Genomic DNA, 68,068 nt, shown 5'->3' on the forward strand with positions numbered 1-68,068 from the left:
TTGTTATTAAAGAAGCTCTGTTTACGTTAATTCGCTTTTGGGTCCTCATTCACGCACCGTAACACAGGCGCCTCTTCAATATTATGCATTCTCAGAGGTTACCCAACGTGGACCTTGCCGTCATATCTCTTGACGCCGAAAAGGCCTTTGACCAAGTTGAGTGGCCCTATCTACTCAAGGTCCTACAGCAATGTAATATTGGAGACAGGTTCCTAAATTGGATCCAGCTTTTACAGTGCCTTGCGAAAGTATTCGGCCCCTTTGAACTTTGCGACCTTTTGCCACATTTCAGGCTTCAAACATAAAGATATAAAACTGTATTTTTTGTGAAGAATCAACAACAAGTCGGACACAATCATGAAGTGGAACGACATTTATTGGATATTTCAAACTTTTTTAACAAATCAAAAACTGAAAAATTGGGCGTGCAAAATTATTCAGCCCCTTTACTTTCAGTGCAGCAAACTCTCTCCAGAAGTTCAGTGAGGATCTCTGAATGATCCAATGTTGACCTAAATGACTAATGATGATAAATACAATCCACCTGTGTGTAATCAAGTCTCCGTATAAATGCACCTGCACTGTGATAGTCTCAGAGGTCCGTTAAAAGCGCAGAGAGCATCATGAAGAACAAGGAACACACCAGGCAGGTCCGAGATACTGCTGTGAAGAAGTTTAAAGCCGGATTTGGATACAAAAATATTTCCCAAGCTTTAAACATCCCAAGGAGCACTGTGCAAGCGATAATATTGAAATGGAAGGAGTATCAGACCACTGCAAATCTACCAAGACCTGGCCGTCCCTCTAAACTTTCAGCTCATACAAGGAGAAGACTGATCAGAGATGCAGCCAAGAGGCCCATGATCACTCTGGATGAACTGCAGAGATCTACAGCTGAGGTGGGAGACTCTGTCCATAGGACAACAATCAGTCGTATATTGCACAAATCTGGCCTTTATGGAAGAGTGGCAAGAAGAAAGCCATTTCTTAAAGATATCCATAAAAAGTGTTGTTTAAAGTTTGCCACAAGCCACCTGGGAGACACACCAAACATGTGGAAGAAGGTGCTCTGGTCAGATGAAACCAAAATTGAACTTTTTGGCAACAATGCAAAACGTTATGTTTGGCGTAAAAGCAACACAGCTGAACACACCATCCCCACTGTCAAACATGGTGGTGGCAGCATCATGGTTTGGGCCTGCTTTTCTTCAGCAGGGACAGGGAAGATGGTTAAAATTGATGGGAAGATGGATGGAGCCAAATACAGGACCATTCTGGAAGAAAACCTGATGGAGTCTGCAAAAGACCTGAGACTGGGATGGAGATTTGTCTTCCAACAAGACAATGATCCAAAACATAAAGCAAAATCTACAATGGAATGGTTCAAAAATAAACATATCCAGGTGTTAGAATGGCCAAGTCAAAGTCCAGACCTGAATCCAATCGAGAATCTGTGGAAAGAACTGAAAACTGCTGTTCACAAATGCTCTCCATCCAACCTCACTGAGCTCGAGCTGTTTTGCAAGGAGGAATGGGAAAAAATTTCAGTCTCTCGATGTGCAAAACTGATAGAGACATACCCCAAGCGACTTACAGCTGTAATCGCAGCAAAAGGTGGCGCTACAAAGTATTAACTTAAGGGGGCTGAATAATTTTGCACGCCCAATTTTTCAGTTTTTGATTTGTTAAAAAAGTTTGAAATATCCAATAAATGTCGTTCCACTTCATGATTGTGTCTCACTTGTTGTTGATTCTTCACAAAAAAATACAGTTTTATATCTTTATGTTTGAAGCCTGAAATGTGGCAAAAGGTCGCAATGTTCAAGGGGGCCGAATACTTTCGCAAGGCACTGTATATTGGAACCCCTGTGCCAGAATACTCACTAACCAATCATTGTCGCCCCGATTTAACCTCAACAGGGGGACAAGGCAGGGTTGTGCGCTGTCGCCTATGCTCTTCGCCCTAATTATCGAACCGCTCGCTCAGACGATTAGATCTCATGCAGCAATACACGGCTATAATACTAAAGATACTCTAAATAAGATCTCCCTATACGCAGATGACATCCTCCTCTATGTAACAGAACCCCAGGCTAGTATCCCAGCTATTCTTGATGTGATCAATTTGTTTGGTACCTTCTCGGGATACAGAATAAATTGGAACAAGAGTGAATTAATGCCCATACGGTCGCAAAATGCCTCCTGGCTAGAACATCTCCCATTTAAGTTATCTTCAGAAAAATTTACCTACCTAGGAATTGTAGTTACCAAACAATACTCCTTACTTTTTAAAGAGAATTTCCCCTCTCTGATACAAAAACTCAAAGCAAACATACTATTTTGGAGAACTCTCCCAATTTCTCTCCTCGGAAGAATTAATGCCATTAAAATGGTCTTCCTCCCACAACTGCTCTACCTATATCAGAACATCCCAGTATTCATACCTAAATCCTTTCATAAACAACTGGACTCAATTATCAATCCTTTCATCTGGGATTATAAAACACACAGGATAGGTAAAAAACACCTCTGTAAATCCAAGATGGAAGGAGGATTGTCTCTCCCAAATTGTATATTTTATTACTGGGCCGCTAACCTCCGCATTGTTACGTTTCTGCTGGATGACGTACTTCCGGCATCCAGCTGGCTTAGTATGGAGCGTGAGGAGTGTCACCCCTTCTCTACTGGCGCTGTGATTTTGTCACCTGTCAATCTGGAGATGTCACTTTATTGTAACAATCCTATTATACATAGCACAGTCCGAATCTGGAAGCAAATTAAAGTCCACTTTGAGCTTAGACCAATGTCATTCATGCTCCCTGTCGCCAGGAATCCCTCCTTTGCCCCTTCTAACCTTGATAACACATTTGAGCGATGGGGAGAGTTGGGGATAAGTACCATAGGGGATTTATACATAGAAGGGACCTTTGCTTCCTTTGAGTTGCTGATGGAAACTTATAACCTTCCCAGAAGTAATTTTTTCAGATACCTACAAATTAGAGACTACGTTAGGAAACACCTCCCAACATTTGGGAATGCCAAACCTTCCATGTTTGACGGATGCATAAAAATATGCCCCACCTCCGATAAACTGATATCGCGTCTATATGATGCTTTTCAATCTGTTAGCACACCTTCCACTGATGCCATCAAGGCAAAATGGGAGGAAGAACTAGGGACTGACATCTCGGTGGCAGACTGGGAAGAGAGCTTGGAGTATATCCACACATGCTCCATTAATTCCAGACATCGTCTCATACAATTCAAGGTTTTACACAGATTACACTATTCCAAAACTAAACTGCATAGGATATTTCCTGACACATCCCCTACATGTGATAAATGTCAGGCTACGCAGGGTACACTACTCCACTGCTTTGCCCTATGCTCTAGCTTGCATGGTTATTGGAGTGGAATTTTTGGGATCCTCTCTGAAGTTTTGGAGACTTCAATAGATCCAGACCCGCTTCTGATAATCCTGGGAGTATCTGAGTCCCTAAACGGATTAACCAACCCCCAAAAACAACTAATCTCGTACGGTCTCATCTCGGCAAAAAAACTAATCTTGTTGTTTTGGAAGAGGAGGGAAGCGCCCTCTACCAAATTATGGCTCAGTGAATTGGCAAACACTGTACACTTAGAAAGAATTAGATATATTCTGAACAATAAATTATCAACATTTGATCAAATCTGGCAGCCTTTCCTCTCCTACTTGGACGAGTCGGCGCTGTGAATTTGTACTTATTAACGCACTCTCAATTGTAATATTTTAATCTACCTTTGGGCAGCATGTGCTGGCCCTGCCACCCGAGCAGTTGGGGGGGGGGGGGGTTTGGGGGAATAAGGGGGGACATCTTCCCTCTTTCTTTCTACGTGTCCTTGTTTTGTATGTCGTGTTTTGTATTATTTGTTCTGCACCCAGAACTCTGGGTCTTGTTGTTCCTGTATGCTCTTTTATGTTTAGATAAGAATTGTATACCTGTCTTGTATACACCATTCTTGTGTGTGTTTAATAAAAAATATTTGAAACAAAAACCAGCAAATCAAATTGTTTGGGGAGAGACAACTGAGCACTGAAGGTGATCCTTGGTAAAGATTGCCACTCCCCCACCTTTGGAAGATCTGTCTTGCCGAAAAAGGTTATAGCCAGAAAGGTTAACGTCAGTATTCAAAACACTCTTTCTTAACCACATCTCAGTAATGACCAACACATCTGGATTGGAGCTGTGAACCCACACTTTCAATTTACCATTTTAGGTAATAAGCTTCTAGTGTTAACGTGCAGAAAACCCAACCTTTACGAGAGCAGAAATCAGTGAAGCAGATATCAGAGCACAGGTCAGAATTGGGATTAGGAACAGTAGATGGGCCAGGGTGTCCATGCACATTTCCAGATGTCATCAACAGTAATTCAATCAAGGCACGGCAGAGGACAGGGAGAGCTCTGCATTGTTGATTTATGATATTTGAATGTGCATTAGATGGCAACAGGATCATATTATACAGCAATTTCATCAGGTAACATGAAAACAAAGCTGGCGGTTGGTGGTTAGAATAGGATGAGGGGGCCAAAAGTCTGTGTAACCAATAGGAATCAACATGCCACACAAAGTTGGGCCCCTTTGCAAAGTATGCTTGCCTTCTAAGTCTTCTGCATTTGAAACATGTAATTAACTTAATAGAATTACATTTAGGCTGCAATATGTGACTAGTTTTATTTTTGAAAATGTGTTTTTTGAGCAGAAATGCCTTCTGGAACATGTGAACTTTCAGCCTAGTTGGTTTAGCCATGGAAAAAGCCAGCAACCTTCCCGGTATCCATGATTGGCTGAGATAATGAGTGGGCAGGACATGCCGAGAGATTCGGATTGGTCTGCAATGTAGCACACTTCTGTCTATAATATTAGCTGGTCTGTATGTGTAGGTAATCCTTTCTAACACTGCTTTTTTGAAAGATATCAAGTAGTAGAACTGCATAAGTGTTGCTCTCCACTTTCCGGAGGACCGAGTTCTGAAATCAGTGGAATTATATTATGATAGCTAAGGAGATTGTAACGCTCAATGAGTGAATGGGTGTGGAGTCAGGCGCAGAGAGCAAAGGATGTGGGAAAAAACACGCTTTAATGTCCAAAAAATCATAGGAACAAAATAGTATACCCAAACACAGGCGTAACTATAAAACAAAATAGTACCCTTACGTGAAATACTAGGACAGCGAGAAAACCCAACAAAACACTAACCCCTCTCACAAATACAGAAGAACAAGCCCGCACAAACAGAAGCGGGCTAAACAAACTTAAATAACCCCACCCTAACAACCAAACAATGAACAGGTGAAACCAATTAGACAAAACCAAACGAACACGGAACAAAGGATCGGTGGCAGCTAGTAGACCGGCGAGGACGACCGCCGAGCGCCACCCGAACAAGAAGGGGAGCCACCTTCGGTAATATTCGTGACAGACATTGCAATTTGCAGACAGAGTCGAAAAGAGAACACACAGAATGTTCACATCTTCAAACTAAGGGCATCTGTGACAGAGAGGGAGAAGCGTCCAATAATGTATACGGGTAAGAAAGTCTAGCTAGCTACATTTTCAGATATTATACATTTCTAATTTTGTCAGAAAATCGTTTTCATTTCAAGTTAAAGTGTACTGTTAGCTAGCTAGGTAACATTAGCTGGCTGGCTAGCTAGTAACGTTACGTGTATGGTCTGTGCTGTGTAGTAATGTTATTCATATTTCAGAGATAGTTATAGCCTAATGTCAGGGTTGGGGAGTAACAGATTACAGTTACTGTTTTTTGTAATCCCTTACATGTAATAGATTACATATAATCCATATGTTAACTGGTAACTTTAATCCGTAACGTTACCAGCTAAAATATTGTAATCAGATTACAGATACTTTTGAAAAACTAGATGATTACTTCGAGGATTACTTTTAAATTCTTAAAGGATGTTTTGGGGCGGCAGGTAGCCTAGTGGTTAGAGCGTTTGGCCAGTAACCGAAAGGTTGCTTGATCGGGGATCCTTGAGCTGACAAGGTAAAAATCTGTCGTTCTGCCCCTGAACGAGACTGTTAACCCACTGTTCCTAGGCTGTCATTGTAAATAAGAATTTGTTCTTAACTGACTTGCCTAGTTAAATAAAGGTTAAAAAAGAGAAAAGGATTAAGATATTTGCAAAGAGAAACACACCTCTGTTGATTCAATGAGAGAGATGATTATCCAAACACGATCCGAGTGGCGCAGCGGTCTAAGGCACTACATCTCAGTGCTAGAGGTGTCATTACAGACCCTGGTTTGATTCCGGGCTGTATGTGAGACTATAGATGTGGACTTTGGAGATCAGGTTGTTTTAATTAAGCAGAATTCACTCTCTGCATCCTGCATCTGGATCCAAAAGAAAATAAAACATTTGTAGAGCCACATACGTTCTGAGAATCGTCGCCTCTTTCTCTCATCGCGCATCAAAATGATTTTAGAATACAAAAATTAGTACAGCCTCTCCTTATTATGCATCAACACATAACATATATTTTACATAGATAAAACCGCATACCTGCATCCAAAAGGAAATAAAACATTTGTAGAGCACATTTGTTCAGCGAATCGACGCCACTTTCTACAACAGATGCACAACACAAGGGACTGGGATCATTCGAGGAGCTCGCCATCGTTCACACATACAATAGCCTGCTAATACCTGAGCTAGCTATTAACCATATGTTGAATGCAGAATGTTAATATCATCCTAAAAAGTAGTTACAGGTGCATCTTAACAAAACCATCAACTTATGAGTAACATCTAAATATACAACATTATTCATGAACAAAACACTGTGTGTATGACTTTGTGCTTAAAATAATCACGTTTTTCTGAAGACGACAGAAAAAACGTGTCTACCTCTGATAGCGCATCAAAATGATTTGAGCACGAGCACGCAGGGCAAAATGTAAGTACACACTCCCCTACTCCCAGGATGCAGGCATGCATAATAACAAATCAACATGCCATATTAATATATGAACCTGGTGAAATTCACACAGTACTTTAACAACTGTTACATTAGCAGCGTATGCAGGTCCTGCATGAGGGCAGAGACCCAAAGCACCCGCTGACCTAACTGCCCTAAAGAGGGTGCTGCTGCTCTGTCTGATGATATTCTCCTCAACAGAACCACATTCTGGTAGCCTACACAGTCAAACAAGTACTATGTTGTACAATGTTTTAGAAATTCATGAGTTTATTTTCTCTAGAATCCCTGGACATGAATCTAGTGAGGCCTAACCAGAAGTAAGAACCTGGAAGGTGAGGAATTCTAAGGCTCTTGTATGAGAAGTTAGCAAAGCAACATTTACTGTGTGAAATGCAATGTTATCACCATCATTCTATTTCAATTATCATCACACACCCATTTTGACTGCCAGAACGAATGAAAGCAATTCATGAAAGGACTAGATGGATAATAATGTACATGCAAGTCTGTATGAAGGCTGTATAGAAAGACCAGGGCATGGTGAATATTCCCTGTTGTCTCATAGTGAGATAACAGTACAGACTTGATGAAGGCTCTACTGGCTGTTGGATGCAGTTGGATGCTGAAGCTGGATACTGAATGTACTCTTGAACTCTCTCTCAAATAGATCCTTCAATCTTTCACCCATCCCACAGAACTCTGCATTGTCCTTCATTAAAAAAAGACAGACACATTTGTATAAAAAACATAATAAACTAGTAATGCATAAAACACAACTCATTTAGCCTAATTCCTATTTGTTATGGATTAAACAAAGACACATTGTTAAAGTGTTATTCATGCATTAGCACAATTCCAAGATTTGTTAAAAAAAATGTTACCTTAATTCTTCACATTGGATACTGCCGTAGTGCAGTCTTACCCTGTTAAATGTGGCACAGTTGGTGAAGATAAGCAACACATCAGACACAAATTGTTGCACCGACTGGTAGAGATTCTGCTGCAGCTTCTCCACAACCCTGTCCAGCCATATAGGGGTCTTTATCACACTGGTGTAGTTTCTCACCTGGCAATGAAACATACAGACGGAGATATGTGAACTTTGACACACACACACACACACACACACACACACACACACACACACACACACACACACACACACAGAGAGAGAGAGAACCAAGCAAACTGACATTGATGCAAGGATCTGCCACAGCGATGTGTTCCTCGTCCGCATTGTACAGACACAGCAGGAGGTACTGGCATTCCTGTCAGAGTAAACACACCTTTATGTGAAGGGTCAAATATAGTTTACATTTAATTCTGAATAATTATTTAATGTCAAATATATGGTGATGCTTATAATGGACAGGCAATTGGAGGTAGTTGGACCAATGATAGAAGTCATTCATTCAGGCTCCTCACCAGTTGGTGGTCTGAGATTCGGCAGGTTAAGGCTTCCTGGTAGGTCATTTGTTTGGGGTAGCGCCACGACTGACTGGCCCTCAGTACACAGAATGTACACATCCACGGACAATCATCCCTGTGATTACACACACACACATTTCAATAGTGCACAAAAAGCTGACAGCTACGTTTACCTACACAGAACAAACATACCTCTCTTATATCAATCTCTTTGTCTCACTCTGTCTCTCATCAACCCTCAACTCTTCTCACCCCAGGATAGCATCATCCACATTCGGAAGATGACATCTCTGATGGAAGGAGCGAGGACACTCATCACAGCATATCAAGTTGCCCTGGCTTCTACAGATGAAGCAGTCGTCATCGTTATCCTGATCATGCTGCCAAGACAGAGAAGAGAAGAAGGTGAGAAGGAAATGGTTAACAATCAAGCACCAACTGCCTGTTTGTGTGTTAACGAATATCGTACAGATTGGTTTCCCACACCCTCGGGTGTAAAACAAGGACATGCCTTATCACCAACTCTGTTTGCTATGTTTATGAATGATTTGGCAAAATAAACGAAACAGTTAAATACTGGAGTAGGATATGATGATGAAATGGTGATGTATTTTTATGGCAGAAACTGAACAAAACCTGCAGAAAATGTTTTACGTCCAGTCAATTGGTTTTCAATTTTGTGGTGGTGAAGACATTCTTGAGTTTACTAGCAACTATAAATATTTGGCATTAATATTTGGCCTTAACTGGGGACATGGGCTGGGATCCCTGTGGCGTGAGATGGAAGGCGTGCATAGTGAGACTTTGGAATAGACTGTTGGATGTGCCTTTTGCCAGAAAAGTTTTCAATGGGATCTCTTCATAGGAGGAGCCTGGGCAACCAAAATGTCGGTCGGCCCTTTTCCAGCAGTCTGACTTTTAACATTTGTACGAAGACCAAATTAACGGAGATATAGATACTATTTAAAAACAACTGATGACGCAATATGAAAATAAATTGGTGGGGGAGATGATTCATAAACATAAATTGAGAACCTTTTGTTTGATTAAGGGTGAATTTGTGTGTGAGAGATACAGTATATTATGTACAACCTACCTAAAAGCAAGAGATCGGCATGTGTAAGACCAGGGATATTTCCCCTGCGTATTGAAACAGGTCGGGATAATGGATGAGGAAAAACGATGTAACTATTGTGACCTCGAAGAAATAGAGAATAACATTCATTTTATCATCCATTGCACTTTCTACCGCGATATATATACACTTGTCCTTATTTCAGGAACCCACCAGATTTACCCTGGCAATATGTGGCTGAGTGATGAGGAGAAACTGAAATGTTTTTTTGTACATTGTGTATTTCTGTTCTCTGAATTTTTTTGATAAAGCCTGGAATAAAAGAAAAAGGGCAACCTATAATTACATTCTAAAAGTATTTAGCTCTTATATAGCAAAGTGCACATATGTGTATAGATTGTCTGTAGGGCTGTCTCACAGTCTTCTCTCTGATCTCTCTGATCTCACACTTGAATATTCTCTTTGTGCAAGATCAGGTTGAAACACCTTCTGTTTAATTTTTCTGTGTTTATGTATAATTTTTTACAGATCTAGGGTTATTATTATTATTATTGCTTGAAAAACCTTATCTACTATTATGTACTGATTTATTTTTCATTATTTATACAGTGCACACTGCGCAGAACACCAGAAGAACTATCACTGAATTATCACTGTGAATCATTGTAATGCTTGTTTATGTGTCAATTAATCCTCTAAGGGATGGGTTGCCAACTGATGATTTGACACGAAAATGTAATTCATTCATTCATTCCCTATACAGTGATGTTAAGTAACATCTTGGAATTTCATTATTACAACTGAAGCATTCGTTTAACCAATGTGATTTGCTGATTGGTAAGTGGGTGCCACCATGTTCCTGAGGATCGAGGCGGAAGCTTACCCTGTCTTTGGCTGTGGAGCTGCACAGCTTGCACTTACACAGGAGAGAGTGGATGACCAAGATCTTACTCTGGAAATGAGAAACAAACAAAGACAGTAGTAGTACTAGTAAAACGTCTTTGAAGACAGCAAATGTTTTCACCACAGGTCCTTAAAGACCTTGCAGACTATCTTAAACCATTCCTTGTACAGTAGGTTGGTAAGTGCCAAACACACATGTTTTCTCTCTCATCTTTCTTTCTCTCTCTCTGTGTTCTCTTTCCGTCTGTACCTCGATGAGGAGGCTGAGTGGTTTCCCGTCCCACTGGATGTCTTTCTTCCAGGAGGGATCTTCCAGATTTGACCCCCCCGTCAGAAACTCCACCGGGGTCATCCAGCGCAGCTCCGTACGGATGCTCTTTCCACACGACCCTGGGGCAACAGAGAAGATAGGGACAGGACAAACTCAAATGAAACCCTACTATAACCTTAATATACATTACATTTGGCGCATTACAGCTGACCAGAGTGACATGGGGCTATGGTAAAATAACATGTAGTGTATTGTCAACAATAGCTAACGTTTTGTCATTTACTTTACTTTATTACGTTTATGTTTGCAGGGACATTTTCAGTAAAAGTGCCGGTTTTAGCTAGTAGGCAAACTTTCTACCGCTGTCCCTGGGCAGTACAGACAATGAGCACATACAGAGCAGAGAGCAACACATGACAACTAACTCTTAGTATGCAGACAGAAAGAGCAATAACACAATAAGCAACCAAACAAAATACAGAAAATTAACAAAGAAAATCTACACACCTCACAAACTACAGACAGGTTGAGTGTTGCACAGTTACGTGTGTCTGAAGGCAGTGAGTTCCAGACATGGGAAGCTCTCACAGTGAAAGCCGTCTGACTGAAGGTGCTTTTCCTTAAGGGAACTATATAGTCACCTCTCATGGCAGACCTTGTGGATCTGCTGAAATGGGTTTTCTGCTTGATAAAAGCACTAAGTGGGGTCAGTATTTGAGGTGCAGCCAGAGAAAGAGGGTTGCCAACATGTAAAAGTGTCTCCAGTAAAATTTGTACCTGATGCAAACCGATCCTTATGTAGCACTCCATTGATGGCTCCACAGGTGACTTTGAAGACAGACTTTTTCACACCACAATGGCTGCCTCCTGTACTGCTCTCTCCAGCAGTGTTTGCCTGATCTCTTCTCTCTCCTTCCTCGCTTTCCTGCTCAGCTTCTTCTTCCTCCTCTTCCTCCTCATCATTGTCATCCTCCTCAGATTCTGAAGTGAAGATAAACAAAGAGGTTTAGGGAAAGATGGTTTATTATATAAGTGTGAAAGGTCAGGCCTGCGTCACAAAACCTTATAACAAACAAAAACACAAAGTTAGAGAGACAACACCATCCCCTTTACCAGATAGTCATGTCTAAAGGATTCAGAAAGATTCCATTGAGCTGTGATTGGTGTATATACCTGTGACTGAGCCTGCTGATTGGTTGAAGGGAAACAGTGCTCTCTTGGCCTAGATATGAGAAAAGGGACAGACCAGTTTTACATATATCAGTCACATAATACACTCTTCTTTATCCAATATGGTAAGAACATGGACAAACAAAATGATCATTGGTCAAAGTATGATCACACACAAGAAATATAAATTCATGCCCGCATAAACATCACAATATCAACGGATAAGGCTAAGCTGTTGTCAAGTTCAGATGTTGCAATAAAACTGATTCATGACTAACAATCATAAACAACAGGTATTCAGATGCTATGACGATGCAGCACTTTCTATGCATTTTCAATGGTTCCACATGTTTCTATGCCCAGTATGGTAAGAGGTTGTACTTACAGAAGCTGAATTACCATGATGTATTACCGTTCTATTCATTTGTAGGGACCTCCGAACAGTGGATGAGGAACCAGGGTGGTGATCCTGGATTGCATTCAGTTGTTAAAGGCAAGGATATATTTTTTAATTCAGTTATTACAAATAATTTTTTTACATAGAATGATGCTGTACTGTTATATAGATATACAGTATGATGTGGATGTACTAAGCATTTGAGAGCATTTGTACAACTAAATAGTCAAATGAAGTGTGGCTGTTAATCCAGAGGATGTGGTATATTGAAAGATTGGTCTCCTACCTGTGCACTCTTTCTTCTTTTAAAGTCTGGTGAAGTTAAATGGCCTCCCTGAGGTGGGTGGGATGGTGAAATGAAGGGGGAGAGAAGGGGGAACAGACATGCCATTCAGTCACTCAACACTTAAAATAAATGTCAGTGAAATACCTGTACAGTTAGTTTCTTTACAGAAAAACAAAAAGGATATAATGTAGCTATAGTTCGTTGCTCTGTCTGGCCCAATTTTCTGCTATATGTAATGATAAACCGATATGCTGTGGTAAAAGTAGGGGATACCGGGGTTGGTTGCCTCACGGGTTGGTTGTCACAGTGCTAATTACTACCAACAGAAATGGACCTGTGTGAATTCTTTGAAATAACTCATCCACCTGGTCAGTTCATGTCAGCATGACAAAACATTGAGTACGGCGTGCGTACTGGCGGCAGAGAAGTGAAGCGCAGGAGAGCAAAAACTGTGTTTACAACGGCGCAGTTTAATAATAAAAACCACCGGAAACAGAACAATACATCAATGGGTACAAAACCCGTCGCACACCAGAATATAGTGCACAAGCAATACAATAAACTACAATAAATTACAATAAACAATTCCGGACAAGGACATGGGGGGAACAGAGGGTTAAATACACAACATGTAATGATGGAATTGAAACCAGGTGTGTGGGAAGACAAGTCAAAACAAATGGAAAATGAAAAGTGGATCGATGATGGCTAGAAAACCGGCAACGCAGCCCGCCGAAAGCCACCTGAACAAGGAGAGGAACTAACTTCGGTGGAAGTCGTGACACATTGAGGTGAGAGGAATGTATTTTTTATAAGTACAAGTCAAACAATAAATGTGTGATATTTTCTATTTTCTTTGTAAATGTTTGAATTATGCGAGTATCCATGAACACGTACGTTTGTTGAAAAGAGGAAAGGGAGAACTCTATTTCAAACCTATTTCTGAGTCCCTAGGTCAAGCCACGAGTTAACTAGCATCTTAATTTATTGAGTCATATCCCAGTCTACTTATTTTTATAAAAAAATATATTTTAACATTATTTAACTAGACAAGTCAGTTAAAAACACCAAACGACTTAAACAAATATTATATGAGCAAAAAATATTCCACTTTATTTGGAATGGCAAGCCAGGCTAAATTAAACAGGCATATTTATATAATGAATATGAATTTGGAGGGTGGACATGATTAAAGCCTTGAACCTCTCACTAAAGGCTTCAGTCATATAAACATTGTACTGAAATCCGAACTGGTTTTTCAGCAGATTAGTAAGAATGGCTCACCCCACTTAAAAAAAGGCCTTTTTCCCTTTATTCAGATTACCACTTCTCACTTTCGGTTATTTGAAAATAAAATGATCTCCAGAATTTCGCTATTTTTAAAACAGGCTATAGAAAGCTGGTTGCAATTTCAGTTTTATGCATCAGAAAAGACAGAACAAATATTCCAACAAATTTTATGGTTAAACTCAAATATACTAATTGATTATAAAAAAGGTATAATCTTTGTTGAAACCTCTTACAGCTACCCCCCTACTTTTTTCAATTTCCGCCTGTAACTGCCTGTAGCTCAGGCTCAGAACCAAGGATATGCATATTCTTGATTTGATTTGAAAGAAAACACTCTAAAGTTTGTGTAAATGTGAATTGAATGTAGGAGAATATAACACAATAGATCTGGTTTAGATAATACAATGAAAAAACCATAGGTTTTTTATTTTTATTGTTGTATCATCATCTTTAAAATGAACAAGATAAAACAAACATTCAGATAGGATGATGGGGACAATTTCAGTGAAAAACATAAGAGGGCAACAGTACTTGTGCAAAAGTTTCAGAATGATAACTTCCAAAATGAGTCTGCTACATGACATTTATCATGAAGTCACCCAGGTGTCCCACACAAGTAGCCCAAATGTACCCAAGTGGCCAAATTGGTGAAGTTATACATTTTGAATGGAATAACTATATACAAAATACCAAAATGGTATTCTAACACACCCCCACCCCAAAAAAAATGGAGAAAAAACATGAAAAATATATATATACATTTACAAAATAACACTTTCAATATTTGGAAGACCCTCAGTCCTCTACACAATATTGTGCTGCTGATGCCAGGTGCCATAGCAGTCTCTTTCTGCTGTAAAGCAGAGGGTCACGAAGCATGTGGTGCAGGTGATGGGGGACTTCATTTTGCAAAGAACACAGCGACGCCTCCATGCTGTGCCCTTTTGGCCCTGAGTCACATCCATGCCTGCAGAAATAAATTTGGGCAGATGAACACCACTTGTGGCAGGAGCTGGATGAACCAGCTTCAGTGGGGGATGGACAACTTGGCACTGGGGGCTCCCATTCGGAGTCAGTGTCACTGTGAAAGAAAATGTTTAGTTAGAATAGTTTCACATATGAGCCCTGTATCAACAGGTATAATAAACAGATATATATAGAGTACAGGGAACATAAGGTTGAATATATTATTATAGACCTGACAAATCTACTGTCTCATTTATATTATGACAGACCAGCTAGATCTACTGTCTATTTTATATTATGACATTTCAGCTAGATCTACTGTCTCTATTATATTATGACAGACCAGCTAGATCTACTGTCTTTATTATATTACAACAGAAGAGCTGTATCTACTGTCTCCATTTCACTTTGGCATTGTTGTGGGCCTGCCCTCCCCTCAACAGCCTCAAATAGGCTATTTCATGTGGGGGTGGGGTGGGGTGGAGCGGCAGACACACGCATCTCACATTTCATTACATTTTTATATATTGCTACTAACATTTAAAAAAAATCACAAATAATATTTTATATTATTAATTTCAAACAACGGCATTAGCATGAGAAGAACTTACCACTCCAAAAAGATGTCCTCTCCGTTCCAAAAAATATTCCTCATTTTGGGAATCGCTAAATTAATCGTCCTCCAACAATCTCTGTCTCACTTTCCCAATCAATTTCTTCTAAAATTGTGTGTATATCTAGTCTTAGATTTAGCTTTCCCTGACTTAGTCGCCATACTGATTGATATATAAACAGCTGAAGATGCGCTTTACCAAAACAACGCTGTGCGTAACATGCATTGCTCCTTCCGGTATGAAACTTCAATGGCGAATGACCCTCTTTACGCCGGAGTTTACTACATGGGTTGGTCTTCCAACACATAAACATTACATATTGCCGTTTACTTCAGCTCATTGACTATCTACCCAGCTAGATTTCAAGACGATCAGTGGTCATTGGGTTAAAATACAGTCAATCAACGAAACAGCGGTCATATCATTGGTGCACAATGATGTCATTACTTGTTGTCTTCAAATCGGTTTCTTTCAGTCAATTCGTCCTGCGAAATGACCCATCAGGTTCAGTTGATTGCAATGAAACCAAACATGACTGGAAAAGTCACGTTTCGTGTGATTATTTACATCGAATGTGTCGTCAAAAATGGAATGAGACGGAATTCACGACACAAGCGGTTCACAAAATGTTTAGTGTTAGGCTATAAAAATGGATTTTATCAAACAAAAGACAATTCATTGTGTAACAATGAGCATTGTGATTGCAAACAGAGGAAGATTGTCAAAGGTAAACAATTTATTTTATTGCAGTTTGTGATTTTGTTACGCTTGTGCTGGTTGAAATAGTTGTTTTTTATGGGGCTCTATCCTCAGATAATCGCATTGTATTCTTTCGCAGTAAATCCCTTTTTAAATCTGACAACGCAGTTGGATTAGCAAGATTCTAGGCTTTCGAAACTTGTGAGACACTTGTATTTTCCTGAATGTTTAATATGACTATTCATGTAGCGATCACCGTATGTTGTCGAATTTCATCCCGGTTCTGTGCGCAGAGAGGTTAATGATATCATAAATATGACTGTTGGAGTTGTCACACATGCAGCTAACAAAAATATATGTAAATGTCTGCTATATCCAAATTGGAAGAGGCATGTGGAAGGGGAAGACGGTAAGGCAGTTGTCTGTTGACCCTACATTAAAGACCAACATTTGTTAAAGAAAATTGTGATTACAAAAAAGTATACCAGTTTCCATTAATAACCAAAAAATTGAAAGCTGCGCAAAATAGTTAGGAAGAGATTTTCGATGTGCCGATTCCATAGCATGTGGTTTATGAACTGATACACAAAACAACACTGGATTAAAAAGTTTGTTTTTCCATTGAATTATTATACAAAATTCTTGCAACCAATAGAATGTTATGTATATGAGGGATACAACCACTCCCAGCTCTGGAGATTTTGCTGCGAAGAGACAGAATCATTAGATAACTTGTTTTGGTACTGCCCATATGTAGGGCAGCAGGTAGCCTAGTGGTTAAGAGCCCTTGTTGATGTGCCCTTGAGCAAGTCACTTAAACGTAATTGCTCCTGTAAATCGCTCTGGATTAGAGCATCAGTCAAATGACGTAACTGTAGCTTGTTTTGGTTCGCAAGTTTAGGAATGGCTGAAGCTAATCTTAGGAAAAATATTCATCTCTAATTTACAATCTGTAGAAACTATGATAATAGAAAGGTTCAGAACGTTTGTGAAACATTACAGCACAGTTGATGGAAATTAGAGATAGATGGAAGGGGTTGAGGGTAGCTGAAGTGTTGGACTAAAAACGAATACAAATATATAAGTAATGTAAAATACACTGTGTCTGTAAAATGTATATAATATGTATAAACTGAAAGTAGAAGCCTAAGTATTGTTGTCCATTATTTTACTCCAACTAGGGGAGGAGTGGAAGGATTAGGGTAAAATGATAAAGAAGGAAACAAATATATTTTAAAAAATATATATGGGGGATTGGAATTTATGCAAACAATTACATTGATGGAACCCACAATCTATCAGCAATATTAAAGCTGATCTACCCCCTAAAAAAAGAAATAAACTGTATAAAAACATTCTAGGCAATAGTTCTGAAAGTAGGCTAATAAGCCAAAAGGCTAATGGTCCCTTAAAATTGCATCTTACATCACATTTGCGCAGATATGTGCACCACGTCATTGCTCTCTCGCTCGCTTGCGCTGCTGTGTGTGCATCTAGCTAGCTGTCACTCAAATGGCAAGGAGCTGAAGCTCATTGGGCAGAACTCTAATTGCTAGGGGGCTGGCCCACATGGGGGAAATGTAGGGGAAATGGCACCGCACAGCTCCCAGTGCACAGTCACTTTCAAAATAGGGATTTTTTTTTTTTTTTTTTTTTTTTTTTTTTTTTTTTACCTTTATTTAACCAGGCAAGTCAGTTAAGAACAAATTCTTATTTTCAATGACGGCCTGGGAACCAGCTGCCTGTTCAGGGGCAGAACGACAGATTTGTACCTTGTCAGCTCGGGGGTTTGAACTCACAACCTTCCGGTTACTAGTCCAACGCTCTAACCACTAGGCTACCCTGCCGCCCCAATTTCATGGCTAATTAAATAAGACAGTCATTCTGCTCATATATTATGCATTTATGAAATACACATTGACACATCCAGTCCAAAGCGGGAGGTTAAAAAAAGAGAGACTTACTAGTCACCAAAGTTCTGGAACATGTCTTTAATTATCATTAAGGGGATAGCTGGGGATGGTTGTCACATGGAATATAGGGTTGGCTGTCACTATCATCATTGACACTGCCAATACACAATAAATCCCAAGCACTTTTGTGCTTGTGTTATAAAGAGGTCCCTTCATTGCCTCTCTCTCTCATATACACATTTTTCCTGTCATTTACTAAAAATGTCATGTAATTCTTAAGGCATAAAATGCAGAATTATGTTAGGAATATTGTATGATCAAAGAAAGGGTATTTCTAGAATCTGTTTGCTACATTCTTCACTTCTTGTTACAAAAGCAATAAGCAACAAGCAAGCATTGTGACAACCAACTCCATACTATGTGACATCCAACCCCACAATGGGGCTGGTTGTCACAAGTGGACAGTGTGTTTGAAAGCTTATAAAATTAAATAAAATGTTATTTGTCACGCTTCAGATAATAAACAGTAGCAGCAGCATTTGTGGTGAGAGTGAAAATATGTGTGTGTGTGTGTGTGTGTGTGAGTGGTGTTAGTATGCATGTGTATACATGTTATGTGTGTGGATGCCAGGGATTGACATCGGTAACCGGGATCCCGGGACTGTCCCGGAAACACTCACACTTCCCATTTCCTTAAGAAATGTAATGAGATTTTCCCCCAATGTCGGCACTAATGCAATTCCATAAAATACACAACATGAGCAGCATTAGATTAGCAAAAAATAAAATTATCCTAACAGGTTGTCGCACGGAAGCCTTTAGCTTAGCGTATTTACTTCACACAAAGTGAGCATGAATTCAAAGCACACGCATAATTGACACTGCCGGACTGCACACGCGATTCGAATGCAGTTAATAAACCCGGGTTAAGCAAGCAGTTTTATTTGCTCTGAAATCTTTACATAGTGGTGCAGCCCAGCCGACAAGGTGGCGCAGCGCCCCTCTTATTTGGGGAGAACCCTGGCATAGGGACCATATCTTGGTTTTAAAAACTTTAAATGGACACTTCCAGTTGTTATGGACATTTTCCGGGACTCTGGATAATTATGAATTATTCCTGGTATTGAGACTTGGTAGATTCTCTGGAAAAAATGAATCCCAAGTGGGTGTATGTAGTGGGTGTTTTCATGTATGTGGGTCGGGTCTCAGTGTAAGTATGTGTTAATGTGTGGGTGGAGTCCAGGTTGTGTTCATAGTCAGTGCAAAAGAGTTATTGTAAAAAATGGTCAATGCTGGTAGTCCGGATAGCCATTTGATTAGCTATCTAGCAGTCTTGTTTAGAAATCTTATGGATTGTGTGTAGAAGCTGTTCAGGGTCGTGTTGGTTCCAGACTTGGTGCATTGGTACCGTTTACCATGCAGAGGCAGAATTAACCGTCTATGGATTGGGTGGCTGGAGTCTTTGACATTTTTTGGGACTTCCTCTGACACCGCCTGGTATACAGGTCCTGGATGGCAGGGAGTTTGGCCCCGGTGATGTACTGGGCCATACGCACTACCCTCTGTAGTGCCTTGCAGTTGGATGCCAAGCAGTTGCCATACCAAGTGATGATGCAGCCAGTCAAGATGCTCTCAATGGTGCAGCTGTAGAACCTTTTGAGGATCTGAGGGCCCATGCTAAATCTTTTCAGCCTCCTAAAGGGGGAATAGGCGTTGTGGTGCCGTGTTGGTGTGTTTGGACCATGATAGATTCTTAGTGATGTGGACACTGAGGAACTTGTACCTCTCGACCGGCTCCACTACAGCCCTGTCGATGTGAATGGGGGTGTGCTCGGCCCTCTGTCTCCTGTAGTCCACGATCAGTTCCTTTGTCTTGCTGATGTTGAGGGAGAGGTTGTTGTCCTAGTACTACACTGCCGGGTCTCTGACCTCCTCCCTTTAGGTTCTCAACATCGTTGGTGATCAGGCCTACTACCGTCGTGTCGTTGGCAAACTTAATGATGGTGTCGGAGTCGTGCGTGGTCGGTCACTCAGTCGTGGGTGAACAGGGAATACAGGAGGGGACTAAGCACGCATCCCTGAGGGGCCCTAGTCTGGAGGGTCAGTGTGGCAGATGTGTTGTTGCCTATCAGTGGTTTCTTTGCAGCAATTTGACCATGAAGGCCTGATTCAAGCAGTCTCCTCTGAACAGTTGATGTTGAGATGTGTCTGTTACTTGAACTCTGTGAAGCATATATTTGGGCTAAAATCTGAGGTGCAGTTTACTCTAATGAACTTATCCTCTGCAGCAGAGGTAACTCTGGGTCTTCCTTTCCTGCGGCAGTCCTCATGAGAGCCAGTTTCATCATAGCGCTTGATGGTTTTTGCAAATGCAAAAACCATCAAAATGATGACTGTCATTTCTCTTTGCTTATTTAAGCTGTTCTTGCCATAATATGGACATGGTATTTTGCCAGACAGGGTTATCCTCTGTACCTTGTCACAACACAGCTGATTGGCTCAAATGCATTAAGAAGGAAAGAAATTCCACAAATTAACTTACAAAGACTCACCTGTTGGTTTGAAATGCATTCCAGGTGACTACCTCATGAAGCTGGTTCAGAGAATGCCAAGAGTGTGCAAAGCTGTCATCAAGGCAAATGGTGGCTACTTTGAAGAATGTCAAATATAAAACATATTTGGATTTGTTTCACACTTTTTTGGTTACTACATGATTCCATATGTGTAATTTCATAGTTTTGATGTCTTCGCTATTATTCTACAATGTAGAATACATTGTAGAATAATAGTAAAAATAAAGAAAAACCCAGGAATGAGTAGGTGTGTCCAAACGTTTGACTGGTACTGTATATATATCCCAGAGTGTAGTAGTGTATGGAAACATTGTCCAAATGACATAGGCCTGATTAGAGTCTGAAAAGTGACCAAGCTGTTAAACTTTTCTGTGTTTTATTTGATGATTTTAAATGTATTGTATCCACGTCTGGTTGAATTGTGTTTTTAAATGGTCAAATAAATGTAATCAAAATATATGCTATACCTGGATCAGTTCTCCCAGAGTGGTGTTTCTACAGTGGATACTGTACTTCCAGTTCTTTCTGCTCTTCTTCCCCCCAAACTCCTCAAAGCCACTTGGGGTGAACCAGCGACCCTGGACCACAATGCATCTCTCCCCTGAAAAAAAAACAATGAGGAAGTCAGACATCAACCAGCAACACTGGACCACAATGCACCTCTCCCCTGAGACAAACCAATGATGAAGTCAGACATCATTCACACCACCACAAATTAAAACCCTGCAAAGAAAAAAATGGACCGTAGTACACATGTGCCTGACTGTGAATGAAACATGGGTCTCCTGCACATCACAATACTGTGTTAACCCACTAAAGTCTATGCATTAGATCTGGGCCCGTATCCACAAAGGGTCTCAGAGTAGAACATTTACAGTAAGTGCTGATGGGTAAAAAACTAAAGCTATCCTTGAAACTATAAGAGGTGAAGCTATAAATAAGAGTCACACCAAGTCGATAGATATTTAGGACACCTCATGAGCTGTCCTAACCAGTTAAGAGTTATTAAGCAGGTGTCCAACCCGGTGCGGCTGGCTTCCGGGTTGGATGCGCGCTGTGTTAAGAAGCAGTGCGGCTTGGTTGGTTTGTGTATCGGAGGACGCATGACTTTCAACCTTCATCTCTCCCGAGCCAGTACGGGAGTTGTAGCGATGAGACAAGATAGTAGCTACTAAAAACAATTAGGTACCACGAAATTGGGGAGAAAAAGGGGTAAAAATGTAATATATATTTTTTAAATAAAATTATGTTTTAATATTTCTATATGATCAATCCATAAATAATATAGACCTACTGTGCAAGTAACAGTATTTCTTGAGCTTTTGACAATGATGTCACATGAGACCTATTTCACAACTATATGCCTAAATACTTATAACCACTAGGCTAATAAATAAACATGTTTTTCTTCTGATTATTTATTTACCTACATAACATCACTTTGTTAACATAATATGTCAAAATTGGGCATGCCTATAAATTGGCCAAATTGGCCAATCTCGGGCTTATGTTAACTTTGTGTTCGATGAAAATGATATACCTTTCAAAAGTACGCAACGTTATTGGCAAGTGAATTCATGCCTACTGTGCCAAAGATTTTCAGAGTTGATATAACGGTAATATTAGCAAAATTCCACTTTTAAGAACCATCAGAATTGGTTAAAAAAAGAGATGCATGCCAACATATTAGAGTAGGCAAAATGATCATGCAGACGAAAATAATAGCCAACTTTTTACCATTGCAACATGTAGGCTACAGTCACATTCACCATGGTTGCATGTTACCTATAGAGTTCACAGCTGGCAACACCTCTTCGTGATTGGCTATTCCCCATTTGCAATGTCAATGAGGCAACCATTACACACAAACATATCAAGTCCATTGTTACGACGTACCTGTGGCCAGCTTGTTTCTGATGAGCATGCCTTCCTTGTCCCCACAGGTGACTGGGAGCTGGATCTTGTAGAAGGGCCAGGTCCAGATGTCAGATTTCTCCCCCTTGCAAAAAGGAGAACCTGCATTGGGACATGTTGGGGACAGTCATTAAGATGTGACTTGAAAATAAAAATATTCCCTCCCCCACTACTTCCTACGCTATGAATTCAAGAGTCAATATTTACTCAAGAAAATGTCTGTTTGAAGTTACAGAGGTACTTTAGACTTTCTGATTCAAGGCCTCCTCTTTCCCCCAGGGAACATGAAGCCTGGGACTCACAGTTTTTGACCCTCTGGACTTTCCTCTTCTGACTGGGGGTGGACTGGGTGGACGTGCTGGGCTTGCCCTTCTCTGCACTCTCACTTTTCTTTTTACTATTTTTCCTTCCTGTCTTTTTCTCCTCCTCCTCCTCTTCCTCTTCCCCATCCGCTGAAGCCTTCTTCTTGTTATCCTCCTCCTCCTTCTCCATCTTCTCTGGCAGATTCTCATAAAATGTGAACGACCCTACAAGGGATTGGAGGCAAAATTGAGCCAACCATGCAACCTAATTAATGTACACCTAATAACAAATTATAATAAATACAAATTTGATAAGGCTTTTAACCTCAACTTCAAAGTATCCACCATTGTGACTGCATTTATATTATACTATTATAAGTTAGAAGTTATAAGTTAGAATTATATATAGATATGAACCTATCCATACAAATGCCAAAATAATACCATAATAATACAACAATAAGAGTGAAGGCTCCAGAACTGACCGTCCAGCAGGCGGTTTCGGAGCAGGCGTAACGTGGGGTACTGCAGCAGGAGGTGGTCCCTGAACACACAGTTCCAGAACACCTTGATGCTGTTGGGCCTCTCTGCCTCCACCCAGTCCAACACCTGGTACACACCCTTCTCCCTCACCGCCTTATTCCTACACCGAATCAGCTTCTGCAGGAGGGGTCAAATACAACACCATGGTCAAATTGTGGCTGGAGTAGAGTGATACTTGATTCTCTAGAAGCAACTACCATCCCAATCAGTTCATGTGACAGAGTGGAATTCATGGACACACATCAGGCATTACTAATCAATGATCCTCAACTCCAATGTCCACTCTTACAATAACATTCAAAGACCTGTTATTTATATTGTTTGTACCCAGCTAGTCATAGGACAGTAAATGGTCTTAGTGTACACAGAACACTCCTAGAATTATTGTTGGCCCGCTGAACCCTGGAGATCCTCAAGGAACCGTTCGCGGTCAAACCGGGAAATGGTTACAATCTTTTATCCACCATTCATTTTTCCCATCATTTTTTTAAAACACTTAAAATAAGGGCTGTGTTTCATGTAGGCTTACCCTGGCGAGACGATTTGATAACCGTGTAAATCTCTCAAGGACAAGGTGACGTTTATCAATATATTTGCCTGTATTTGCTCCTGGTTGACATGTGTACTATGTGTCCATTGAATTGGTTGGAACCTCTCCAGCGCGCTGACAATAAACAATGATTAATTTAAGATTGACTTCGAGTGATTGATTCTGCCAGCAGAGCTTTCCAGTGGGGGTCTGTGAGGAAACTCGGTGGCGCATTTTATGACGTGTCAGGAGTTCACGTAGGGGTCATGATTGGGGCTGTACCAAATGATTGATCTATTAGAATAATTTATTATGCTTATGTTGTATTAATAGAAGGGGAGGGGTTATACGACCTCTCCCTCATTACATTTACAGGGTCCTAGACTACAGATTAACAATATATATAGATTATGAGGTTTAATATTGTTCCACAGTACTTTTCTAGGCTCTCTGCCTCTTATGAAGAAACTTCATGAGAAATGTGTGACTGTGAAAACAGAACTCTGCAGGGGAGTGTAAGAGATAGGAGACTCGTCAGACAATCCACTATAAATCAACTTGGACATTTACTGCTAATCTTTTAGATAACACACTAAAAGCCTTGTTTATATAGCTGTGTAGGCATGGCTTTGGTCTCATGAGTAAAAGATAATGACGTAGGCAGTGACATCAAGAGAACTGGACTTTGGGTTTGATAAAATAACATGGGACCTTTTCTTTGATGCAGAACTTACTCAGAAACATGCGTGCTATGTTCCTGTTTGTCAACTTCTGTCTGCAATTGCATTTATAAAGGTTTTTGAATGATTTAATTAAAGATATTGTTATAATGCGAATTTCACCGATGAGCCAATGATTGACAAAGAACAATGAAATGAACCCCAACAGAAGCATGAGGGAAATTCCTGTCTGACCAAAAGAGGACAAGGACCCGCTCAGATCAGACCTTTATAGTGTGCTGCCCAGGAGGAGACACATCATCCACGAACAATTGAGGGACGGCAACTGATTTACGGAAGTCATTTAAAATGAATCTGTATAAAAATAAAAATAAATGATACAAAATTAAATCAAGGCGAGAAAAGCATAAAAAGGTACCCATAGTCGTATAGAGAGAAGGCTATTCACTAGTTATACAGTGGGGCAAAAAAGTATTTAGTCAGCCACCAATTGTGCAAGATCTATCACTTAAAAAGATGAGAGAGGCCTGTAATTTTCATCATAGGTACACTTCAACTATGACAGACAAAATGAGGAAAAAAATCCAGAAAATCACATCGTAGGATTTTTAATGAATTTATTTGCAAATTATGGTGGAAAATAAGTATTTGGTCAATAACAAAAGTTTATCTCAATACTTTGTTATATACCCTTTGTTGGCAATGACAGAGGTCAAACATTTTCTGTAAGTCTTCACAAGGTTTTCACACACTGTTGCTGGTATTTTGGCCCATTCCTCCATGCAGATCTCCTCTAGAGCAGTGATGTTTTGGGGCTGTTGCTGGGCAACACAAGCTTTCTACTCCCTCGAAAGATTTTCTATGGGGTTGAGATCTGGAGACTGGCTAGGCCACTCCAGGACCTTGAAATGCTTCTTAAGAAGCCACTCCTTCGTTGCCCGGGCGGTGTGTTTGGGATCTTTGTCATGCTGAAAGACCCAGCCAATGCCCTTGCTGACGGAAGGAGGTTTTCACTCAAAATCTCACGATACATGGCCCAATTCATTCTTTCCTTTACACGGATCAGTCGTCCTGGTCCCTTTGCAGAAAAACAGCCCCAAAGCATGATGTTTCCACCCCCATGCTTCACGGTAGGTATGGTGTTCTTTGGATGCAAGCATTCTTTGTCCTCCAAACACGACGAGTTGAGTTTTTACCAAAAAGTTATATTTTGGTTTCATCTGACCATATGACATTCTCCGAATCTTCTTCTGGATCATCCAAATGCTCTCTAGCAAACTTCAGACGGGCCTGGACATGTACTGGATTAAGCAGGGGGACACGTCTGGCACTGCAGGATTTGAGTCCCTGACGGCGTAGTGTGTTACTGATGGTAGGCTTTGTTACTTTGGTTCCAGCTCTCTGCAGGTCATTCACTAGGTCCCCCCGTGTGGTTCTGGGATTTTTGCTCACCGTTCTTGTGATCATTTTGACCCCACGGGGTGAGATCTTGCGTGGAGCCCCAGATCGAGGGAGATTATCAGTGTTCTTGTATGTCTTCCATTTCCTAATAATTGCTCCCACAGTTTATTTCTTCAAACCAAGCTACTTACCTATTGCAGATGCAGTCTTCCCAGCCTGGTGCAGGTCTACAATTTTGTTTCTGGTGTCATTTGACAGCTCTTTGGTCTTGACCATAGTGGAGTTTGGAATGTGACTGTTTGAGGTTGTGGACTTTGTCTTTTATACTGATAACAAGTTCAAACAGGTGCCATTAATACAGGTAACGAGTGGAGGACAGAGGAGCCTCTTAAAGAAGAAGTTACAGGTCTGTGAGAGCCAGAAATCTTGCTTGTTTGTAGGTGACCAAATACTTATTTTCCACCATAATTTGCAAATAAATTCATAAAAAATCCTACAATATGATTTTCTGGATTTTTTTTCTCATTTTGTCTGTCATAGTTGAAGTGTACCTATGATGAAAATGACAGGCCTCTCTCATATTTTTAAGTGGGAGAACTTGCACAATTGGTGGCTGACTAAATACTTTTTTGCCCCACTGTAAATAGGCCATGGTGGAGAAGTAATTACAATATAGCAATTAAACACTGGAATGGTAGATCGGCAGAAGATGAATGTGCAGGTAGAGATACTGGGGTGCAAAGTAGCAAAATAAATAAATACCAGTGTGGGGATGAGGTAGGTAGATAGATGGGCTGTTTACAGATGGGCTTTGTACAGGTTCAGTGATCTGAAAGCTGCTCTGACAGCTGTTGCTTAAAGCTAGTGACGGAGATGTGAGTCTCCCGTTTCAGAGATTTTTGCAATTCGTTCCAGTCATGGGCAACAGAGAACTGGAAGGAAAGACGACCAAAGGAGGAATTGGCTTTGGGGGTGACCAGTGAGATATACCTGCTGGAGTGCGTGCTACGAGTGGGTGCTGCTATGGTGACCAGTGAGCTGAGATAAGGCGGGGCTTTACCTAGCAGAGACTTGTAGATAACTTGTAGCCAGTGGGTTTGGCGACGTGTATGAAGCGAGGGCCAACCAACAAGAGCGTACAGGTCGCAATGGTGGGTAGTGTATGGGGCTTTGGTGACAAAACAGATGGCACTGTGATAGACTGCATCCAGTTCGTTGAGTAGACTGTTGGAGGCGATTTTATAGATGGCATTACCGAAGTCAAGGATCGGTAGGATGGTCAGTTTTACGAGGGTATGTTTGGCAACATGAGTGAAGGATGCTTTGTTGCGATATAGGAAGCCGATTCTAGATTTAATTTTGGATTGGAGATGCTTAATGTGAGTCTGGAAGGAGAGTTTACAGTCTAACCAGACACCCAGGTATTTGTAGTTGTCCACGTATTCTAAGTCAGAGCCGTCCAGAGTAGTGATGCTGGACGGGCGAGCAGGTGCGGGCAGTGATCGATTGAATAGCATGCATTTAGTTTTACTTGCGTTTAAGAACAGTTGGAGGCCACGGAAGGAGAGTTGTATGGCATTGAAGCTCGTCTGGAGGTTAGTTAACACAGTGTCCAAGAAGGGGCCAGAAGTATACAGAATGGTATCGTCTGCGTAGAGGTGGATCAGAGAATCACCAGCAGCAAGAGCAACATCATTGATGTATACAGAAAAGAGAGTCGGCCCGAGAATTGAACCCTGTGGCACACCCATAGAGACGGTCAGAGGTCCGGACAACAGGCCCTCCGATTTGACACACTGAACTCTATCAGAGAAGTAGTTGGTAAACCAGGCGAGGCAATCATTTGAGAAACCAAGGCTGTCGAGTCTGCCAAAAATAATGTTGTGATTGACAGAGTCGAAAGCCTTGGCAAGGTCGATGAATACGGCTGCACAGTAATGTCTCTTATCGATGGCGGTTATGATGTCGTTTAGAACCTTGAGCGTGGCTGAGGTGCACCCATGACCAGCTCTGAAACCAGATTGCATAGCGGAGAAGGTATGGTGGGATTCGAAATGGTCAGTAATCTGTTTGTTAACTTGGCTTTCGAAGACCTTCGAAAGACAGGGTAGGATAGATCTAGGTCTGTAGCAGTTTGGGTCTAGAGTGTCACCCCCTTTGAAGAGGGGGATGACCGCGGCAGCTTTCCAATCTTTGGGAATCTCAGACGATACGAAAGAGAGGTTGAACAGGGGGGTTGCAACAATTTCAGCAGATAATTTTAGAAAGAGAGGGTCCAGATTGTCTAGCCCGGCTGATTTGTAGGGGTCCAGATTTTGCAGCTCTTTCAGAACATCAGCTATCTGGATTTGGGTAAAGGAGAAATGGTGGGGGCTTTGGCGCGTTGCTGTGGAGGGTGCCGGGCAGTTGACCGGGGTAGGGGTAGCCATGTGGAAAGCATGGCCAGCCGTAGAGAAATGCTTATTGAAATTCTCAATTATAGTGAATTTATCGGTGGTGACAGTGTTTCCTAGCTAGTACTACAGGATACAAATTTCGGTTTGAAAAAGCTTGCCTTAGCTTTTCTAACTGCCTGTGTATATTTGTTCCTAACTTCCCTGAAAAGTTGCATATCACGGGGGCTATTTGATGCTAATGCAGAACGCCACAGGATGTTTTTGTGCTGGTTAAGGGCAGACAGGTCTGGAGTGAACCAACGACTATATCTATTCCCAGTTCTACATTTTTTGAGAGGGGCATGCTTATTTAAGATGTTGAGGAAGGCACTTTTAAAGAATAGCCAGGCATCATCTACTGACGGGATGAGGTCAATGTGACTATTCAGCAAGGTCTACCATCGTGTAAGAGACACTAAACAAACCTATTGACATTACATAATTGATCAGTTATTACATTAATTCAGTTTATGGGTCTATACATGGCCAACATTTTACGGTCAAAATCACTGCTTTAAACATATTGAATAATGGCTCATGGATAATGGTAAAATCGTCAGTAAGATAATCTTGATTGTATATCCATAACCCAACGAGCAGCATGGATTCAACACTGTAATGGAAAACGAATTTATACGGTAATTTGAGGTATTATCAACAGTAAAAAAATAACAATTAAACGTTTTACTGCAGCATACTATAACTGGTGCATTTTGGTAGAATTGCTGTATTTTGAATGGTACTGTAATTCCACCCCACAGAAAATCTTTTGACCAATAGTGGGTCTATGGTATTGTTGTTTCTGTACCGTTAACATATTTTGAGGCATACCTTGTAAGAGGCTATATTTATTGCACCCGTGATTTAGAATGCTGTACCAATTTAACTCATGTGGTTATAGCGCCCCATCAATTTAAAATGTATAGAGGACAGATTGGTTGTAGTGATGGCGCCGGAGGGGAAGGCTGCCGTCTTATCGGCTCTTAACCAACCACGCTATTTTGTCGTAACATAATGTTGCTGCTATCGTCTCTTATGACTGAAAAGAGCTTCTGGACTTCAGAACTGCGATTTCTCACCTCAAACTGAACAAAGAGTTCTTCTTCAATGAGTCGGACGGGAGGGATATAATACAGACACCCGACCAGGCCCAGATCCCTGTTATTCGCTGGAGAAAACTGAGATTTTGCGGAAAGAGATCAGGGTGCCTCGTGAGGATCAGGCAATGAGCGGCTAATCTGCCCTTGCCTTCCGTCCTGCTAGCTAACGTTCAATCGCTGGAAAATAAATGGGATGAACTGAAAGCACGTTTATCCTACCAACGTGACATAAAAAACTGTAATATCTTATGTTTCACCGAGTCGTGGCTGAACGACGACATTAAGAACATACAGCTGGCAGGTTATACACTCTACAGGCAATACAGAGCAGCAGCCTCTGGTAAGACATGGTGTGGGCACCTATGCATTTATGTAAACAACAGCTGATGCACAATATCTAAGGAAGTCTTGAGGTTGTATGATAAGGAAGTCTTGAGTATGTCATGATAAGCTGTAGACCACACTATCTACCAAGAGAGTTTTCATCTGTATTTTTCGTAGCTGTCTACAGTACATACCACCACAGACCGATGCTGGCACTAAATCCGCACTCAATGAGCTGTGTACTGCCATAAGCAAAGAGGAAAATTCTCATCCAGAGGCGGCGCTCTTAGTGGCCTGGAACTTTAATGCACGGAAACTTAAATCACTTTTACCTCATTTCTATCAGCATGTTAAATGTGCAACAAGAGGGAAAACAATTCTAGACCACCTTTACTCCACACACAGAGATGCGTACAAAGCTCTCCCTCACCCTTCATTTGGCAAATCTGACCATAATTCGATCCTCCTAATTCCTTCTTACAAGCACAAATTAAACCAGGAAGCACCAGTGATTCAGTCTATAAAAAAGTGGTCAGACGAAGCAGATGCTAAACTACAGGACTGATTTGCTAGCACAGACTGGAATATGTTCCGGGATTCTTCCGACGGCCTTGAGGAGTACACCACATCAGTCCCTGGCTTTATCAATAAATGCATCGAGGACGTCGTCCCCAGTGACTGTGCATACATACCCCAACCTGAAGCCATGGTTTACAGGCAACATTCACACTGAGCTAAAGGGTAGAGCTGCCGCTTTCAAGGAGCAGGACTCTAACCCGGAAGCTTATAAGAAATCCCGCTATGCCCGATGAACCATCAAACAGGCAAAGCATCAATACAGGACTAAGATCGAATTTGTACTACACCGGCTCAGATGCTCGTCGGATGTGGCAGGGCCAGCAAACTACTACAGACTTCAAAGGGAAGCACAGCCGAGAGCTTCCCAGTGACACGAGCCTACCAGACGGGCTAAATAACTACTATGCTCGCTTCAAGGAAAGTAACACTGAAACATGCATGGGAGCATCAGCTGTTCCGGACGACTGTGTGATCACGTTCTCCGCAGCCAATGTGAGTAAGACATTTAAACAGGTCAACATTCACAAGTCCGCAGGGCCAGACAGATTATCAGGACGTGTACTCAGAGCATGCGCTGACCAACTGGCAAGTGTCTTCACTGACATTTTCAACCTCTTCCTGTCTGAGTCTGTAATACCAACATGTTTCAAGCAGACCACCATAGTCCCTGTGCCCAAGAACACCAAGGTAACCTGCCTAAATGACTACCGACCCGTAGCACTCACATCTGTAGCCATGAAATTATTTTAAAGGCTGGTCATGACTCAGATCAACACCATTATCCCAGAAACCTTAGATACACTCCAATTTGCATACTGCAATTTGCATCCACAGATGATGCAATCTTTATTGCTCTCCACACTGCCCTTTCACACCTGGACAAAATGAACACCTATGTGAGAATGCTATTCATTGACTACAGCGCAGCGTTCATCACCATAGTCCCCTCAAAGCTCATCACTAAACTAAGGACCCTGGGACTAAACACCTCCCTCTGCAACTGGATCCTGGAATTCCAGACCTGCCGCCCCAGGTAGGTAACAACACATCCGCCATGCTGATCCTCAACACAGGGGCCCCTCAGAGGTGCGCGCTCAGTCCCCTCCTGTACTCTCTGTTCACTCATGACTTCACGGCCAGGCACGACTCCAACACCATCATTAAGTTTGCTGATGACACAACAGTGGTCGGCCTGATCACCGACAATAATGAGACAGCCTATAGGAAGGAGTTCAGAGACCTGACCATGTGATGCAAGGACAACAACATCTCCCTACAGGAAAAGGACTACAGGAAAAGGAGGACCGTGCATGCCCCCATTCTCATCGACGGGGCTGTAGTGGAGCAGGTTGAGAGCTTCAAGTTCCTTGGCATCCACATCACCAATAAACTAACATGGTACAGTTGTGAAGAGGGCACAACAAAACCTATTCCCCCTCAGGAGACTAAAAAGATTTGGCATGGGTCCTCAGATCCTTAAAAGGTTTTACAGCTGCACCATCGAGAGAATCCTGGCAGGTTGCATCACTGCCTGGTATGGCAACCGCTCAGCCTACGTCCGCAAGGCACTACAGAGGAAGGCCCTAAAAATTGTCAAAGACGCCAGCCACCCTAGAGACTGTTCTCTCTGCTACCGCATGGCAAGCGGTACCGGGGGGCCAAATCTAGGTCCAAGAGGCTTCTAAATAGCTTCTACCCCCAAGCCATAAGACTCCTGAACGGCTAATCAAATGGCTACCCAGAATATTTATATATTCATACTATATGAAATACTAGTGATGGGAAACCAATGCTTTCTGAAGGCTTCGGTGCTTTCCCCAAAATGTGCAGAAAAACAGCGCTTCATTATCTGTTCACAATGCACATTAGTGACATCTGCTGGTTAGCAATAAATAGCAGCGCATGATTATCAGACAGATGTTTTTCTCCGTTGCTTTCACCTAACTCTGTGGTGCAGCAGGAAGTTGTTGGCTTCAGTAGCCTATAATCAGTTGGAATACCCGCTTCGCATCTTACATCATGCTTCCCTTTTTAGTGTTCAAGTTTACTCTTTTTCAAAAACAGAATCTATGGCATTATTTAGGATGCTTAAGACAGAAGTGTGTACTATACTAAAGAAATTATAATATTTTAACTGTGCAGAAAGTGTTGTTTCACATAAAACCAATTTCAAAATAGTGTGCCTTCAACAGGATTCTACCTCATACCCTCACGTCACTGAATGTTCTCTACTCTACCAGCTTAGCTACCGGTCAGATGAAATTTTTTGTACAAAATCCTAACTATATTTGTAAGAAAGTGCCCAGTACAGATCGGTGTTTGAAAGGAGCTTGGAATCGAAGAAGGCACCGGAACCACAGAGAAATCAGTGGAATTTCGCATTTTGTAACACACGGTTTGAAAAAGCATGTGATCAAATGAAGCTTTGGACGTCATTGATGATGTACTCCTGATAAAGTGATACACGTATCGGCGCACATGTTGAATTTGGTCCCCCACACCAGATGCGATCAGGACACTCAGGTTGAAATATCAAAACAAACTCTGAATCAATTATATTAATTGGGGCCAGGTCAAAACGCATTAAACATTTATGGCAATTTAGCTAGCTAGCTTGCTGTTGCTAGCTAATTTGACCTGGGATATAAACATTGGGTTGTTATTTTGCCAGAAATGTTCATCTTTCAATCACCCACATGGGTTTATGCTCCTTAAAATCAATGAGGAAATGGGAGAGGTAGGACTTGCAGTGCGTTGAGCGTCACAAATAGAACCAAGTACTATTTTAGCGCCTGACGTGCGCGAGCAGTGTGGGTGCAATGATTGAATAGCATGTATGTGTACATTTATTTTGCAACACTTGCGTATGCGACGAGTCTGGTCTGGTCAGCATGTTAGCTGCTTAGAGATTTCAACACATGCCAAATATGAATTAATATGCTGTGAAAAGTAAACACTTTAGGGGACAGTGGGGTAAGTTGAGCCATTTTTTTTTTACATTCAGCGTCACTCCGTCAAGCGAAATATAGTGTTCTTTCTAACAAAATATCTACATATATTTCAGGATGTTGTGTATCCCTGGAAATAATCAGAATTCATGATAACATTACAATTTTGAAAACATGAAAACATAGCTAGTCCCAAAAAAATTGTCTCTTGGCACAACTTATGAGGTAAGGTGAGCTGCAGGACAGGATAAGTTAAGCCGCCTAAAGATGTCAGTACTGAATAAAATTGCCACTATCTTTTTAAAACCATGTCTATCTATATTTACCAAACACAATTCACAATCACTTTTAGTCTTTTAATCATTTTAAGCATCTTTTAACACAGGCTTAACACCTTTTTACAACACTTTTAACATAGGCCAGGCCCTGTTGTTGACTCATATCCCAGCAATAATGCCTTCCATTACACCTGGGAAGAAAACACTTCAATTTGCTCAACTTGCCATTGGCTCAATTTAACAGATGGGAAACATTTTGACTATATTAGCCCACACAGCTACAAGGATGCACTTTTATGCTAGGTTTAGGACCTAATAGTGAAGCTTATAGACTCCAACTGACGTATAGAACAATATTATAATTATCTACTTTGGTTTAGATTAAAGTATCATGATACCTATAGCACAATAAATGTATTTGACCAGGTGAAAATCTGTTTTTTGGACACTTTTTTCATTTGGTTTCTTCCTTCACAGACTTCCTCAGATGATGACCTCTTCCTAAATATTTGGTCAAATCTTGCACCAATCCCTTGTAATTGGGGGGGCGGCAGGGTAGCGTAGTGGTTAGAGCGTTGGACTAGTAACCGGAAGGTTGTGAGTTCAAACCCCCGAGCTGACAAGGTACAAATCTGTCGTTCTGCCCCTGAACAGGCAGTTAACCCACTGTTCCCAGGCCGTCATTGAAAATAAGAATTTGTTCTTAACTGACTTGCCTGGTTAAATAAAGGTAAAATAAAATAAATAAAAAAAATTACGGTAAAACACTGTGAAATATAAACCCTCACCTCAATAAATGTACTTCATTCATCCAATCATTAATTCCTTTCAATGATGGTAGCATTCACTTTTTTTTACAGTATAGATCTAGTACAGTCAATTTTACGGTATTGTGCTGTGTCATTACACAATACTTGCTGTGATACTGTATGTGCATTACAGTAGGTGTACTTTAATATTAAATACCGAATTTTAAATGCCACGAGCTGCCTATAAATTACTGTCAAATTCATGATGACACCTTTAAAGTGAATTTGGTGAAAATTAAGGCACATTGTCTATGTAACTAGACCCTCAAAACATTAAACTATTAAAACATTTCAACAATATTTGTTTTTTAAGCTGTTGAATACAGACTTCTGGTGTAAAACTAGGTCTGAACCTTGGAGATTTATCCTTGTCTTGTGACAATTTTGAGAAATCTAATGAAACTTCTATGAATCATACTTCACCTTAATAATGCATAATATGTGACTTATGTGTTAAGTACAACCTTAATTTATTTAAAGCTTGTAAGTAGGCCTACATGTTTTTGTGACCGATGGGATTAAATTTAACCTTTGAGTGGGTGGGTATGTCTATAGAAATGTTGCTGTCTCTACTGCTCACCTTATGCATTTTCTCCGGAATGAGGTGGTGGTCTCGGAGCTGGTTGAGAAAGGTGTGTGGTTGCTCCATGCACGACATTTCTGTTTTACTACAGCAGAAAAACTGCAGTAACTGTTTATCTGTCAGAAAATCCAACGGGTCCATTGGCGCCGATCGCAACTGCTGTTGCCCTCTTCAATTCAGTTTTCTTTATTGAAAATGGCTATATTTACCAGTTCACTGAATAGGGTCATATTGGGTTGCACATATAGATTCAGAAATGAAAGTATGATTGTAGGCTATTTACATTTCAATATAGGCCCAGGGTGGATAGATTCATTCAGACTGTAGACGCGCAAAAGCATGCGAGACAAAAACACTACATTCCAGTTTAGACGATGGACGCAATCAAAACGTTTTCATCTGCGGCCTACAATATGTTGTTGTTGTTATTTTCGAAGATAAAATACATATCCCGCCAGCACGGAAGGCCACTTCAAATGACGTTGACCTTTGGAAAGTGAAAGTGTTCATGTGACGGTCCTGGTCGCGCTCGGCGAGACAACAAAATATCCGCCCCTTACGAGAATTGTCCCAAGTAAGCAAAACTGACGTTAAAAAGACCTCTACTATCCGTATTTTCAAGACGTTGAAGTTAGGTTCAATTTAGGTTCTGAATGAAAGGTGAAAATATGCATTTTCCAGATGTTGAAATCAGGTTCATTTTCGTTTCTGAATGAAAGTACGTAATTTATAGACCTCTATGTTTGGGCCAAATCAAAGCTCGCCCAGACCAGACAAAATCTGAACCAAACCTATGAGTGGTCCAGAGTGGACCAACAAGCAACATCTGTGGATATGGAAACCGAGCCCAGTCCAGATGGCACCAAAAAAGACATTGGACAAAGACCAAAAAAGACATCCAGAAGGCATCAGTGTCGGTCAGTGCTTACTGAGGTATAGTTTACAGTGTCGCCTGACATAGAATTTTAGGAATGCCCATCTATGTGGGAGGCCTACCATTTGTAAAACACAAAGCAAAGACTGCAGGTGCGGACAGGACCCCCCAAAAATATGTCAAAAAGACATCGGCTCGAGCTTTTGTTTTTAGGTGTAGCCTACCATGTCGGCCCGCAATATAATTTTATGAATGCCCATCGATATGGTAGACCCACCGGCATTGGCTTTATTAGTCCTATTGGCTATTTAAGTTCTGAATATCAGCCTACCAACTTTATCCTTCGTTATCCTGAGCCTATATGCAATATGTTGACAGTTTGGGAAATGCAGAAGTATTTTCTTTTTCGCTACCATTAGCTCGTAAAAAAAATATACAGATACAAACTTGAAACCACTGATGTATGGGATGAAACTCATACAGAAGAACATTTTCAATTCAGGGTGCTCTAGCAAATAACCCATTATTATAATTATATCAGATAATGTGATATTACCAGGATATGGCTACTTGGTGAGCACTAGCACTGCTCTCCTGGCTACACATTGTGGTGACCCATGGTGATTGAAATGCCTGGTCATGGTTATCAATCTTATTTTCAGAAAAAGGAGCAAAACGTAAGCAAAACGCATGTCCCTATCTTTTTTTCTCTCAAGATATGGCGAATTTAAACAGGTGGAATAAAAAGATTTTAGCAAATGGAGCGCAGGTCAACTGAGTTGCAAACCAAGTGGATGGGTCTAGCTCATTGCTTAGCAGCTAATGGTGATTTGTAGATCTGACGCAGTTGCTACCTCAGATTGTGAGCCCAGTGAGTGTATTGAAAGAGATATGCAGTACCTGCAGATGGCCACGGCGAAGAGCAAGAGAGCATGTTTTTTTGCAGAAAAATCACTAACCCTTAACCCAAGGTCTATCCCTTAAAACAGTTGCACCAACTTCAGCAATTGCCTGCATTGTGGAAGGATCTATAATCTATAATCATTAAGTTGTTTTTGTTTGACCATGCAAACAAGACCAAATACATGAATGTGATATTTGAGGCTCTCTCTCACTGATTAATTATACAATGCAGATTTACACACACACACACACACACACACACACACACACACACACACACACACACACACACAATTTCAGTTTGTGAGTGTGTGATAATATACTGAACATAATATAAATGCAACATGTAAAGTGTTGGTTCCATGTTTCATGAGCTGAATTAAAAGATCCCAGAAACGTTCCAAATGCACAAAAAGCTTATTTCTCTCAAATTGTGTGCACAACTTTCTTTGCATCCCTGTTAGTGAGCATTTATCCTTTGCAAAGACAATCCATCCACCTGACAGGTGTGGTATATCAAGAAGCTGATTAAACAGTATGATCATTACACAGGTGGACCTTGTCCTAGGAACAATACAAGGCCACTCTAAAATGTGCAGTTTTGTCACACAACACAATGCCACAGATGTCTCAAGTTTTCAGGGAGCGTGCTTTGGCACACTGACTGCAGGAATGTCCACCAGAGCTGTTGCCAGAGAATTGAATGCGAATTTCTCTACAGTAAGTAGATTTTCATTCCAGAAAATTTGGTAGTAAGTCCAACCGACCTCACAACCGCAAACCACGTGTAACGACACCAGCTAAGCACCTCTACATCTGGCTTCTTCACCTGCGGGATGGTCTGAGACAAGCCACCCGGACAGCTGATGAAACTGTGGGTTTGCACAACTAAAGAATTTCTGCACAAACTGTCAGAAACCGTCTCTGCGTGCTCGTAGTCCTCACCAGGGTCTTGACCTGACTGTAGTTCGTCGTCGAATCACATTACCGCTTCTACCATGCGCACTGTCTTGGTTATGGAATCGCTTGACCACGTCTAAAGAGGATGACTATTTCTCTCCATCATTAAAAGGAAAAAGTTTTCGTCTTTCAATTAGACATAAAGAAATTGTGTCTACAAGACCAAAATAAGCCACTATTGCAGTATTTGCATTCTCGGATCTGTGACTTTACAACAAGCTGAAGAGAAATGTCAGCATTCTTTACCAAGCATGTTTGCGCAACGCTGCTGCGCAGCTCTGGGCAGAGATTTGCTGCTGGCAATTGTGGTGACGTTACCAGCGTGAAGAGGCCCTGAATGAGGGCAGAGACCCAAAGCAGACGCTGACCTAACTGCCCTGAAGAGGGGGCTGCTGCTCTGTCTGATGACATTCTCCTCAACAGAACCACATTCTGGTAGGCTACAGTCAAACAAGTAGACCTATGTTGTACAATGTTTTCATAATTCCTGAGTTCATTTTTGACAGAATCCCTGGACATGAATCTAGTGAGGCCTAATCAAAAGTAAGAACCTGGAAGGTGAGGAATTCTAAGGCTCTTGCATGATAAGTTAGCAAAGCAACATTTACTGTGTGAAATGCAATGTTATCACCATCATTCTATTTCAATTATCATCACACACCCATTTTGACTGCTAGAACGAATGAAAGAAATTCATGAAAGGACTAGATGGATAATAATGTACATGCATGTCTGTATGAAGGCTGTATAGAAAGACCAGGGCATGGTGAATATTCCCTGTTGTCTCATAGTGAGATAACAGTACAGACTTGATGAAGGCTCTACTGGCTGTTGGATGCAGTTGGATGCTGAAGCTGGATACTGAATGTACTCTTGAACTCTCTCTCAAATAGATCCTTCAATCATGGCACTGTGATAGACTGCATCCAAATTGTTGAGTAGAGTGTTGGAGGCTATTTTGTAAATGACATCGCCTAAGTCGAGGATCGGTAGGATGGTCAGTTTTACGAGGGTATGTTTGCCAGCATGAGTGAAGGATGCTTTGCTGCGAAATAGGAAGCCGATTCTAGATTTAATTTTGTGTTGGAGATGTTTAATGTGAGTCTGAAAGGAGAGTTTACAGCCTAACCAGACACCTAGGTATTTGTAGTTGTCCATATATTCTAGGTCAGAACCGTCCAGAGTAGTGATGCTGGATGGGCGGGCAGCGATCGGTTGAAGAGCATGCATTTAGTTTTAGTTGCATTTAGGAGCAGTTGGAGGCCACAGAAGGAGAGTTATATGGCATTGAAGTTCGTCTGGAGGTTAGTTAACACAGTGTCCAAAGAGGGGCCAGAAGTATAGAGAATGGTGTCGTCTGCGTAGAGGTGGTTCAGAGAATAACCAGCAGCCAGAGCAAAATCATTGATGTATACAGAGAAGAGAGTCGGACCTTGAATTGAACCCTGAGGCACCCCATAGAGACTGTCAGAGGTCCATTTTGACTGCTAGAACGAATGAAAGAAATTCATGAAAGGACTAGATGGATAATAATGTACATGCAAGTCTGTATGAAGGCTGTATAGAAAGACCAGGGCATGGTGAATATTCCCTGTTGTCTCATAGTGAGATAACAGTACAGACTTGATGAAGGCTCTACTGGCTGTTGGATGCAGTTGGATGCTGAAGCTGGATACTGAATGTACTCTTGAACTCTCTCTCAAATAGATCCTTCAATCTTTCGCCCATCACACGGAACTCTGCATTATCCTTCATTAAAAAAAGACAGACACATTTCTTTAGAAAACATAATAAACTAGAAATGCAATAAACACAACTCATTTAGCCTAATTCATATTTGTTATGGATTAAACAAAGACATTGTTAAAATGTTATACATGCATTAGCGCAATTCCAAGATTTGTTTAAAAAAATGTTGCCTCAAGTCTTCACATTGGATACTGCAGTAGTGCAGTCTTACCCTGTTAAATGTGGCACAGTTGGTGAAGATAAGCAACACATCAGACACAAAGTGTTGCACTGACTGGTAGAGATTCTGCTGCAGCTTCTCCACAACCCTGTCCAGCCATATAGGGGTCTTTATCACACTGGTGTAGTTTCCCACCTGGCAATTGAACATACAGTTGAAGTCGGAAGTTTGCATACACTTAGGATGGAGTCATTAATACTCGTTTTTCAACCACTCCACAAATTTCTTGTTAACAAACTATAGTTTTGGAAAGTCGGTTAGGACATCTACTTTGTGCATGACACAAGTAATTTTTCCAACAATTGTTTACAGACAGATTATTTCACTTATAATTCATTGTATCACAATTCCAGTGGGTCAGAGGTTTACATACACTAAGTTGACTGTGCATTTAAACAGCTTGGAAAATTCCAGATAATTATGTCATGGCTTTAGAAGCTTCTGATAGGCTAATTGACATCATTTGAGTCAATTGGAGGTGTACCTGTGGATGTATTTCAAGGCCTAGCTTCAAAATCAGTGCCTCTTTGCTTGACATCATGGGAAAATCAAAATAAATCAGATTTTGTTTTTGTAGCCCTCCACAAGACTGGTTCATCCTTGGGAGCAAATTTCCAAATGCCTGAAGGTACCACGTTCATCTGTACAAGTAATAGTACACAAGTATAAACACCAGGGGTAGCCGTAATAACTCTCAGCAAGGAGACGCGTTCTGTCTCCTTGAGATGAACGTACTTTGGTGCGAAAAGTGCAAATCTATCCCAGAACATCAGCAAAGGACCTTGTGAAGATGCTGGAGGAAACAGGTACAAAAGTATCTATATCCACAGTAAAACAAGTCCTATATCGACATAACCTGAAAAGCCGCTCAGCAAGGAAGAATCCACTGCTCCAAAACCGCCATAAAAAAGACAGACTACGGTTTGCAACTGCACATGGGGACAAAGATCGTACATTTTGGAGAAATGTCCTCTGGCCTGATGAAACAAAAATATAACTATTTGACCATAATGACCATCGTTGTGTTTGGAGAAAAAAGGGGGAGGCTTGCAAGCCGAAGAACAACATCCCAACCATGAAGCACGGGGTGGCAGGATCATGTTGTGGGGGGTGCTTTGCTGCAGGAGGGACTGGTGCACTTCACAAAATAGATGGCTTCATGAGGTAGGAAAATTATGTGGATATATTGAAGCAACATCTCAAGACATCAGTCAGGAAGATAAAGCTTGGTTGCAAATGTGTCTTCCAAATGGACAATAACCCCAAGCATACTTCCAAAGTTGTGGCAAAATGGTTTAAGGACAACAAGATATTGGAGTGGCCATCACAAAGCCCTGACCTTAATCCCATAGAAAAATTGAAAAAGGGTGTTTGAGCAAGGAGGCCAACAAACTGACTCAGTTACACCAACAACTAATTGGGTGTATGTATGTATGTATGAGAGAGAGAGAGATCCAAGCAAACTTGCGTGGATGCAAGGATCTGCCACAAAGATGTGGTCCTCGTCCGCATGGTATAGACACAGCAGGAGGTACTGGCATTCCTGTCAGAGTAAACACACCATTATGTGACTGGTCAAGGATTGCTTACATTTAATTCTGAATAATTATTTCATGCGAAGTATATAATGATGATTATAATGGACAGGCAATTTGAGGCAATTGGCCCAATGGTAGAAGTCATTAATTCAGGCTCCTCACCAGTAGGTTGTCCGAGATTTGGCGGGTTAAGGCTTCCTGGTAGGTAATTTGTTTGGGGTAGCGCCACGACTGACTGGCCCTCAGTACACAGAATGTACAGATCCATGGACAATCATCCCTGTGATTACACACACACACGCACACAAACATTTCAATAGTGCACAAATAAGCTGACAGCTACGTTTACCTACAGAACAAACAGACCTCTCTTATATCAATCTCTTTCTCTCACACTGTCTCTCATCAACCCTCAACTGTTCTCACCCCATCATGGCGCCATCCACATTCGGAAGATGACATCTCTGATGGAAGGAGCGAGGACACTCATCACAGCATATCAAGTTGCCCTGGCTTCTACAGATGAAGCAGTCATCATCGTTATCCTGATCATGCTGCCAAGACAGAGAAGAGAGGAAGGTGAGAAGGAAATGGTTAACAATCAAGCACCAACTGCCTGTTTGTGTGTTAACGAATATCGTACAGATTGGTTTCCCACACCCTCGGGTGTAAAACAAGGACATGCCTTATCACCAACTCTGTTTGCTATGTTTATGAATGATTTGGCAAAATAAACGAAACAGTTAAATACTGGAGTAGGATATGATGATGAAATGCTGATATATTTTTATGGCAGAAACTGAACAAAACCTGCGGAAAATGTTATTACGTCCAGTCAATTGGTTTTCAATTTTGTGGTGGTGAAGACATTCTTGAGTTTACTAGCAACTATAAATATTTGGGTCTTTGTTTTGATGAACATAAGACCTTTCAATACAGCACATCTGCCCTGGCTGACTCAGCATGTAGAGCTGTTGGGGGATTTATAGGAAAAACAAAAACACTCAAAGATATTGGTTATGCCACATATTCCAAACTTTCAGACATCTGTGCCCTGTTGTGTACTATTCAGCAGGAGTGTGAGATGCTAAGAGGTATCTCAAAGCAGTACTTATTATTTAGGTGTCCACAAGTTTGCGCCTATGCTGGTTATAACTGGACTGGGAACCCAGGGGAAGTGAGATGGAAGGCGTGCATGGTGAGACTTTGGAATAGACTTGCTGGGAATGTTTTTCAATGGGATCTCTTATCAGGAGGAGCCTGGGCAACCAAAATGTTGGACCTTTTCCAGCAGTCTGACTTTTAACATTTGTACGAAGACCAAATTAAGGGAGATATAGTCACTATAAACAACTGATAACACAATATGAAAATAAATGGGTGGGGGAGATACAGGCTAGGGTCTTTTTCCGCCTGACTGACAGGCCCAAAATATACTGCCTGCTGCTCAGGCCCTGAAGCCAGGATATGCATGTAATTGGTACCATTGGAAAGAAAACAGTCTGACGTTTGTAGAAATTTTAAACTAATGTAGGAGACTATAACACACAAGATATGGTAGGAGAAAACCAAAGAAAAACCAACCATATTTATTTTTTGAGAGCCCATGCTAGAACATATAGGGATTCTTTTTAAATCTAGCTTCCAGTATGCAATTCCTATGGCTTCCACTGGACATCAGTAGTCTTTGTTCAACGCTTCAGGCTTGTTTCTTCCCAAACGAGGAAGAATTATGAGTTTTGATACAGGGACTCAAGAGTTGGAAATTAGCATGTGACAAAGAGGACGCGCACCTGCCAATATCATTTTCCTATTAAACATACTTCTTTCCGTTTGAAATATTATAGTTTAATTACATTTTAGGGTATCTGAGGATTGTATAGAAATGTATTTTGACTTGTTTTAACAAAGTTTAGAGGTAGCTTTTTGGATTCCTTTCTCTGCATGTTGAACGAGTGGATTACTCAAATCGATGGCTCCAACTAAACAGACTTTTTGGGATATAAAGAAGGATTTTATCTAACAAAGCGACACTACATGTTGTAGCTGGGATCCTTTGGATCACAAATCAGAGGAAGATTTTCAAAAAGTAAGTGAATATTTAATCGCTATTTGTGAATTTATGAAACCTGTGCTGGAGGAAAAAAGCCTATTGTAAATCGGACAGTGCAGTTAAATTAACAAGAATTTAAACTTTTAAACGATATAAGACACTTGTATGTTCCTAAATGTTTAATATTCATAATTTTTATGATTATTTATTTGAATTGCAGTTTCACAGGAAGTTATCCCGCTTGCGGGGCGCCTAGCCTTAAGAAGTTTCATAAACCCATGAACCTTTTGATTTGATTAAGTGTGAATTTGTGTGTGAGAGATACAGTATATTATGTACAACCTACCTAAAAGCAAGAGATCGCCATGTGTAAGACCAGGGATATTTCCCCTGCGTATTGAAACAGGTCGGGATAATGGTAAAATGGATGAGGAAAAACGATGTAACTATTGTGACCTCGAAGAAATAGAGAATAACATTCATTTGTGCATCTATTGCACTTCCTACCGCGATATATACATTTTTCTTTATTCCAAAAAGCCCGCCAGATTTACCCTGCCAATATGTGGCTGAGTGATGAGGAGAAACTGAAATGTTTTTTTGTACATTGTGTATTTCTGTTTGCTGATTTTTTTAATAAAGCCTGGAATAAAAGAAAAAGGGCAACCTATAATTACATTCTAAAAGTATTTAGCTCCTATATAGCAAAGTGCACATATGTGTATAGATTGTCTGTAGGGCTGTCTCACAGTCTTCTCTCTGATCTCTCTGATCTCACACTTGAATCTTGTCTTTATGCAAGATCAGGTTGAAACACCTTCTGTTGAATTTTTCTGTATTTATTTTTTATTATTTTTACTGGTATAGGGTTATTATTATTATTATTATTGCTTGAAAAACCTTATCTACTTATTATGTACTGATTTATTTTTCATTATTCATGCGGTGCTCACTGCGCAGGACACCAGAAGAATTATCACTGTGAATCATTGTAATGCTTGTTTATGTGTCAATTAATCCCGTAAGGGATGGGTTGCCGACTGATGATTTGACATGAACATGTCATTCATTCATTCCCTATACAGTGATGTTAAGTAACATCTTGGAATTTCATTATTACAACTGAAGCATTCGTTTAACCAATGTGATTGGCTGATTGGTAAGTGGGTGCCACCATGTTCCTGAGGATCGAGGGGAAAACTTACCCTGTCTTTGGCCGTGGAGCTGCACAGCTTGCACTTACACAGGAGAGAGTGGATGACCAAGATCTTACTCTGGAAATGAGAAACAAACAAAGACAGTAATAGAACTAGTAAAACGTTTTTTTAAGAAGGGAAATGTTTTCATCGCAGGTCCTTAAAGACCTTGCAGACTATCTTAAGCCATTCCTTGTACAGTAGGTTGGTAAGTGTCAAACACTATTTTTTCTCTCATCTCCCTTCCTCTATCTCTGTTATCTTTCCGTCTGCACCTCGATGAGGACGCTGAGTGGTTTCCCCTCCCACTGGATGTCTTTCTTCCAGGAGGGATCTTCCAGAGCTGACTCCCCCTTCACAAACTCCACCGGGGTCATCCAGCGCAGCTCCGTACGGATGCTCTTTCCACGCGACCCTGTGTGGAAACAGAGAAGAAGGACAAGCTCAAATGAAACCCAATCATAACCCTAGTATAAATCCAATATGGCACATTACAGCTGACCAGAGTGACATGGGGCTATGGTAAAATAACTTGTAGTGTATTATAGATAATAGCAAAAATTGTGTAATTTACTTCACTTTGTTACGTTTATTTTTGCAGGGACATTTTCAGTACAAGTGCAGGTTTTAGCCAGTAGGCAAACTTTTGACCGTAGTCCCTGGGCAGTACAGACAATGAGCACATACAGAGCAGAGAGCAACACATGACAACTAACACTTAGTATGCAGACAAAAAGAGCAATAACACAATAAGCAACCAAACAAAAGACAGAAAATTAACAAACAATATCTACACACCTCACAAACTACAGACAGGTTGAGTGTTGCACAGTTACGTGTGTCTGAAGGCAGTGAGTTCCAGACATGGGAAGCTCTCACAGTGAAAGCAGTCTGACTGAAGGTGCTTTTCCTTAAGGGAACTATATAGTCACCTCTCATGGCAGACCTTGTGGATCTGCTGAAATGGGTTTTCTGCTTGATAAAAGCACTATGTGGGGTCAGTATTTGAGGTGCAGCCAGAGAAAGAGGGTTGCCAACATGTAAAAGTGTCTCCAGTACCTTCAATAGTTTCAAAGACATGGCAATAGCTATAGAATGTTGTTTATTAAACCTTCTGAGAATAAAATTGTACCTGATACAAACCGATCCTTATGTAGCATTCCATTGATGGCTCCACAGGTGACTTTGAAGACTTCCTCTTTTTCCTGCTCAGCTTCTTCCTCCTCCTCTTCCTCCTCATCATCGTCATTCTCCTCAGATTCTGAAGTAAAGATAAACAAAGAGGTTTAGGGAAAGATGGTTTATTATATGTGTGAAAGGTCAGGCCTGCGTCACAAAACCTTATAACAAACAAAAACACAAAGTTAGAGACAACACCATCCCCTTTACCAGATAGTCATGTCTAAAGGATTCAGAAAGATTCCATTGAGTTGTGATTGTTGTACATACCTGTGATTGAGCCTGCTGATTGGTTAGAGAGAAACAGTGCTCTCTTGGCCTAGATATGAGAAAAGGGACAGACCAGTTTTACATATATCAGTCACATAATAGACTCTTCTTTATCCAATATGGTAAGAACATGGACAAACAAAATGATCATTGGTCAAAGTATGATCACGCACAAGAAATATATATTCATGCCCGTATAAACATCAGAATATCAACGGATAAGCTGTTGTCAAGTTCAGATGTTGCAATAAAACTGATTTATGACTAACATTTATAAACAACATGTATTCAGATGCTATGACGATGCAGCACTTTCTATGCATTTTCAATGGTTCCACATGTTTCTATGCCCAGTATGGTAAGAGGTTGTACTTACAGAAGCTGAATTACCATGCTGTGTTACCGTTTTATTAATTCGTAAGGGACCTCCGAACAGTTATTCAGTTATTACAAAGTATTTTTTACATAGAGTGATGTGGGTGAACTGTTATCGAGATATACAGTATGATGTGGATGTACTAAGCATTTGAGAGCATTTGTAGTTTGGCTGTTAATCCAGAGGATGTGGTATATTGAAAGTTTGGTCTCCTACCTGTGCACTCTTTCTTCTTTTAAAGTCTGGTGAAGTTAAATGACCTTCCTGAGGTGGGTGGGATGGTGAAATGAAGGGGGAGAGAAAGGGGGACAGACATTGCTTTTTAGTGTTGAGTGACTGAATGGCATATCAGTGAAATACCTGTAGAGTTAGTTTCTTTACAGAAAAACAAAAAGGTTATAATGTAGCTATAGTTCGTTGCTCTGTCTGGCCCAATTTTCTGGTATATGTAATGATAAACCGATATGCTGTGGTAAGAGTAGGGGAGACCGGGGTTGGTTGTCTCACGGGTTGGTTGTCACAGTGCTAATTACTACCAACCGAAATGGAGCTGCGTGAATTCTTCAAAATAACGCATCCACCTGGTCAATTCATGTCCGCATGACAAAACATTAAGGTGAGGAGAATGTATGTTTTTTATAAGTACAAGTAAAAAAATATGCGTGATATTTTCTTTGTAAATGTTTGAATTATGGGAGTATCCATGAACGTACGTTTGTTGAAAAGAGGAAAGGGAGAGCTATATTTCAAACCTATTTTGGAGTCTTTAGGTCAAGCCACGAGTTAACCTGCATTTAAAATTGAGTCATCCAGTTGACCTATTTACTTGTGGTCCTGCCTACACCAAACGACTTTAAAAAAAAGTATTATATGAGCAAAATTAAACAGGCCAATTTATATAATGAATATGAATTCGGAGGGTGGACATGATTAAATATTAAAGCCTTAAAGCCTTGACTAAAAGCTTCAGTCATACAAAAGTTGAACTGAAATCCGAACTGGTTTTCCAGCAGATTAGTAAAAATGGCTCACCTCGTGTAAAAAAAATTGCCCTTTTCCCTTTATTGAGATTACAACTTCTCACTTTAGGTTATTTGAAAATAATATATATATCACTATTTTTAAAACAGGCTATAGAAAGCTGGTTGCAATTTCAGTTTTATGCATCAGAAAAGACAGAACAAATATTAGAACAAATAGTATGGTTAAACTCAAATATACTAATTGATTTAAAAAAAAATATATATAATCTTTGTTAATGATATGGAAATGTCTGCTATATCCAAAATTACAACCAACTGATTGCCACATTATCACAAAAGTGGAAGGGGAAGAAGGTAAGGAACTTGTCTCTCGGCCCTACATTAAAGACCAACATTTGTTAAAGAAAATTGCGATTTAAAAAATGTATACCAGTTTAATTTAAGGACCAAAAAATTTAAAGCTGCGCCAGGTAGGTCGCAAAATAGTTAGGAAGAGATTTTCGATGTTGCCGATTCCATGGTACGTGGTTTATGAACTGATACACAAAACAACACTGGGTTAAAACGTTTCAGTTTTTCCATTTGATTATTTTACAAAATTCTTGCAATCAGATTTTGCTGCGAAGAGATAGATAGCCTAGTGGTTAAGAGCCCTTTTTGATGTCCCCTTGAGCAAGCCACTTAACCCTAATTGCTCCTGTAAATCACTCTCTGGATTAGAGCATCAGTTAAATGACGTAAATGTAGCTTGTTTTTGGTCGCAAATGTAGGAATGGCTGAAGATTTACAACATTTACCTGGAACAAACTCTGCATAGAGTAGCACTGCTGCTATAAAGAGGTCACTTCATTGCCTCTCTCTCACACACACATTTTTCCTGTCACACACCGACACACACAGACACGTGTGTTCAAACCCACAAATAGACACACATTTGCTAAAAATGTCATGTTATTCTTAAGGCATACATTTTTTTAGGAATATTGTTTGATCAAAGAAAGGCTATTTCTAAGAATCTGTTTGCTACATTGCTTCACTTCTTGTTACAAAAGCAATAAGCAACAAGCAAGCATTGTGACATCCAACCCCACGATGGGGCTGGTTGTCACAGGTGGACAGAGTGTGTTTGAAGGCTTCTAAAATAAAAGAACATGTTATTTGTCACGCTAACAGGGTTAGACTAACAGTGAAATGCTTACTTATGGGTCCTTTTCTAACAATGCAGAGTTAAAGATAACGAGGTAATTGAGGTAGCTACGCACTGTAGGTAGGGGTATCGCGACTAGGCAACAGGGTAGATAATTAACAGTAGCAGCAGCATATGTGGTGAGTGTGAAAGTGTGTGTGTGTGTGTGAGTGGTGTTAGTATGCATGTTATGTGTGTGGGTGTCAGGGATTGACATGAATTCAAAGCACACACATAATTGACATTGCCGGACTGCACACGGGACCTGAATGCAGTTAATAAACCCTACAGGGTCTAACCCCTACTGTATAGCCTATAAAAGAAAGTGTGCCTCTTTGAGCTGTCATTGTGACTCTTCAGACAGTCACAAATTTGATAGGTCTATGCACAATTCACTACATATGCGTCTCTGTCACAGACATGAAGTCTGTTAACAATTCAGAGAGGCATGAGGGAAAAGGCTATCTTCTCCTGTCCTAGAGCCTAGGCTACTTTCCTATCCAGTCCCAATCCCACTGAAACCCCAAATCCTGACTCATGTCACGCATGATAAATCCTAACTTTATTCTGTAATATATAGGTTGCATTGTGAAAGCACGTCTCTAGCCTACGCATATCAAAATACCTACCGCTGTAATATTTCCCCAGCTTCTCTGCGCTGTCTCGTTCTAGCTGCCCATATGAGAGCTTCGGTAGAGAATGTGTGATCAACAAACGATACGAGAGTAGATATGGATATTAAAGATGCCTTGATATTTAAACTATTTGCACTATTCACTTCCCCATTATTCATGAGCTGATCTGGTATCTTTATAATCATCAACTAGAATTTTCTAAAATATTCTGACATTTGTTTAGCAACTTCGGTCATTGGAATTCTCATTTGACTGCAGTTTGTGTGATTTCACAACGCTATAGTCGGGTTGTGCTCTGTGCGTCCTGAAAGCGCGCTGTGTCGAGATAGCCTACTGCTGAAATGCGCTGAATTAATTGAGGAACATGATAACGTTCTGTTTTGCAAATAACAACAATGTCATTGGAGATCAACGATCCTTCTATCACGGCATCACTACAGATCCGGGTTCAAACCTGGGTTTTGTCGCAGCCGGCTGCATGACCGGGAGACCCATAAGAAGGCACACAATTGGCCCAGCTGGGTTTGGCCAGGTATGGTGTTTCCTCCAACACATTGGTGGGTCTGGCTTCCGGGTTAAGCGAGCAGTATGTCAAGAAGCAGTGTGGCTTGGCGGGTTGTGTTTTGGAGGACGCCTGGCTCTCAACCTTCACCTCTCCAGAGTCAGTGCGGGAATTGCAGCTATGGGACAAGATGGTAACTACCAATTGAATGTCACGAAATTGGAGAGAAAAAATATATATAATGAAAAAATAATTATAAGTTCATTCTAACATTACTAAATAGCAGTTTTCTTTGCTCTGAAATCTTTACATAGTGGTGCAGCGCCCCTCTTATTTGGGGAGAACCCTGGCATCGTGACCATATCTTGGTTGGGCAAAATGGGCACTTCCAGTTGTTATGGACATTTCCAGAGACTCTGGATAATTATTAATTATTCCTGGTATTGAGACTTGGTAGATTCTCGGGAAAATATTAATTCCAAGTGGGTGTATGTAGTGTGTGTTTTTATGTATGTGCTGGGGAGTCAGTGTAAGTATGTGTGAATGTGTGCGTAGAGTCCAGGTTCTGTGCATAGAATCAGTGCAAGAGAGTTATTGCAAAAAAGGGTCAATGCAGGTAGTCTGGGTTGCCATTTCATTAGCTATTTAGCAGTCTTGTTTATAAGTATTATGGCTTGGGGGTAGATGCTGTTCAGGGTCCTATTGGTTCCAGACTTGGTACATTGGTACCGCTTACCGTGCAGTAGCAGAATGAACAGTCTATGACTTGGGTGGCTGGAGTCTTTGACATTTTTTGGGCCTTCCTCTGACACTACCTGGTATAGAGGTCCTGGACGGCAGAGAGCTTGGCCCCGGTGATGTACTGGAACATACACACTACCCCCTGTAGCGCCTTGCTGTTGGATGTCAAGCAGTTGTCATACCAAGTGATGATGCAGCCAGTCAAGATGCTCTCAATGGTGCAGCTGTATAACTTTTTGAGGATCTGAGGGCCCATGCCCAATCTTTTCAGCCTTTCCTCAGGGGGAAGGACCATGATAGATGGACCATGATAGATCCTTAGTGATGTGGACACCGAGGAACTTGAAGCTCAGGACCGGCTCCACTACCGCCCTGTCGATGTGAATGGGGGTGTGCTCGGCCCTCCGTTTCCTGTAGTCCACGATCAGTTATTTTGTGTTGCTGACGTTGAAGGGGAGGTTGTTGTCCTAGCACTACACTGTCAGGTCTCTGACCTCCCTTTAGGTTCTCAACGTCGTCGGTGATCAGGCCTACTACAGTCGTGTCGTCGGCAAACTTAATGATGGCGTTGAAGTCGCGCGTGGCCACTCAGTCGTAGGTAAACAGGGAGTACAGGAGGGGACTAAGCACACACCCCTGACGTGCCCTGGTCTTGAGGGTCAGCGTGGCAGATGTGTTGTTGCCTACCCTCACCACCTGGGTGCGTCCGTCAGGAAGTCCAACATCCAGTTGCAGAGGGAGGTGTTCAGTCCCAGGGCACTTAGCTTAGTGATGAGCTTCGAGGGTACTATGGTGTTGAACTCTGAGCTGTAGTCAGTGAATAGCATTCTCAAGTAGGTGTTCCTTTTGTCCAAGTGGGAAAGAGCAGTGTGGAGTGCAATAGAGATTGCGTCATCTATGGATGACGGGTCAGGGAGAGGTTGAAAATGTTAGTGAAGACACTTGCCAGCTGGTCAGTGCATGCTCTGAGTGCGCATCCTGGTAATCTGTCTGGCCCTGCAGCCTTGTGAATGTTAACCTGTTTAAAGGTCTTACAGTGACTCCATTTTTTAATTAGATATGAAGATAAAAAGGGTCAGCCCCCATTTCAACCCAAGACCTTGGAGTTCCTCCTAATATGAAGAGTGTTGTAAGATATACTGGTGCTGAGAAGAGTAAAATGTGTGACAACCAACGGCAGTCTCCTCTATATGAAATTGTATATGAAACATACCTTTTTATATATATCACAGAGTGTAATGTATGGCAACATTGTCCAAATGACATAGGCCTGATTAGAGTATGAAAAGTGACCAAGCTGTTCAACCTTTCTGTGTTATCACGTCTGGTTGAATTGTGTTTTTAAATGGTCAAATAAATTAAATCAAAATATATGCTGTACCTGGATCAGTTTTCCCAGAGTGGTGCCTCTACAGCGGATACTGCACTTCCAGTTCTTACTGCTCTTCTTCCCCCCAAACTCCTGAAAGCCACTTGGGGTGAACCATCGACCCTGGACCACAATGCATGTCTTCCCTGAAACAAAACAATGAGTAAGTCAGACGTCAACCAGCAACCCCGGACCACAATTCTCCTCTCCCCTGGGACAAACCAATGAGGAAGTCAGACATCAACCAGCAAATCTGAACCACAATGCACCTCTCCCCTGAGACAAATCAATGAGGAAGTAAGACATCAACCAGCAAATCTGAACCACAATGCACCTCTCCCCTGAGACAAACCAATGAGGAAGTCAGACATCATACACACTACCACAAATTAAGACCATGCAAAGTCAAATAGACCGTAATACACATGTGCCTGACTGTGATTGAAACCTGAGTTTTTTGTTTGTTTTAAAACTGTCGTAAAAAATTCCTAGGACCTTTTCTGAGATGTTTGTGGATACGGGCCCTGGTTTTGAGGAGTTTTTAAAGGGGCAACCAGCAATTTGAACAATAACAAACCATTCCACACCACTGTTTCGTTACAAGCTCAGGGATGGTGGTGGAAAAAAAGAGCTATGGAGGCAAGGACTGACCATCCATGCTGTTAACATTCTAGTTTTAACCATGTTTTGAGGGTATAGAGTGTGTGTTTACATTTACTTTGTTTACAAACATTGGAGTTAAACAAGCGTATACAGCATTTTGTTCTGATGGGGTACTTACAAGTTATATTTTTCAAGAATTAATGGGTACATATCATAAATGTATAAATCCAAAAATGTATGTAGCAACTGCAGATTGCCACTTGGTCTCAGGCACGGATATTCGGCCAAAACACATCCAGCATTACACATAAACACATCATTTAAAGTCCTTGTTATGACTTACCTTTGGCCAGCTTGTCCCTGTTGAGCGTGCCTTCTTTGTCCCCACAGGTGACTGGGAGCTGGGTCTTGTAGATGGGCCAGGTCCAGATGTCAGCTTTCTCATTCTTACTGAATGGAGATGCTGCATGGGGACACGGTGGGGACAGTCATTAAGATGTGACTTGAAAAATATATTCACCCCCCTTAAAAAACAAACCTACTACCTACGCTATGAATTCAGGAGTCAATATTTACTCAAGAAAATGTCTGTTTGAAGTTAGAGGTACTTTAGACTTCCCTACTCAAGTCCTCCTCTTTCCCCCAGGGAACATGAAGCCTGAGACTCACAGTAGGTCGGCCTCTGAACTTTCCTCTTCTGACTGGGGTTGGACTGTGTGGACGTGCTGGGCTGCTCCTCCACACTCTCACTTCTCTTTTTCTGGTTCTTCTTTTTCCTTCTTGTCTTCTCTTCCTCATCTTCTCCTTCCGCTGAACCCTTCTTCTTCTTCTTATCCTCCTCCCCCTCTTCCTTCTCCACCTTCTCTGGCAGATTCTCATAGAATGTGAACGACCCTACAAGGGATTGGTGTCAACATTTTGTAAAGCATGCAACCTAATTGGTGTACACCTAATAAAAAATTATTATTATTTCAAATTAGACAGGGCTTTGAACCTCAACTTCAAAGTATCCACCATTGTGACTACATGTATACTCTACTAGGAGTTATAATTATATATAGATATTAACCTATCCATACAAATGCCATAATAATACCATAATAATACAACAATAAGAGTGAAGGCTCCAGAACTGACCGTCCAGCAGGCGGTTTCGGAGCAGGCGTAACGTGGGGTACTGCAGCAGGAGGTGGTCCCTGAACACACATTTCCAGAACACCTTGATGCTGTTGGGCCTCTCTGCCTCCACCCAGTCCAACACCTGGTACACACCCTTCTCCCTCACCTCCTTACTCTTACACCGAATCAGCTTCTGCAGGAGGGGTCAAATACAACACCATGGTCCAATTTGTGGGGGTTAACAATTTGTGGCTGGAGTAGAGAGGTAGATTTGATTCTCTAGATGCAACTGCCATCCCAATCAGTTCCTTTTTACAGACAGAAATTCATGGACACACGTCAGGCATTACTAATCAATGATCATCAACTCCAAAGTCCACTCTTACAATAACATTCAAAGACCTGTTATTTATATTGTTTGTACCCAGCTAGTAATAGGACAGTGAATGGTCTTAGTGTACACAGGACACTCCTAGAATTAGTGTTGACCCAATGAACGCTGGTGATCCTCAAGGAGCCTCTAGCAGTCAAGCCGGGAAATGGTTACAATCGTTTTTCTAATTTTAATTTTTCCCATTGTTTTTTTTAAACACTAATTAAGGGCTGTGTTTCGCCTGTATTTACCCCCCAAAAAATGAAACGCTATTTAGCTGCTAATGAGGTTATCATAAAGAACCACAAATGCCATGATGATCTGGACGAGACTTCTGAATCGAGGCAACGGTTAGAATCTCTGGATTAACTATCTAATGTTAGCTAAATGTAGTCATGAATACATGATCTAAATTTCTTTAAATGGACAATTCTGTGAAATGTATTGTGCAAGTTTAAAATTGACACAATACCAGCAAAGGTGTCAGCTAGAAATGATGTGCAGGAGCTTGCAGGGATTTGTAGTCTTGCAGGATGTCTACTTTGATGCTAATTAGCACTTTCGAATTTGAGCGTAAATAGACCCGAATATATTGATAAAAGTCACCTTCTCCGAGAGAGATTTACAGCAGTCCTGCAGAGGAATGAATGGAATTACTATACAGTAATACAGTATTTCAGGAATAAATGTATTTAAATATTTCTTGTTGTAGTGGAGACAGTAACATTAATATTCAAAAACCAAATAGTTTAAGGAATTGTTACAAATATTTATCTTATGTTAAGCTCACATTTTATAATTTTAAAGTATGCAATAAACTCGTCAAAAATGTATGTATTTTTTACAATGGAAGAGTACCAAGATGGCTGCACGGTGGCTTCAATACAGTAACCACTTTCAGTCATCCAGGGTTTATACACATCATTGACCTTTACACAGGGGTTCCTCAAAGACCCTCGATGACCCTTTCCAGAGCAGTTCCTCAAGGAACCTTTTTCAACCGGCAAGTTCCGCTGGTGTGGTAACCCAAAAGGTTCTTCCAGGAACTTTCAAAATAGGGGGAAGAATTTTACCAAAGAATTCTGTATTCTACAATTTGTTTTGTTACAAGGTTGGATCAGGGTTTTATTCGGTAGAGTACTACAGTACAGTAAGGTGTACAGTAGAGTTTAAATCAGTAGAGTAGTACAGTACAGTTTAGTTCAGTAGAGTAAATTATTAAACAATACAGTACATTATACTGAACTATACTCTACTATGCTGTACTCTAATGTACTGAACTATACTTATTTTATTTACCGTACTGTGCTCTACTGTATTGCACTGTACTCTACTGTATTGTACTGTACTCTCCTGTACAAAATCTGAACCAATTATATACATTCATGTTTGGACCAAATATTGTCCGGACCAAATATGAACCAATCATCCATGTCTATGTTTGGGCTAAATCAAGACCGGTCGTGACAGGACCAAATCTGAACCAAACATAGACGTCTATGATTGGTTAAGATTTGGTCCAAACATCTACGCCCGTGGATGTTGGAATAAAGGCCGCTCTGGACCACACCAAAAAAAGAAAAAAAGAAAATTAAATCCGAACAAGAATTTTAAAAAGACGTCAGCATTGGTCTGTGCTTAGTGGGATTTAGTTTATTGCTGCTATTTCCGCCCAGACATGCCACTATGCAAATTTTATGCCATTAGGAACCCTGACATGTAATCCATATTTCTTTTATATTTTATATTGAAAAAGATGTAAAAAAGTATGTTTTAATCTCAGTCACAATTGTGACTGATAGGAACATGCAGTGCTCTGACGATAATAAAATTAAAACACATTTACCACTATTCCTAAACTGCAATATCTATATACAGTGCATTCGGAAAGTATTCAGACGCCTTGACTTTTGTTACGTTACAGCCTTATTCTAAAATGTATTAAATTGTTGTTTTCCCCTCATCAATCTACACACAATACCCCATAATGACAAAGCAAAAACAGTTTTTAGACATTTTTTAGACATAAAAAAATGTAATATCACATTTACATAAATATTCAGAGTCTTACTCAGTACTTTGTTGAAGCACCTTTGGCAGCGATTACAGCCTCGAGTCTTCTTGGGTATGACGCTACAAGCTTAACACACATGTATTTGCAGAGTTTCTCTCATTCTTTTCTGCAGATCCACTCAAGCCCTGTCAGGTTGGACGGGGAGCGTGGTTGCACGGCTATTTTCAGGTCTCTCCAGAGACATTTGATCAGGTTTAAGTCCGGGCTCTGGCTTGGCCACTCAAGGGCATTCAGAAACTTGTCCTGAAGCCACTCCTGCGTTGTCTTGGCTGTGTGCTTAGGGTCGTTGTCCTGTTGGAAGGTGAACCTTTGCCCCAGTCTGAGGTCCTGAGCACTCCTTTCCTCTTTCCCTCAATCCAGACTAGTCTCCATGTCCCTGCTGCTGAAAAACATCCCCACAGAATGATGCTGCCACCACCATGCTTCACTGTAGGGATGGGGCCAGATTTCCTCCAGACGTGACGCTTGGCATTGTACTGCAGCCCACTTACCCACACACCTAAACCCAATTACTCACACACCCCAGCCCCGTTAACCCTATGCCCTAACCCTAACACCCACATGCCAACACCCTAATATTGATACAATCAAGTACCGGAACACCAATATCCTAGTCATAGTAATATCCCAATATTTACTATATCCCAATATTTACTAATCATATTTACTAATCATAGACCCCAGTTCCTTTTCCAATACACCTCATCCCTGTTGCTTCAGTGCGCCTTGGCATACATTTTTACAAGTGTATGGAAATCTATTGGAGGGATGTGACACCATTCTTCCACAAGATATTCCATCATTTGGTGTTTTGTTGATGCTGGTGGAAAACACTGTCTCAGGCACCGCTCAAGAATCTTGAGATCTGGTGCCTGAGACGGCCATGGCATATGGTTTTCATGCTCATCAAACCATTCAGTGACCACTTTTGCCCTGTGGATAGGGGCATTGTCATCCTGGAAGAGACCACTCTCATCAGGTGAGGAATGATTCATCATAGATTGAAGGTGATCGATCACTCAGAATGGCTGTGTATTTATTCGTGTTCACCTTGCCCTCTAAGGTACTGAGTAAACCAAAACCATGCCAGGAAAATGCACATAATAACAGAGCAGCCAGAACTCTTATTTTATGTTTCCTTTATTTTTTTCAGGTACCTGTATATGCAGCTATTCTCTGCACACCCCAACCCTGTTATTTGCTTATCTTACTCATGTGACTATTGACCTGTATACACGTATCATTTCATAGATAAACCCATAGTACAGTGTTATAACACCAATTTGTCAACTAAGCCTGATTACTCATAAACTGTAAAGCAGGTCTACCCCTGCATAGTAGGGCCGTAGCTACATACAGTTGAAGAAGGAATAAGATTACATACACTTAGGTTGAAGCCATTAATACTTGTTTTTCAACCACTCCACAAATGTCTTGTTAACAAACTATAGTTTTGGCAAGTTGGTTAGGACATCTACTTTGTGCATGACACAAGTAATTTTTCCAACAATTGTTTACAGACAGATTATTTCACTTATAATTCACTGTATCACAATTCCAGTGGGTCAGAAGTTTACATTCACTAAGTTGACTGTGCATTTAAACCACTTGGAATATTCCAGACAATTATGTCATGGCTTTAGAAGCTTCTGGTAGGCTAATTGACATAATTTGAGTCAATTGGAGGTGTACCTGTGGATGTATTTTAAGGCCTACCTTCAAACTCAATGCCTCTTTGCTTGACATCATGGGAAAAATAAATCAGAGAAATCAGCTGAGACCTCAGACCTCAGAAAACATTTTAGACCTCTGGTTCAGGGTCTGGTTCATCCTTGGGAGCAATTTCCAAACGCCTGAAGGTACCACGTTCATCTGTACAAACAATAATACGCAAGTATAAACACCATGGGACCACGCCATACCGCACAGGAAGGAGACGTGTTCTGTCTCCTAGAGATGAACGTACTTTGGTGTGAAAAGTGCAAATAGTGACCCACTGGGAATGTGATGAAAGAAATAAAACCTGAACTAAATCATTCTCTCTACTATTATTCTGACATGTCACATTCTTAAAATAAAGTGGTGATCCTAACTGACCTAAGACAGGGAATTATTTACTTGGATTAAATGTTAGGAATTGTGAAAAACTGAGTTTAAATGTATTTGGCTACGGTGTAAGTAAACTTCCGACTCCAAATGTATGCGGACACAGAGGTATGAAATGTTTGTTTAGTGTCTCTTACACAATGGTATACCTTATGTGAGTTTTGCTGAATAGTCACAAGGGTCCCGGGTTTATCAGAGTATTGGGACATGGCCACAGGTGTAAACCTGGTTCATATGGGTATTTGTGCTGAGATATGCAGGTGTAGATATGTTTTTTTTATTTAAACCAATATAATATTTTTTTTTTTTGGGGGGGGGGGACTCGGTCGGGGTCTCAACTTACTGTTGAGAGTTAGAATAGTAGAATAGCACACAAGATGCAATTCTGAAACTTGGTTGTGCATCAGCAGATTTCCTCTTTATGTCACTCACTGACAGTCACTCAATTAGCCCGTGTCACATAATTAGCTTTTAAAACTGCAAAAACCTCTCCCCACCACATGGCAAAATGTGTAGAATTGCAGGAAATTTGCTGTAAAACTCCAACAACAAAAAAGTTATGTTAAGCAAACTTTTGTTTACCTTTTGTTAATATTTGTTTACCTTTTGTTTTCTGCTAACAGATCCCGCTGTACATATTCAATTATAGTTTTTAATCCCGGTGCTGCGTTAATGTGAGTTAATACCTAACAAACACTTTTTTACAACACTTTTAACATAGGCCAGGCCCTGTTGTTGACTCACATCCCAGCAATAATGCCTTGCATTAAGCCTGGGAAGGAAACACTTCAATTGGCTCAATTTACCCCATGGCCATTGGCTCAATTTACCAAAAGGCAAACATTTATATATTAGCCCACACAGCTACAAGGATACACTTTTATGCTAGGTTTAGGAACTCATATTGAAGCTTACAGAGACCCCAACTAATGTGCTGTATAGAACAATCTTGTAATGATCTACTTTGGTTTAGATACAAGTATCATGATACCTCTAACACAATACATGTATTTGACTTGGTGAAAATCTGTTTTTCAGACATTGTCACTTTCAATTTGGTTTCTTCCTTCACAGACTTCCTCAGATGATGACCTCTTCCTAAATATTTTGTCAAATCTTGATCCAATCTATTGTAATTACAGTAAAATACTGTGAAATATAAACTCTCACCTCAATAAATGTAATTCATTCATCCAATCATTCATTCATTTCAATGATGGTAGCATTTACTTTTTTTTACAGTATAGACCTAATACAGTCGATTTTAAGGTAATGTACTGTGTCATTACACAGTACTTGCTATGATACTGTATTTATATTACAGTAGGTGTACTTTAATATTAAATACATAATTTTACTTGCCACCGAGCTGCCAATAAATTACGTAAAATGCATAATGACCCCTTTAAAGTAAATGTATTGAAAATGAAGGAACATATGTAAACTCGACCCTTAAACATTAAACAAAATATCTAAACATTTCAACTATTTATTTGTTTTTTAGCTTACAGAAGTCGGTTTACAAAAATTGTTTTTCGGTATTGTGACAGATGGGATTAAATTGAACCTTTGAGTGGGCAGGCGGATATGTCTATAGAAATGTTGCGGTCTCTACTACTCACCGTGTGCATTTTCTCTGGAATGAAGTGGTGGTCTCTGAGCTGGTTAAGAAAGGTGTGTGGTTGCTCCATGCACGACATTTCTGTTCTACTACAGCGGAAATACTGCAGTAACTGCTTATCTGTCAAAAAATCCAACGGGTCCATTGGCGCCGATCGCAAATGCAGTCCACCTCTTCAATTCAGTTTTCTTTGTTGAAAAAAAAAATTCAATATTTACCAGATGACTGAATATTATTAACAGTTTAATAATTAACGAACCGGTTCATATTGGGTTGCACATATTGATTCAGAAATTAAAGTATGATTGTAGGCTATTTACATTTCAATACAGGCCCAGGGTGGATAGATTCATTCAGACGATAGACGCGCAAAAGCATTCGAGACGAAAATAGTCTACATTCCAGTTTGGACGATGGACGTAATCAAAAAGTTTTCAGCTGTAGGCCTACAACATGTTGTTATTGTTATTTTCGAGAAAAAAAATAGATCTCCCGCCAGCACGGAAGGCCACTTCAAATTACTTTTGGAAAGTGAAAGTGCACATATGACTGTAGTGTACTGGCCACTCTAGACGCCCTAGACGAGAGAACTACTTTTCCGCCCTTTACGAGAATAGTCCCAGTAAGCAAAATTACGTTAAAAAGACGTCTAAAATACGTATTTTTCCAGTCGTTGAAGTCAATTTATGAAAGGTGAAAATAGTATTCTCCAGATGTTGAAATCAGGTTCATTTTCGGTTCTGATTGAAAGTTGAAAATACATCATTAATAGACCTCTATGTTTGGGCCAAATCAAGACTGGCCCAGACCGGACAAAATCTGAACCGAACACAGAACCCTATGATTAGTTCAGATTTGGACCAAAAACCAACATCCGTGGATAAGGAAATCAAGACCTGTCCAGATGGCACCAAAAAAGACATCTAAGATGTCCAAAAGGCATCAGTGTCGGTCAATGCTGTGAACTTGATCTCCACTATAAAAATCATCTAGACAATATCTCACAATACGATTAGACTAACATTTAGTTTTTAACAGCAGAGATTTGTATAAACCTTACTATCTGTCTCTCTAAGATTTGCAACATTGTTTCAATATTCAAATCCAATTTCCAACTGTCCAAATCAAAACCCCAAAAAATAAAATGTTATTGGTCACATACACATGGTTAGCAGATGTTAATGCGAGTGTAGCGAAATGCTTGTGCTTCTAGTTACAACAGTGCCACTGCACTGACGTTGGCCTGGGGGCTAGGTTTATGACAGCCATAAATACCTCTTCCCCTCTTTTCCCTCTCTCTACCCTACCAAGGTTACATTTGCAAAACCCTTGGTTAACATAGAGATTCTGGGAACATCAGAAGGTGGGGGGAAATGACCTATATTCTGTCAATCCGATCAATGGAACATATGCGGTGGTACTTAATGAATATGATGTCAGTTCGGTTGTCATCTGAGACATTCTCATCAATGATAAGATGACAAACATAAGATAGGGCTCTGCTCAATCAGTGGCCCGCCCCTGTGAAGGGACATGGGATATAAAACTTTTCAAACACACCCTCCTCTCCCTTCCTATATAAGCCCTTGACGACAATATAACCTCCTGTTCTGAGGATGTGAGGATGACGGTCCTATGTCAGAATGATTCAGATAATAACTACAGAATGAAGCCAACATCAGCGTGACCTTTGGTTGCGAATGGTATGAACTTTGAACTCTTATTCACTACAGAATTGATACCTCCTAGCCGTTGAGTTAGCAACAGCAGATGCAAACGAGGGTTAGGAAGGAACAGACAGAGTATCCCGTCTATCACACAATTACTTTACTACAACGTATCCAATTGACCACCAGAGACATTCTTCAAAGGACTCGGTTGGGCAACAGAGCCTTCCATCTACCACCAACCTACTGAAGCACAGCTCAGAGTAAATATTTATTGCATTTTCCTTTTCCAAATGGGCGGTAATTTAGAATGCATAAGATACTGTATTTACGATAGCATAGTCTTCCCGCTCTTTCACTCAAACACAGCCCCTTTTCTTTTGTGTAACAAGCTGTCATATCTGTTCCGCCCGCTAGGGACGTTTTCCTTTATGACGTAATTTGTAATCCAGTTATGATTTAATTATGTGTATATGTAATTTTGTGTGTGTCACGGTCTTCCTACTCTTCATCTCAAGATGAGAGGCGAGAAGGATCAGAGGACCAAAATGCGGCGTGGTATGTGTTCATGGTGAATATTTAATTAAAGAAAGTACTGAACACTGCATACAAAAACAATAAACCAATAACGACGTGAAGCTACAAATTAGACCTGTGCTGACACAAGCAACTAGCATAGACAATCACCCACAAACAAACAGTGCAACCCAGGCTACCTAAGTATGATTCTCAATCAGAGACAACTAATGACACCTGCCTCTGATTGAGAACCATACTAGGCCGAAAACAAACAAATCCCCAAATCATAGAAAAACAAACATAGACTGCCCACCCAACTCACGCCCTGACCATACTAAATAAATACAAAACAAAGGAAATAAAGGTCAGAACGTGACAGTGTGATTAGTTAGGTATTTAGTAAATAAATAATAAAACCCAATTTTGTATTGCTGATTCAACTTGTGAGCCAGGGTTCGTGCAGATAACCAAGAATTTACTACTTTCAGATGAGTCTGAATTAAGATGACGATTAATATTGACAGCTATTGATGTAAAATATTACTAGGTCTTTAAGAGTTTATTCGGAAGATAACAGCTCTATAAATATTATTTTGTGGTGCCCCGTGTAACGGTCGTCGGTGGAAGAAGGTGAGGACCAATGCGCAGCGTGGTAAGTGTTCATATTCTTTAATAGAACTCAGAACACTAAAATACAAAACCAACAAGAGAACGAAATGAAACCGAAACAGTTCTGTCTGGTACAGATATAAAAGAGAAAATAATCACCCACAACTCAAGGTTGAAAAACAGGCTGCCTAAGTATGGTTCTCAATCAGGGACAACGATTGACAGCTGCCTCTGATTGAGAACCATACCAGGCCAAACACAGAAATACCAAATCATAGAAAAAAGAACATAGACTGCCCACCCAACTCACGCCCTGACCATACTAAAACAAAGACATCACAAAGTAACTAAGGTCAGAACGTGACACCCCGACTCTCTAGTTAATTACATTTACATGATTAGCTCAATCAGGTAACATTAATTACGGATAAATTATTTTATAGAATAGCATGTCATATCACTTAATCCGGCAAAGCCAAAGACACGACAGCAGTAACATCTAACAAGTAATCTAACAATTCACCCTACAAACAGCTAATACACACACATTTAAAGGGGTGAACGAGAATATTTACATATATATATTTGGATGAGCGATGGCAAGGCAAGGTGAAATAGATGGTATAAAATACAGTATATACATGTGATATGAGTAAGGTAAGATATGTAAGCATTATTAAAGTGTCAATATTTAAAGTTTTCACTATATATTTTACCTCTTGATGATGTCATTCAAAAAAATAATGTTAACTTTCACTGCTAAGCGGATGACACATGGCTGTACATTTCAATGAAACATGGTGAAGCCCCAAAATTGCCCTCGCTGGAAGCCTGTGTTTCAGACATAAGGAAGTGGATGGCTGCAAACGTTCTACTTTTAAACTCGGATATAACAGAGATGCAAGTTCTAGGTCTCAAGAAACAAAGAGATCTTCTGTTGAATCTGACAATTCATCTTGATGGTTGTACAGTCGAATCAAATAAAACTGTGAAGGACCTCGGCGTTACTCTGGACCCTGATCTCTCTTTTGATGAACATATCAAGACTGTTTTAAGGACATTTTTTTTCCGTTTACGTAACATTGCAAAAATCAGACATTTTCTGTCCAAAAATGATGCAGAAAAATGTATCCATGCTTTTGTTACTTCTAGGTTAGACTACTGCAATGCTCTACATTCTGGCTACTCGGATAAAGCACTAAATAAACTTCAGTTTATTACTCCAGTGCTAGCCTCCTTGCACTGGCTTCCTGTCAAGGCCAAGGCTGATTTCAAGGTTTTACTGCTAATCTACAAAGCATTACATGGGCTTGCTCCTATCTATCTTTCTGATTTGGTCCTGCCGTACATACCTCCACGTACGCTACAGTCACAAGATGCAGGCCTCCTAATTGTCCCTATAATTTCTAAGCAAACAGCTGGAGGCAGGGCTTTCTCCTCTAGAGCTCCATTTTTATGGAATGGTCTGCCTACCCATGTGAGAGACGCAGACTCGGTCTCAACCTTTAAGTCTTTACTGAAGACTCATCTCTTCAGTAGGTCCTATGATTGAGTGTAGTCTGGCCCAGGAGTGTGAAGGTGAACGGAAAGGCACTGGAGCAACAACCACCCTTGCTGTCTCTGCCTGGCCGGTTCCCCTCGCTCCACTGGGATTCTCTGCCTCTAACCCTATTAAAGGGGCTGAGTCACTGGCTTACTGGTGCTCTTCCATGACGTCCCTAGGAGGGGTGCGTCACTTGAGTGGGTTGAGTCACTGACGTGGTCGTCCTGTCTGGGTTGGCGCCTCCCCTTGGGTTGTGCCATGGCGGAGATCTTTGTGGGCTATACTCAGCCTTTTCTCAGGATGATAAGTTGGTGGTTGAAGATATCCCTCTAGTGGTGTGGGGGCTGTGCTTTTGCAAAGTGGATGGTGTTATATCCTACCTGTTGGGCCCTGTCCGGGGGTATCATCGGATGGGGCCTCAGCGTTTCCTGATCCCTCCTGTCTCAGCCTCCAGTATTTATGCTGCAGTAGTTTATGTGTCGGGGGCTAGGGTCAGTCTGTTATATCTGGAGTATTTCTCCTGTCTTATCCGGTGTCCTGTGTGAATTTAAGTATGCTCTCTCTAATTCTCTCTCTCGGAGGACCTGTGCCCTAGGACCATGCCTCAGGACTACCTGGCATGATGACTCCTTGTTGTCCCCAGTCCACCTGGCTGTGTTGCTGCTCCAGTTTCAACTGTCCTCCCTGCGGCTATGGAACCCTGACCACTGTGATAACTATTATTCGACCATGCTGGTCATTTATGAACATGTCAACATCTTGGCCATGTTCTGTTATAATCGCCACCCGGCACAACCAGAAGAGGACTGGCCACCCCTCATAGCCTGGTTCCTCTCTAGGTTTCTTCCTAGGTTTTGGCCTTTAAAGGGAGTTTTTCCTAGCCACCGTGCTCTACACCTGCACTGCTTGCTGTTTGGGGTTTTAGGCTGGGTTTCTGTACAGCACTTTGATATATCAGCTGATGTAAGAAGGGCTATATAAATACATTTGTTTTGATAGTGCAAAGTATCTGCAAATCAGACACTATAACACTATAATATATAAATACAAATCGTTGCGTTAATAAAGCCGCATTCAAACATGGTCCCTTTTTTGCTTTCTTGAGTAAGGCAGATCCAAACTGCAGGTGTTTCAGCTTATCTCAGTGCTTTCTGTGGTTGTGGGGTAGCCAGCATAAAATATGGAGCATAGGGGTTGGTAATGTTCTCTAGTTGTGCAGTGATTGGCTCAGTGTTCTGTCACTCATGGGGACACTACATCACCACAAAATCTACAGGTAGAGTTCGAAAATTCAAGCCCCTATGGTTCTGCAATAGAGTTACATTAGAAGTGCGCATCCATCCAAGTTAATTGGCCACAGATGAAATGATGTTCAATCACATTAAATATACCATAGCTTTGATTGGACTGATCATGTCAACATCATACTTAAAAAATCTTAGCTAGCCAGCTAGCAGTCATCATCACAAATTAAGTTGACAATCTACTGGAAAATCCTTATCAATCCTTGTCATATTGTCACGAATACCACCGAAGGTGGCTCCCCTTCCTGCTCGGGTGGTGCCCGGCGGTCGTCGTCGCCGGTCTATTAGCTGCCACCGATCCCTTTGTCCTTTTCGTTTGTTTTTGTCTAATTGTTTTCACCTGTTCCTTGTTGGGGTTTTGGGATGGGTGTTATTTAAGTTTGTTTTGCCCGCTGTTTGTGCGGGCTTGTTGTGTTTGTTATGTTTGTGGTGTATCGTCGGTTTTGGGTTTTCGCTGTCCGGGTTTGTGTAACTATGTTTTGGGTTTGTTTTGCACCTGTGTTTTAGGGCATTCACCCATGTTTGGACCTGTTACTTTGTTAAGGACATTAAAGTGTTTTTTTCCCGTTTACTTTGCTCTCTGCGTTTGACTCCTCACCCATCACTCACCCACCGTTACACGTGTGAAGAGAAATTATGAAGAGAGATTATAGATAAAACATATAGTGCTCATTGGCCATTTGACATAAACATTAAACAACAAGTCGGAAATCGCAAATTCAACAATGAGTGGTTTGGAAGGAATCAGTGGCTAATTGCAAGCGTTGCGAAGCAATCACTAGCCTGCTATTCAGTGCAGTGGGTGTGTGGTCCAAGTCTGGTATCAAGGGTCTATTTTCCAAGTTGAAAATGATGAACATTCAACATGATGGGCCAGAAAAGGTTCAAGGTTCAAGTACATTAGCCATGTTGTCAATCCAGCATGACTTCTGCCGTGTTCAAAACATCTGGAAACTCGGAACTGGGAGACCTGACTTCAGTGAGTTCAAAACAACTGGGAACTCTGAAAAAAATTAACACCGACTGGGAAAATACCTTTTGAATGGTCATCCAACTCGCAATTCCAATATCTTCGCTTATAATGTGAAGAAAAAGCCTAATAGTTTATCAACGTTAAGCTAAACCTTCTGATATGTTGCGTCAGCCTCATTGCATACATTTTTTTTTTGATGCTAGTGGTTCTATTAATTTGGGATCTATCGCATCCCAAACTATGTTTGGAATATTTATTTCCTGCACAGAATAGGTCAACTTTTGTACTTTGGGGGATAGTAGATTGACATAGGCTAGTGATTTTGCTGTTCGTTAGGCCTACTCATCTTGTTGGCTGACGAAAAGTAAATGTGGACAGTTCTTCCAATATCTTCAATATGCGCCTTGGAATTGGATAAGAACGGGTGCAGTTGCGTCCTGGATGTGTCTGTCTTCACTTGTAGCCTGTGAGAAATACCCACGGAGAGCCATGTGAGTGTGAGGTTCTTCGGAGCGCGCAGCATGCAGCCTGGAGAAGGGAATTAATAGTTATTATATTCAGCCCGAGGGCACAACGGCCAAAGGCCGCAAAAGGCATGGACTTTTAGGGGGCAGTACGGCCACACAAAGGGGATGCCGCTGTGAAATTTTAGGCATTAACAAGTGCTTGACAAATTGTGAATTAGAGACTAATGAAGTGTATACAGCCTGTGAAAAAAACTATGCAGAGCTCATGCCTTTCATGCGTATTTTTTCAAATCATCATGAGAGTTGCATCATGCAGCCTTAGAATGTATTAAAAATCTATAGCCCAGTCACAACTAAAGTTACATAAATAACTCTAAATTAAGCATATAGGAGTACCTTTCTCTTTATTAACCACTCAACACAGAATAGCCGCATGTGCGCACACCCTCAAATCATTTGAAGAAAATATTATTTATATTTTTCTCAGCTTTGTTCAATTGTATTCTAAATACTATACAATAATATCAAATAATGCTGCGCAATTCTAATAAAATCTTGTCTGCTAATATGCAAATTAATTTATTGTGATGGTGTAGGCTATATTACATGTATTTATTAGACTTTTTAAAATGTAGATGTTCCAAAGGTCTGCATCAGTGACTTGTAGGCTGGAAGCCAGGAGATGCTAAATGTGTTTATGTTAATTATGGTCAATTACCATGAGACATGCAGTTATTTGCTTGACAATCACCGGCTGACAAAATTTCATGACTGCCACAGCCCTACACCCAGGTACATCTCTGCAGTGGTCACCTACACTCATTAAAACCCACTACCGTATTCCACTACTTTGACGCTTCCTGCTACTACCCATGCCAATGGCCTGAGAGGACGGGACACCACCCCTCAACAAACCCTGTAACTCTTCTGAAGTCAAATCTCATATACCCAAATACTTCTCTGCAGTTGCCACCACCACATCTATTTTCTGTGATTCACTTTCCATTTCTGCGGTACAGTTGATAACCGTTGCTATGAACGCTAAGAAGACAACCTTGCTGAAGCATAACTCATTCATTACCCTATCCCTTTGTACTGGCACAAATCTACTACTCAGCCTTGACCCATTCTCCTCCACTTTCTTCACTGCCTCACAATACGACACCCTCTGCACTACCCTGGCTCTGGTCACTTCAATCTGCCTCTCACACCGGACACTTACAATACCCAGTAACATGAGCACCCCTACAATTGACACACACAACTTTATCCACCGAAACTACACAATCCTCTGTTGCATGCCCTCCAGCGCACTTCCCACATCTTGGAATCTCCCGCTTACGCACTCCTGCAACATGACCAG

The 68,068-nt window shown here is 40.9% G+C and overlaps 2 protein-coding genes across 6 annotated transcripts; both read right to left on the reverse strand.

The window, feature by feature from the left end:
* Positions 1 to 7,225: 7,225 nt before the first annotated feature.
* Positions 7,226 to 37,070, reverse strand: LOC110537998 (nuclear body protein SP140-like protein). Of its 3 annotated transcripts, none has more exons than XM_036938066.1 (16): positions 34,991 to 37,070; positions 23,270 to 23,444; positions 22,785 to 23,009; positions 22,465 to 22,584; positions 21,036 to 21,169; positions 12,514 to 12,561; positions 12,216 to 12,299; positions 11,834 to 11,882; positions 11,438 to 11,641; positions 10,640 to 10,779; positions 10,370 to 10,438; positions 8,664 to 8,782; positions 8,409 to 8,526; positions 8,177 to 8,251; positions 7,906 to 8,049; positions 7,226 to 7,692 (listed from the first exon to the last, which is right to left on the reverse strand). In XM_036938066.1, exons 1-16 carry the CDS (start codon positions 35,132 to 35,134, stop codon positions 7,579 to 7,581), a joined length of 1,962 nt encoding a protein of 653 aa, XP_036793961.1. In that variant the 5' UTR covers positions 35,135 to 37,070; the 3' UTR covers positions 7,226 to 7,578. The 3 variants fall into 3 exon arrangements, with proteins under 3 accessions (XP_036793961.1, XP_036793962.1, XP_021480178.2); XM_036938067.1 differs by having other exon boundaries at positions 8,664 to 8,791; positions 12,243 to 12,299; positions 34,991 to 37,069; XM_021624503.2 differs by having other exon boundaries at positions 8,664 to 8,791; positions 34,991 to 37,069.
* Positions 37,071 to 38,517: 1,447 nt separating this feature from the next.
* On the reverse strand, positions 38,518 to 60,238 carry LOC110538000 (nuclear body protein SP140). Of its 3 annotated transcripts, XM_036938068.1 has the most exons (17): positions 59,944 to 60,238; positions 59,625 to 59,811; positions 57,613 to 57,768; positions 53,468 to 53,642; positions 53,000 to 53,224; positions 52,674 to 52,793; positions 51,740 to 51,873; positions 46,528 to 46,575; positions 45,936 to 45,984; positions 45,619 to 45,747; positions 44,762 to 44,901; positions 44,496 to 44,564; positions 41,664 to 41,791; positions 41,400 to 41,517; positions 41,168 to 41,242; positions 39,691 to 39,834; positions 39,332 to 39,479 (listed from the first exon to the last, which is right to left on the reverse strand). In XM_036938068.1, the coding sequence occupies exons 3-17, from the start codon at positions 57,643 to 57,645 to the stop codon at positions 39,366 to 39,368; spliced, it is 1,701 nt and encodes a 566-aa protein (XP_036793963.1). In that variant the 5' UTR covers positions 57,646 to 57,768; positions 59,625 to 59,811; positions 59,944 to 60,238; the 3' UTR covers positions 39,332 to 39,365. The 3 variants fall into 3 exon arrangements, with proteins under 3 accessions (XP_021480183.2, XP_036793963.1, XP_021480184.2); XM_021624508.2 differs by lacking the exon at positions 57,613 to 57,768 and adding an exon at positions 38,518 to 38,626 and having other exon boundaries at positions 39,441 to 39,479; positions 59,625 to 60,211; XM_021624509.2 differs by lacking the exon at positions 57,613 to 57,768.
* Positions 60,239 to 68,068: the final 7,830 nt, after the last annotated feature.

The sequence above is a fragment of the Oncorhynchus mykiss genome, chromosome 12 (genome assembly GCF_013265735.2).
Source record: "Oncorhynchus mykiss isolate Arlee chromosome 12, USDA_OmykA_1.1, whole genome shotgun sequence".
Classification (NCBI taxonomy): Eukaryota; Metazoa; Chordata; class Actinopteri; order Salmoniformes; family Salmonidae; genus Oncorhynchus; species Oncorhynchus mykiss.

What these genes read in the sequence shown, in the direction of transcription:
- LOC110538000 (XM_021624508.2), bottom strand. Translation starts at nt 59,768, where the DNA reads ATGGACCCGTTGGATTTTTTGACAGATAAGCAGTTACTGCAGTATTTC. An exon ending in GCTCCACGGCCAAAGACAGG is followed by an intron (nt 41,792 to 44,495) that starts GTAAGTTTTCCC and finishes CTGTCTTGGCAG; the next exon opens with CATGATCAGGATAACGATGA. An exon ending in TGATGGGCGAAAGATTGAAG is followed by an intron (nt 38,627 to 39,440) that starts GATCTATTTGAG and finishes CCATGATTGAAG; the next exon opens with GATCTATTTGAGAGAGAGTT.
- LOC110537998 (XM_021624503.2), bottom strand. Translation starts at nt 35,134, where the DNA reads ATGGACCCGTTGGATTTTCTGACAGATAAACAGTTACTGCAGTTTTTC. An exon ending in TTCCGGAGAAAATGCATAAG is followed by an intron (nt 23,445 to 34,990) that starts GTGAGCAGTAGA and finishes CCCCTCCTGCAG; the next exon opens with AAGCTGATTCGGTGTAGGAA. An exon ending in GTGGATGATGCTATCCTGGG is followed by an intron (nt 8,527 to 8,663) that starts GTGAGAAGAGTT and finishes GTGTAATCACAG; the next exon opens with GGATGATTGTCCGTGGATGT.